Source organism: Microtus oregoni, unplaced genomic scaffold, assembly GCF_018167655.1.
Source record: "Microtus oregoni isolate MIOR12 unplaced genomic scaffold, Mior012 000045F_ref0000178, whole genome shotgun sequence".
Lineage (NCBI taxonomy): Eukaryota > Metazoa > Chordata > Mammalia > Rodentia > Cricetidae > Microtus > Microtus oregoni.
The window spans coordinates 12,661,500-12,733,097 of NW_024543219.1; the positions used below are offsets into that span (position 1 = coordinate 12,661,500).

Genomic DNA, 71,598 nt, shown 5'->3' on the forward strand with positions numbered 1-71,598 from the left:
CCATCGTCACGTGTTCCAAGGCATGGAGGAGCACGTGCTCCAGCCATCGTCCTGTGTTCCAAGGCATGGAGGAGCACGTGCTCCAGCCATCGTCCTGTGTTCCAAGGCATGGAGGAGCACACGTTCCAGCCATGGTCACATATTCCATGCAGTTACTTTTTTTAGCCAGCACCCTCATGCTAAGTGACAGACTGTCCCCTTAAGTAAATACAGTGGTGACAAAAAAGCGTGAATCAGGGACCATTGGGACAGGGTCATTCGCACAAACCTTTCAGTCAAATAATATCATCATTCAGTTTAAGATTTGAACAGTGATGTAGACTCTATGGTCTCTAAAGTATTAATATATTCTAATAATTCAAACAGGTTATGTTTGAATGTGATTTTCTGATTAAGGCACTATGTATTAAATGACTTCTTTTAAAAAAAGAAGGAGGGGAGGAGGAGGAAGAGAAAGAGGGAGAAGAAGAGGAGGAGGAGGGGAAGGAGAAGGAGAAGGAGAAGGAGGAGAAGGAGAAGGAGAAGAAGAAGAAGAAGAAGAAGAAGAAGAAGAAGAAGAAGAAGAAGAAGAAGAAGACAGGGATGTGGTTGCATCCCTTCTAGTCCAGTTTCAGAACAAACAGATGTAAATACACCATAGGCAGGATTTGGCCACCTTGAGAAGGGGCCTGGTGGGGGACAGCACCCTCCCCTGATTGAAAGCCACAGGCATGGAGCATCCTTCCAGCATTTGGCAGCCTCGATTACAACAAGCTGCCAAGTACATGGCTGCCAGGAACCGACCAGATCCACAGAGACACCAGTCACTTTTGAACGCTGAAAAATGTTAGCAATATACCATAATAAATGTAGACCTGACTCACTTAATCAGATCTGAGTCCCAGGCTGGGGATTTCTATACGGAAGGGAGATGTTTATTGAAATCTTAAATTTCTGCACCGTCTCCTGCCCAAGGAATAACAGAACTGTTGTCTATGTGGCCTTGCCAGTTTGCTTTATGTTTCAGGTCATTAATATGGATGCTTGTAACACACATGGTCCCAATTCCTTCTGAATTCACTTCCGTATGAAGTGCTGACATCATGCTCTTCCCGTTGTCTGGAATCTAAGTGGGGAAAGGACTACCGAGAGAAAGGTTCTTTTTCTGCCCCTGGCACACGTCCCTGAGTCTTGTTGACAAGCTGATGAGACTGAGAAAGGTGTCAGTTGCTCCTCTGTGAGAACAGTCTAGGCTTGGAGCACTGGAAAGGGTGGACAGAGAAACTAGCTGGTCTTCCCCTTCAAATGAAGGTGTGTAAGGTGTGTAATCAACTCTGTTGGCCCTGGCTAAATCTCCCAGCTTTTTTTATATATAACTATTACATGTTCTAGTTCATGTCTGATGATGTGATAAAATATACTGACCTAAATAAATAAATAAATAATATTTTTTAAAAAAAAACAAGTTTAGAAGAAAGGGTTTATTTGGCTTAGAACTCCAGGTCACAGTCTATGCTCCAGAACTCAGGATCATGTCACATCCACAGTCAAGAGCAGAAAAAGAATAAACATATCCTGGTTTGTTTGGTTTCAGCTAGCTTTCTCCTCCTTTATTCTGTCCAGGAACCCATGCCTAGGAAATAGATGTGGGAGGGGAAGCATGCTGTGAATATGTTTTATTGCCATTGGTTAATAAAGAAGCCACTCATGGTCAGAAAATAATTACAGATACACATGCAATAAAGACAAATCCAGATGGAAGAGATCTCTAGATGGGTCACAGTGTTGGATAAATGTACATAGGCTTAGGAGAGAGAAGGAAAAAAGTATAGCAAGTGCTCGCTTCGGCAGCACATATACTAAAATTGGAACGATACAGAGTAGATTAGCATGGCCCCTGCGCAAAGATGACATGCAAATTCATGAAGCGTTCCATATTTTTTCAGAAATCTTTAATAAATAAATTAATTAATTAAAAAAAGAAAAGAGTATAGCAAGCTATAAATAGAAGTAAATCATTTAAAAAATAAGATCTTTGAGGGGACAGAGTACAGACTGTCATAGATTAAAAGGAGTAAAGAAAAATAAGCCACATATAGATGAAAAATACACAGAGATTCTGGATTATGTATATTATTGTGCTTTCTTTGAATTTTTTGACTGTAAAGAAGCTAAGACAGAGAGACATTTCATTGTATCAACTACTAAGCTAAACCAACATATATCTTTTAGAGGTATCATGACTTCAGAATTTGGGTCTAAGGATTTGTTGCTTTGGAAAAGAGGTTCTTCTTTTGTTTCCACAAAGGGTGAGAACCTGTGAAATCCTTCCAGACTAATGTGGTTTGATGGACCAAGACCCCCACAAAAGGTTGCCATGAACACTCCCAAAAAAAATTACTTTACCCAACAAAAAGCAAGAAGCAGTTTGGAGAGAACTATGCCCAAATTCCCTAAATAATTTTTTTTTATAAATGTTTCTTTACATTTAAAGGGGGACATGATATAGATATGAATAATTTGCATTGGTATGGATCTTGGTCTATTGAAACAAGTTTTAGGTCAATCTTGTTATATGTATTTTTCTGCTCTTGATTAAGGTATTGTGATTGTGCAGTTCACTTAAAATGTAATGGATAATTAAGAAATACAAGTTAATAATAGATAGTCATCTACAACAGTCAAGTTTATAGACATGTTAGGTTTTCTATATATATAGAAATATATTTCAGATGGATAGTTATTCTTCAGACCTTTTAGAGACCTTCAGAATATGGCAAAATGTTTTAAGAAGTTAGGACTTTCAGCTGGGCAGTGGTGGCACAAACCTTTAATCCCAGCACTCGGGAGGCAGGGGTAGGTGAATCTCTGTGAGTTCAAGGCCAACATGGTCTATAAGAGCTAGTTCCAGGATAGGACCCAAAGCTACAGAGAAACCTTGTCTCAAAAAAACAAAAAAAAAAAAAAAGTTAGGACTTTCGATGACAATGAGACACATCTGCTCCTGGCAGCACCAATCTACTTCAAGAGGAAGATGGGCATTGAAGAGGCTCCTTATGGAGTTGGCTAGCCATTTGGGCAAGAAACTGCTTTTGTCTGGACTGCTTGATGTTATGCTGTATGAACTAGACTTGCAGGATGGTGTAGGAGGCCCTTCTCTATTTGTGTTGCTTTCGTTGGTTATTAAAGAAACTGCCTTGGTTTAGTTGATAGGGCAAAACTCAGGTAGGCAGGGAAGACAGAACAGAATTCTGAGAGGAAGTAGGCAGTGAGGCAGACGCCATGGCTCTCCTGCCTGAGAGGATGCTGGTTAGACTCATGCCGGTAAGCCACAGTCAAGTGGCAATACACATTAAAGGGAATAGGTTAGATCAGGATGTGAGAGATGGCCAAGAAGAGGCTAGATATAATGGGCCAGGCAGTAATTTAATTAATACAATTTCCGTGTGGTTATTTTGGCTAGCCAGGCAGTGGGATGCAGCCCGCCACTCCTACTACTACAGCAGGACCCACAGAAAAATGACTTCTGAAGCTGCTTAAAAAAGGTGAGATGGTCCTTTGGGATTCCTGCTTCATGAAGGAATTTGCCAGACATTCTGCATGACACAGAAGAAAGTTACTGACAAACTGCCAATATAGGTGGAACTGTCTTTGAAATTTCCTGCTTCATGGAAAAGTCTGCCAGATACTATGGGCCTGTAGACTGAAGATGGATGCCACCATGTTGTAGAAAAACTTCAGGTGACTGTCCAGGTAGTAAGATATCTCTGTCAATTCTAGAGTTTTGGAAGTTGTTTATAATGCACTTCCTGTTTACTTAGGTAATATTATATCCTTTTGGAGTCTTTGATGGAGTTAAAGTATAGATAGTTATAGTTTTTCTTAGTTATGATAAAAGATAAGTAGATATAAATGTTGTAACTGTAATTCTTGTTTAATACCTGCTTAATACACTGTTCCGGCCAGTGGCTTAGCAGAATAGAGCTAGGTAGGAAAACTAAACTGAATGCTGGGAGAAAGAAGGTGGAGTCAAGTGAGAAGCCATGTTGCCTCTGCCAGAGACAGACTCATCAAAACTTTACCTGGTAAGCCACAGCCATGGGGCAATAGACATATTAATAGAAATGGGTTAATTTAAGATATAAGAGTAAGCTAGAAATATGCTTAAGCTATTGGCCAAACAGTATTGTAAATAATATAGTTTCTGTGTGATTATTTTGGGTCTGAGCAGCTAGGAAAGAACAAGCAGCCTCCCACAAGAGGGAATGGTGCTTCCCACAGTTGTCTGGCTTTTCTGATCAATTAAATTTAAGAAATCCCCCCAGACATGCCTACAGGCCCAACTGATCTAGATTATTGCTCATTCAGACTCCCTTTGCAGGTGATTCTAGGCCATGGCAAGTTGACAGGTAGTGCTAACTAGTTTGGAAGTCTGAGTTTCCAAAGACTGACCTGGCCTCAGGTAACTGACTCCATCTGAGCAGATGAGGAATTCCTCTAGTGAACAAGGCCATCCCTTCATTCCAAGTAATAATTCCATTCCATTTTGGGTATTGAGGGGACATATTCAATGTCACACAGCTAACTTCCAAGGTAGAATTTGAATTTGGGGCTTCTGACTTCAAAGCCTTTGACCTTTCTGGTAGAGTACCCTCATTCCTGGTGGGACCCTGACATAGAAGCACAGCATGCCTCCCAAAGCACAAAGCAAGCACACTGAAGAGACTGAGCTGAGCAGGCCTTGAGGGGGAGGGGGCTGGTGACTGAGGCTCCAGGAACAGAGGAGGCCAGATTTTGGAGACTTTGGAGACAAGGTTAGAAACCATCAGGGCTTCAGGCAGGGTCAGAATTGTTCCCGTATCACAGCAGAGGCCAGACTAGGAAAACTAAGCAGAGTGCATAGTGGGTAATCCCCCAGTTACTACCGACCGGGTTTCAGAGCATCCCCTCCCAGGTCTTTCCAGATAGGCTATGGAAAAGATGACTAGAGAGAGAGCAGCATCCACATCACACTGTCCTAATAAGGGTTCTTCCGAGTGACCAGAAACATTAATGATTACTACGGCACATCTATGTAAACCAGGGCTAGCCTGGGCCAGCACAGATGTGCTGAACGTCTGTACTTGAGAGCAAACCTGAGAATTCCATCACAGCTGGGGTGTGATCTTTCAGACTGTTAACAGGGTAGGACAGTGACTCCTGAGAGCACCTCACCCTGAGGGAAAGCAAAACCTAAGCATGTAAACTGAGTTCAGCATCAGCAAGATGTGCAATAGGGAAGGGATCGGTACCATTCAGGGTTGGCCACGCCCAACATCCTCTATCCCATGAGTTCAGCATCAGTGAGACGTGCAATAGGGAAGGGATGGGTACCATTCAGGGTTGGTCATGCCCAATATCCTCTGTCCCATGCTCTACAGATTCTACAAGTCAGTGAAACTTAGAAGAGCTGTCATAGTTTTCAAAGATCTTGAAGAGGTTGGGTAAATAGTGTGTGTGGCAGTTTCCCCAGAAACAGAATAGAATGGTTGGCACTGTATTGCAAGTAGGCTATGAAAGGGTCATGGTCTGGAATTCATGCATCAGTTGACATGTAAAAAATGAGGTAACAAGAACCCACAAATTTAAATGTAAATAATAAGTCTGAGTCATACAGCAAGCATTTATAATATTTAGCCTCTGAATGGTTATTTGGGAACTGGTGGGTGGGAGAGAAACTCTGATCCAGAACACCTCTGAAATAGAGGACAGAAAGAGAGAGAGAAAAAAATAATTCACCAAAGATGATTATTCTGCTCAATTTCAGTTCAAGCTAGTGATAACCAGAAACTCAAGTCATTTTTGTCCAGTTGCAGGGGGAGGTCATCACTGTTGCTGAGTCTAAACAAGAACCTTCTTGAGAAGAAGGTGCTTCCTGGGCCATTCACTTCATATCAGTAGTTTTATGGTTATATAGTAGGCAGGGATATACATTGCAATGATATTTGCATTTATAAGATAATACAAGAAAATATCTATATGTTATCCTAGTAAGGGTTTCTATTGCCATAAAGATACCCCATGACTATGACAACTCTTATAAAGGAACACATTTAATTGGGGTGACAACTCTTATAAAGAAAAACATTTAATTTGGAGTCTTCAATCTCTTGGGGTCTCCAAAATAGTTCAGGCTTCAACTTCACAGCTTCATGAAATGGCCTCTATAGGCTTCCATTCAGGGAGACGCCTGACACATGCCTGACCTCAGCAGCTTTCCATAATCCATTTCTTTTATCCTTATCTCCAGAACCGTGCAGCTGAAATTGCCAAGTTCTGCTGCTTGTTGGGCTTGGAACATGGCCCCCTCATTCAATTACATCTTCAACAAGTTTCTATTCTGCATTGCCTACAGTTGACTGTCCTGAAACTGGATCTCTAACCAGGTTGGCCTCAAACTCAAAGCTCCACCAGCCTCTGCCTTTCCCAGTGCAGGAATTAAAGGTGTGCCCCACCACATCCAGCTCTAAGCCTTTTCTTCAATTCCTTTTCACAAGGTGTAAACTTAGTGGGTAGGATCTTGCCCTGAGGTCACCACTCCCTTTATTCTACTTCAACTACTTCAACCCTCATAAAGGAAAACGTTTAATTGGGGTGGCTCCCTTATAGTTCAGAGGTTCAGTCCATTATCATCATGGTGAGATATGGTGGCGTGCAGGCAGACACGGTGCTGGAGCTGTATATAAGAGTCCCACATCTTGCAGGCAACAGGAAATAGTCTGTGTCACTGAGCAAAGCTTAAGCAAAAAAGACCTCATAGCCCACCCCCACAGTGACACACTTCCTTCAATAAGCCATAACCTCAACAAGGCTACACCTCCCAACAGTGCCACTCCCTATGAGCTTATGGGGGCCAATCACAGTCAAATTGTCACAATGGTATCTCTGGTAGTTCTTAGCATATAGAGATAATTTCTTTTGAGTATTTATTTATTTGTATTTATGTGTATATGTGTGTGCTTACATAAGTGTATCTGCATCATGAACACACAAAGGCCAGAAAAGGATGTCATTAGATCCCCTGGAATGAAAATTACAAACAGTTGTGACATTATGAGTGTTAGTATCAAACTAGGTCATTCTTCAAGAACAGCAAACACTCAATACTTCTGTTATCTTTCTAGCCCCTTGAAACAATTCTAAGAGTTGGGATGATGGTTCTGTCAACGAAGACCAAGTTCAGGTCTTCACGCACAACCCAAGGCAGTAGTGTATACCGTAATCCCAGAGCTCGCGAAGCAGAGGACTGCTGGCCAACCAGCAGCAAGTTCCAGGCTCATTACAGACCCTGGCTCAAACACTACGGTGGAAAAGCGATCAAAGAGGACAGCTAACATCAACCTCTGGCTTCCATACACACATGTGCCTGCGCGCACACACACACACACACACACACACACACACACACACAGGAAAAGAGAGAGGGGGACAGGGGAAGACAGAGACAGAGAAAGAGAGATAATTTTTAAAGACATCCTAAAAACTATCAAAGCTCAGTACCTTTGATAGAATGACATCTTTCATTCTCTCTAATACTTGGCTCATGAATGTTAATCTTTCAATAATTTAAACTAATGTTTTGTAATAAGATGACTCACTTCCCATGGTTACCATAAAAACACAAGCATTATTAAGAAAACCCATAATGTGGAGTGAGAGGCATCTTCTCTATTGTCTCAGTACAGAGTTCCTGGAGTCTCTCTCGTGGTACTAATCCCTTCAACACTCACAGATGCTTTGCAAAACCCACCCTATCTGCATCTGAACAATCACACTCCTTTTACTCATTGTTGATCTTAGCACCATCAGTGTTCCGTTCAGAAAGTGGTCTCCTGTGCTAACGCATTCAAGGCTGTTACCCACTTTCTCTTCAATCAGGTTCAGTGTGTCGTCTGATTTTATATCAAGGTAATTGATCCACTTGGACTTGAGTTTTGCGCAGGGTGATAAATATGGATCTATTTGCATTCTTCTACATGCAGATACCCAGTTAGATAGACCAGCATCATTTGTTGAAGATGCTGTCTTTTTTTTCCAGTATATATTCCTAGCTTTTTTTTAATAAAAAATAAAAAATCAGGTCCATAGGTAAGTTAATTTATGTCTGAGTCTTCAATTTGATTCCATTTGATCACCGTGTCAGTTTTTATGCCAATACCATGTGGTTTTTATTACTATAGCTCTGAAATTGACCTTTTTTTTTTGTAGCCAGGTAAGTCTTCCAGTGGTGGAATTGGGTTACATTCAGTTAAGTTGTTGGCCAATTGAGATCCCTAAACAACCCAGGCTAATACTAGGACAGGAGGTCAATCCAAGGACAACATCCACACAGCTCATGGAATGTAGAGAAATCTACCTGGTATGAGCTTGGAGCCTTCACTCCTATACTCAACAAGCTATGGGAAAAGAAGCCACTAGTCCAGCCAAAAGCTCTCCACCTACAATCTGTCCTGCCTGCAAGATATGCAGGGCAATGAATGGTGCTAGAGACCCTGTGTGAGTAGCCAACCAATGCTGGGTTCCAAAGCACGGTTTAACTTGAGGCCCACACCACAAGGGGGAGCCCATGCCCTATACTGCCTGGATGGCCAGGAACCTAGGGTAGAACCAAACACAACTGGCAAAAAGAGAGGGAAGGAGGGAGGGGGAGAGAGATATTAGAGAGAGAGGGGGGGGGAGGGAGAGAGAGAGAGAGAATTCAAGAATTCCTAATAATATTCTGCTATACTCACAGATTGGTGCCTTGTCCAGTGTTATCAGAGAGGCCTTCTGCAGCAGATGGGAACAGGTGCAGAGACCCACAGACAGACAATATGAAGAGGGTCTAAATTGGAGGTCTCGTCTCCATGAGGTCCCTCCCCTCCCAAGTGAAAGAGGGGAGGACAGACTACAGGAGTTAGAGGCGATGGAGGACACCAGGACACATGGCCCACAGAATCAACTAAGCGGGATTCGCACAGGTGCACAGGGACTACACGGGTCTGCACCAGGTCCTCTGTATATGTGTGATGGCTGTTAGCTTGGAGTTCTTGTAGGACTCCTAACAGTGGGAGTGGCTGAGTCTCTGACTCTCCTGCCTGCTCGAGACATTTTGCCTCCTATTGGGTTGCCTTGTCCAGCCTCCATATGAGGGCTTTTGCCTTATCTTATTATACCTTATTTTGTCCTGTTTGCCCATCATCTCTTGGAGTCCTACTTTTTTTCTGAAGAAGAAATAGAGAAGGAGTGGATCTGGAAGAGAGGGGAGATGTGGGGAGAGCTAGGAGGAGTATGGGGAAGGGAAACTGTGGTTGAGATGTATTGTATGAGAAGAATCCATTTTCAAAAAAGAAAACCACACTCCTTTCCTTGCTAAAGCATGTGTTGGTTATAAGGTTGGTGATGGCTTACATGTGAAATGTCCCCCTCACAGACACGTATACGAACACTTGGTCCCCAACCAGTGGTACCTTATTGGAGCATTGTAAAAATCTTCCAAACCATCGTAGGAAATCAGGGATACCTTACTTTCAGACTCCACCTCTTAATGGACAATATCACAATCACATTTCACAAAAGCACATAGGGTCAGCAATATTAGAATAGCAAATGCAACCTATTACAATTACGAAAAACAATACCATTTAAATTGTTAAGTAGTTTGGAAAATAAATTTTACAATCTACTGCAACCATCAACACAAATTAGAAGTAGGCATCATTCTGTAGTAAATCCAAACCTTTAGGATGCCAAGGGGAAAATGAGAGCACTGGCAAACAAAAGCACAAAAAAGAAGCACAGTCCTATTCGAGCACAAGTCTCTCCTGGATCCAAGACTGAGGCAAGAGGAATAAGGTGCATTTATAGGTTGAGCTACATCTGTGGTCCTCAACCTGTGGGTCACGATCCCTTTGGGGTTTGCATATCAGATATTTACATTATGAACCATAACAATGCAAAATTACAGAGTAAAAAACCCAGCTACACTAAGTCAGATTGGAACTGTCTTCACACTCAGCACGCCTGCTGAGGATGGATGAAGAACTTGCACATCATTCAAAGCGACTCCCTGGGCAGGAGAAATGGGCAGGTATGCTCGTAGAAGATGGGTAAGATGCTCAATGATAAAAATTAAGAAAAAAATCTGAGACAACATTGAGAGAAATAGAGAGGTGAATGTGCTAGAGCAGTGGTTCTCAACCTGTGGGTCGCAACCCCTTTGGGAGGTCAAATGACCCTTTCACAGGGGTTACATATCAGATATCCTGCACCTCAGACATTTACAATATAATTCATTACAGTAGCAAAATTATACTTATGAAGTAGCAACAAAATAATGTTATGGTTGGGGGTTACCACAACAAGAGGAACTGTATTCAAGGGTCACAGTGTTATAAAGGTTGAGAACCAGTGCTCTAGAGAGTACTAGATACCCCGAAAAAGCCCTGGGAGAAATTGTTCCCCATAGCCATACAGAGATAAGAATTAGCTGACCGGAACCTTCCCTTGAACTTTTCAGCAGAAGGAGACTAGGTGGTTATGTTGTTTTGGTGGGTTTTTTGGTTTTTTTTGTTGTGGTGGTGGGTTTTTGCTTTTGTTTGGTTGGTTGGTTTTGTTTTTTTGCTTTGTTTGTGTGTTTTGTGGGTTTTTTATTTTTTTTATTTTTTTTGGTCTAGGAGTTGGCGCTCTATAGCTCTGAAGCTTCCCACCAAGATCAGCTTTATCACCTACCCTCTTGGCCTGTGTGCACAGCACCCGATAAAAACCCTGGTCACTGAGTAATGAGTTGTTTTAGTTAACAACTTTCACATTAGTGTCAAACCTATCCCTGAGGAAATTAAATATATCCTGTGTCAGAGCTGGAGAGATAGCTCAGAGGTTGAGAGCACTGGCTGAGATTCCAGAAGTCCTGAGTTCAATTCCCAGCAACCACATGGTGGCTCACAACCACCTATCATGGAATTTGATGCCCTCTTCTGGCCTGCAGGTACACATGCAGGCAGAACACTGAACATATAAAAAGTAAATAAATCTATGAATAAATAAACAAACAAACAAACAAATCCTGTGTACCATCCCTGGGAGAACTTTCTTGAAAGCTTAGACCTAGTTTCCCCCCAGAGTTTGCCGCATGCACTTTTCTCTAAGTTCTCTGCTTTTGCTTGTGGTCCTTTGCTCTAGTAGGCCACAGCTATGAGGTCATCTCTGCTGCTGAACCCTGATGATCCCAGCAAATCAGCAAACCTAGAGGTGAGCATGTGGAATCTTCCTGACCAGTTGGCATCAGAACCGGGATGTGCTAGGACAGTCCTGACGCACTGAACTATGACAAAAAGCATTGGAAGGAAAAGGAAGTCTGGAGAGGCAGGAGGTGACATATGTCTACTGTCCCGATGGCGAGGCATCCGCAGCACACGGAATGGCAGCTGCTCTGTGTGTGTTGTGAATTGTGTATTCTCTGTAGAATTCTGAGATGACCTATCATCTCAAAACCCGGGAAGCAAGGCTCATCTGGCTGCCTTGGGCCCTTTCAGTTAACAGTGACGGGATGAGGTCTCCAACTTGGATGACGTCTTTCAGTTTTATTCTCTTCTTCAATTAAGAAAACAAAGAGTCCTCAAATATCCAAAAATGGATTTCAAAATTAATTGAAAATGTGAAAACTTTGCATATTGGTTTTGCCTCCTGATGTGGGATGTCTTTCTGTGTATGTGTTGCTTTATTAGTTGATAAATAAAACTTTTTTAGCCAGTGGCTTATTGCTGGGAGGTCCTTCTGTCTATGTGTTGCTTTTATTGGTTAATGAATAAAGAACTGGCTTGGCCTATAGCATGGGAGGAGGAAGGCAGAGTTAGAGAGAGACGCCATGGAGCCTTCAGAGACAAATGCTGGGAATTTTACCCAGTAAGCCACAGCTACATGGCGATATATAGATTAATAAAAATGGGTTAAATTAGTATAATAGTTAGCCAATAAGAAGCTAAAGCTAATGGGCTAAGCAGTGATTTAATTGATACAGTTTCTGTGTGATTATTTTCTGTCTAAGCTAACTGGGTGGCCAGGAACCAGCAAGCCACCTTTCTCCTACAGGCTTAGCAGAGTGAGGCCAGGTGGGAAATCCAAACAGAGATAAAGAGAGAAAGTAGGCAGAGTCAGGGAGATGCCATGTAGCTGCTGAAGGAGAAGGACATGCTGGAACCTTAGGAGCCTTGCCCAGTAAGCCACAGCCTTGTGGCTTAATTACACAGATTAATAGAAATGGGTTAATTCAAGATGTAAGAGCTAGCTAGAAATATACCTAAGTCATTGGCCAAGCAGTGTTGTAATTAATATAGTTTCTGTGTGGTTATTCAGGTCTGGGAAGCTGGGGAATGAACGAGCAGTCTCTGCCTACAGCCCCCAATCTTTTGGCAGTGTAACACCAAAGCTGTAGAGAAACTTTTGCCATTGTTTTCTTCAAACCAACTGTGCCCTGCCACAGTAACTGTCAGGTCACCCCTCACACTCCGGACTGAATCTGGCTTGGACATGGTAGTGTTCTCAATTAGAGGCTGAATTCATGGCTAAACATGGCAAACCGTTTTCTTTTTTTTTTTTTTTTTTTTTTTTTTTTTTTTTTAATATTTATTTATTTATTATGTATACAATATTCTTTCTGTGTGTATGCCTGAAGGCCAGAAGAGGGCAGGAGACCTCATTACAGATGGTTGTGAGCCACCATGTGGTTGCTGGGAATTGAACTCAGAACATTTGGGAGAGCAGGCAATGCCCTTAACCACTGAGCCATCTCTCCAGCCCGCAAACCGTTTTCTTAAAAGATAAAGAATAGCTTTGTGTTATCTAGGTCTATGGTAACAACGGATGCAAACGATTGTATGTCTGTAACTTCACCTGAATCAGAGCAAGCTGCAAAGGAGGAAGTGCCTTTGCACCAATTGGTGAACTGAGATGTAAACTCTTGAGTGTGGAAAACAAAACCAGCCTCCAGAGCAGATGAGGTTTACTGTGATTCTTACTCACGGGAGCTTCAGGGGAAAGGAGAGAACATGGAAAGATGAACAGTTGCCAGAGACACACTTAGAATTTTAAAACCTTTTTTAAAAAAAGAGTTTTATGTATATGTGTCTGTATGAGTGTATGCCATAGTCATATGAGGGTGCCCCCAAGAAACCAAATAGAGGGTGCTCGACTCCCTAGAACTGGAGTGTTAAGCTGTTGTTAACTGCCTTGGTGTGGGTACTGGGAACTGAACTCAGGTCCTCTACAAGAGCAGCCAGTGCTCTTAACTACTCACCATCTCTCTAGCCCTACTTTTAGAATGAATGAATGAATGAATGAATGAATCAGTTTTCTTTGCTAATAAACTATCCCAAAATCAGACATCTAACCCTCAGAGAGACCCATGACTTCCTAACTGGTGAGCACACTTTTAAGAGGGTCACTCTGGACCAACTTTTTAATCAAGAGATCTTAGAAAAGCCATGTTTGTCTCTTGGGGTCGGAACATGTTGCTTGGTTCTCTGGAACTGCCTTAGAAAAGCCTTTGGGTTGTAACTGCTTAATCTTGAATCCACAGATTTTAATTCTTTGGACTTTAAGTTAAAATCTGACAGCGGCTCTGCTGGTGAGTTTGGACTCCAGCAATAATGATATCTCTGGAGTAAGCAGGCTGAGGGTCAGTGAATAAGACTTTAACTTGGGAAAGCCAGTTCAGACGGGGACAGCCCTCCAGGGAGACATAAACCATGAAATAACTGTAGATATGGGCTGGCCTATATGTTGATGACCATGAAAGAGGCTTTACTTGCAGATGGGACAACCTGAAATTGAGTCGCTGCCTGCCTCCACACTTCTGAGGTAAAGGCCTGTTGTTTCCTAGCAAGTGACATCTACCAGGGGCTCCATCTCCCAGTGACTGCACCCTCCCCACCACTCCCAGTAGACTGGAATCAAACTGACTCCGGAAATGTGTGACTTCTATAGCTTATGTGAATATCTGATGCAGCTCGCTGCACAGTCCGATGGCCTCCCTCTAGTACCCTTTCCTTCAGTACACATAGCTTGATGGCAGTTTGATAATCAAATGCAGAAGTTACTGGAACAAAAGAACTGATCTTGTCTGGACTGCTCACTAGATACATGGTCAGTACAAAGCGGTGGGAAATTATACCAACTCAGTTTCAGACTTTCTGGATTCCGTCCTGGCTGATGGTTGAACACGACATGCCTTTCAGTTGAAGTGGTACGCTATGGTTGAAGGAGAAATGCCAGTCCCCACCCCCCCACACACACACCCTTTATGCACATGTATCAGAACACTTGGCCCTAAACAGGTTGCTCTGTTGTGGAAGGTTATGGAACAGTTAGGAGGTGGAGCCTCTCCAGAGGAAATGGCTCACTGGCAGCAGATCTCGAGGCTTTATTGCCCAGCCCTGTGGTCCTGGCTGCCGATGAAATGTCATTGGCTGGACTCCTGCTCTTGCGTCCATGTCCCCCTTCCCTGCTTCATTTCTTCCCCACCATGGTGGGATGAGTCCCAGGAAACATAACCTAGGATAAACCTTCATCACATCTTGTCAGGAATTTGACCCTAACAATGAGAAAAGTTACCAAGCAGAAAACTGAAACCAAGATGTGGGGCCGTTGCTATCATAAACCTGACCAGGTGGCTCTTTGGTGTTCAGAGTTGATTTGTGGGAAGAATGTGGACGAGTTTGCAGTTGTGGGCTAGAAAATCCCTAGGATGATGTAACTAGAACTTAAAGAGTCGTTCTGGTAGAAGTGCAGAAGGTTAAATGCCAAGACAAATGCAGACAGCGGACCCCTGGCTTAGGAAGTTTCAGGGAACAAGAACGTCATCAGAAACTGAGCTAAAGACCATTTTTACTACTTTCCTATTGCTGGAGTAAAACAACTTAAAGGACAAAGAGTTTGTTTCGGTTCACAACAGAGGATGATGGCGAGAGTTTAAGGCAGCTGGACTGTGACCTGCCACAGGGAAACAGTGAACTAACTGCTTCTACTCACTTGGGCCATGTAACAGATGACTAAAGTAACACCTAGTGTCTTACCTATGCTGAAGGATTATAAGGCTTCTGCTCAGGAAGAGACTGGCATAAAAACAAGCTGATAGCACTGGATAGATGCTCAGAGGTTAGGAGCACTTGCTGCTCTTACAGACTTGTGTTCCGTTTCCAGCACCCATTGGGGACAACTCACAGTTGCCTGTAACTCTAGCTCCAGAGGATCCAAAGCACACTTCTGGCCTTCATGGACACAAGGCAAGTACATGGTACACACACACACACACACACACACACACACACACATTAAAAATAAATATTTAGCCAGGCAGTGGTAGCACACACCTTTAATCCCAGCACTCGGGAGGCAGAGGCAGGTGGATCTCTGTGAGTTCGAGGCCAGCCTGGTCTATAAGAGCTAGTTCCAGGACAGGCTCCAAAGCTACAGAGAAACCCTGTCTCAAAAAACAAAAACAAAGCAAAAACAAACAAACAAAAATCTTTAAAGGAAAGAAGCTCATGATGACTCCTGCCTTAAAACCTATCCAGACATGCTGTATTAGTTACTTATCTTCACACTGAACAAATGCATGGCCTAGGCAACTTTAGGGAGGCCTTCTTCTGGCTCACTGTTTCAGACGCTTCATTGTATCACACGAGTGGGCATAGAGGAGCAGAACAACTCACATCATGGTGAAGAGGATGCAGGGGGTCACTAGAAGTAGATAGGACAATAAATATGCTCACAGTGCCCACCCCTAGGGACCTACTCTCTCAAATGAGGCCTTTGACTCACCACATTCCATAGTGAACACGGACAATTCTATATACAACATCTACCTCCAAGTTTCTAGAACTTCCCCAAATAGTGCCCCCAGCTAAGACGAAGCATCCAAGACATGACCCTGTGAGGAATATTTAAGACTCAAACCATAACCCATGTTTATGGTAAGCAAGTGAGGCTGGATGTGGGATGTGGTTTTGTGGGGTTTTGTTGCTTTAGCAACATCCCTAGGTCAGCACCTCACCCCCCCTTTCCAGTGTTTCCATGTCTGGGCTCCTCACGCCTTGCTCCACACACACCCGTGTGTACCTTACTATCCTGTAAGCCCCGCATCCCACCCATTGCCTGGTCCTGCTCACCTCTCAGTGTCCTGGAAGCTCAGAATGAGGCAGATGTTGTCACCCGACTGACCTCTGAGAGAATGGGATATCAGGGAGTGAGCCCTAATAGCCAAACGCTATCTATTTCCAGTTCCACACAAGCTGTTCTGGCACACTGGGAAATGTTTGAAAATTTATTTAAAGTTTTGTAAAGCCACTATACTTAAAGAGCCCAGTATCCTAGGCACTTATCAGAAGGTAAATCCTGGATGGTTCTTTGAACCATACACACTCATGGAGGTTCTTCTACATTGTATCATGACCAATAGTAAATTTGTGGTTAGGGATAACTAGTTTGCTATGTCTACTGCAACATCGTCTAAGGAAGCAGACTTACATTAAGAGAGAATAGCTGTAAAGTAGCATTTATTGCTTTGTTGTTCTAACTTAACCTTTGATTTTGGAGATAAGCAATCAATATAGAAAATCATAGAGGGCCACTATGTTGATTAATGCTGTACACCAACCTAGCTGAGCCAGGGGCTCAGATATTTGGATAAATACTATTACGGACGTTTGGGGATACATTTAAGTAGACTTAGGGCAAAGCTGATTGTCTTCCCTAGTACTCAATTGAAAACCTGACTACTCTGAAAGATAGCCTCCCGCACAAGGAGGATTCTTTGGCTTCTGGTTTTCACAATTCATTTACAACACAGGCTCTTTCTGGTCCCACAAGAGTTGGCCTTTGCGATGAAAGGAGACAGAGACAGAGACCCACACGGGAGCACCGGACAGAAATCTCAAGGTCCAAATCAGGAGCAGAAGGAGACGGAGCACGAGCAAGGAACTCAGGACCACGAGGGGTGCACCCACACACTAAGACAATGGGGATGTTCTATTGGGATCTCACCAAGGCCAGCTGGCCTAGGTCTGAAAAAGCATGGGATAAATCCGGACTAGCTGAACATAGCAGACAATGAGGAATACTGAGAATTCAAGAACAATTGCAGTGGGTTTTTGACCCTACTGCACGTACTGGCTTTGTGGGAGCCTAGGCAGTTTGAATGCACACCTTACGAGACCTGGACAGAGGTGGGCAGTCCTTGGGCTTCCCACAGGTCAGGGAACCCTGATTGCTCTTCGAGCAGATGAGGGAGGGGGACTTGATCGGGGGAGGGGGAGGGAAATGGGAAGCGGTTGTGGGGACGAGGCAGAAATCCTTAATAAATAAATAAATTTAAAAAAAAAGAGTTGGCCTTTGAACTTGAACTATAATCTTTTGAGTCTGCAGCCACCAGCCTCTACAGAACCACGCCCCGCCCCTTGCTACGTCCACGCCCCCAACTGGCTGAGGGGGCGGAGCCCTCCAGCCAATCAACTTCCTCCCGGGCCCGCCTCCCGCGCGTCTTTCAAAGACTTCCTTCGAACCAATGAGCAGTTAAAGGTTAAGCCAGGGCTCGGAGGAAGAAACAGAGAGAGGATATAATTGGTTGTTAGACGGCGCCGCGCCGCCTCCCACGCGGATGGACCAATGGGCTGACGGGGGACTGACTCGGCGCGGGCTGCGACGCGGATTCTGCGAGAGCGGCTGCACTGGTTACGGCGAGCCGCGGCCAGCTATGAAGCCGGTGAGTGGGGCTAGCGGGACCCGAAGGAACCGCGCCGGGGGGACAGGTGCTGGCCGGCCTCGGCTGCCTGGCTGGGCGGGCAGCGGTGCGACTCGCACAGTAACCGTTCTGCGCGTCGGGGAGGTGGAGAGTGGCGGAACTGACCGCCTGAGGGGGCTCACGACATCCCTGTCAGAGAAGGCTAAGCCAGTAGGCTTGAAACCTCAGATGCAAAGTCCGTCACAACCCGGTTTGTGGGTGACTTGATGCCTCTGATGCAAAGGCAGTCACGACCCCGTTTGTGGGTGACATCACGACCGCCACCCTCCCTCGGGGTCCTCTTGGGACTGCATCCTGTTCCCTGAAGGTCAGAATAGCTGGGCACGGGAAAGCAGAGACGTTTAGCATGTTAGGATTTATCCACACCTGGCTGGGAGGGGTGGAGTGAATGGGCCCTACAAGCTTAAAATCTTGGGGTCTTGGGGGGGGAGGGCTGGGAGCTAGTCAGGATTTGACACCTGACTACCTCACAGCTGACACCTTACTTAAAGGGTTCATTTGGGTTCTGTTTATTTTTAAACCAAAGAGCAGTCCTAAGAAACCCCAGTCCATAGCCAAAGTCAGTTGTCGTGAGCTCCTTTGGCAAGACCTTCCTACAAGGGCTTGAAAGCCAAGCAGCCCGTTATTTGGTTACTCTTGTGAGTCCTGTGTCCACGAGATGTCAGCTGTCCTTCACTCCTGCCTTCTGGCTCCAGAGAAGAGGAATAAGCTATCTGATCTCTGAGTAGAGGGGAACTGAATACAAGTAATGAAGCCTCTCTTCCCTCCTCTCTTGAGGTCTGCCTGCTTTCTGTCCGCTATCTGGCACACGGGAATTCTGGGCTGTCCAGCACTGCCTGGGAAGTGTTGGATCAGTCACATTCCGGAATGATGTGGGAATCACTCAGACACACATTCTCTTTTTGCCACTCAATAACACGGAAGATGGCTACAACTAGGGAGTGGGAAAGGATATGTTTTTCTTCCGTGTGGAAGTTCTGCATCCAGAATTGAGCCCCACCTGCTTAGATCAGCATGTAAGGTCGGTCTGGGTTCTTCTAATCCAGTGACTCATAAAGATGAGGGGGAGCTGGTTCGCGTGTGTTCACCCATTTGCTAGGCTGTATGGGATTTTTTGTAGAAAGAGGCTGAGTTCCCACTGGCCTTGTCTCTTCTGAGTCATCCCTACTGAATGCACAAGCCTCCACCCAAATTCTCTCTCGGGCTTTCTTTTGAGCCAGCCTGGCCATGTATTCCACTGCTCTATAGAACTTGTGCCTCAATTTCCCCAGTGCCGACATCATAACTGGCTCAGCTCTTGAATTTTCACACTGCTTCAACTTCCCTGTCTACCTAGAAACCTGCAGTTTCTTCAAAGCTTAGCCGGATGGTCTCTGTGAAACCCTTTGCTGCTCCCTCAATGGCGAGCCGTTCCCTCGGCTCCACTGCGCAGTTTCTGCGATTTTAGCACTTCCGCCATTCTGTAATCCTGCAGACTGCTGTCTCTTAGCTATGTTAGAGGTGGACAGTGTATCACAGGGTCTCCAGAGCATGCCAGCACAAGGTCCAAGAGATGCTTGAAAAGGGATGGGCAGATTGCACTTGAGAGCTGCACCCGGTGCCTTGCCTGAGATGATCCAAGGACCAAATCCAGGAGTCAGATATCCTTTTGGTCTAATTCTGCCCACCGTACAGTGCCGTGATTAATCAAATGGTCAGCACTAATCATTTATTGATATTGCTGACAGTTCAGGTTAATGACCAAAAAAACACAAGTATTAATTCAGTGGGTGTTTAATCTAGGATTGGCTATGTAAAAAATCACATGCAAATATTCCTTGCAATAATTTAATATAACATTTCTTTTGAAGCCCATTTCAATACAGGCAAGTGAGTTTGATTCTTCAGACGAAGAGCCTATTGAAGATGAACAGACTCCAATTCAAATCTCATGGTACGTTAGCATTTCAGTGGTAAGCTACAGTGTTTGATGGTACAGCAGTTCCGGGCAAGATAATGCATGTAATTGTGTAATTCTCTTCTGCCAACCTAGAATTTTCATATTTAAGAGATTTCCTTATTCCATGATTTATTTACTTTCTGATATGAAATAAAACCACATATCTCTATACATTGAAGAAAAAAATCTTTGTAGAAGCCAATAAGAAGTGGAATATTTTGAAATGATCTCCTACTAAAATTTATGTATTCTTTTAGAATTAGAGAAACCATTGGAATACCAAAAATAGGGTATTTAATAATTTATCATTAAGTCAAATCCCATTTAGTACACAGAACTATTTGTGGTGTGATGTATCTATCAGTGGACCATTTAATATGAAAGCCATATCAATATATCTGCATCTCTTGCTGTGACAGACTACAACATACACAACTGAAGGGAGAAAAGGGTGGTTTTAGCCATCAGTTCAGAGGTTTTCATCCATTATGTCGGGGAAGGGTGTATGGCAGAGCAGAGGAGTTCAGACCACGGCTGCCCGGAAGCAGAGTGGACAGTGACACAAGGGGTCAGGGAGGGGCATGTCCCCAAGGACATGCTTCCCAGCCAGCCGAGCCCCTCCTCCATTCCTCTTCCAGCTGTACATTTAGATTTTGAATCCAGGAAGAGATTGAGCCCTTCTTAGGACCTCCTGGCCTCACTGTCTCTGGAAATGTCCTACAGAAACACGCAGAGGTGTGTCTTCCCAATCGGTTAGGTGCTCCTTAATCCAGCCAAGCAGGTCAACATCAACCATCACAATCAAAAAGAGTTTCTCTGTCAATCAACTTCCAAGTCTGTACTTCCAGCAACCAAATGGTTTCTCTTGTCCCCATAAGGCCAGCGTCTCACTGGGACGTGGCTTAGCGATAGAGCACACGGCTGTCAACCCCTGCGTTCAAGGCCCAGCACTGGAAATAGAAGTTCTGATCTCTCAAGAAAACGCTGAGCACTAAGAATTGTCGCGAAAGGTCCTTTATTCTGTCATCAAATAAACGTTACCTACCAGGCTCCTTTTTAAACTCAAAACCACACCTAATTTTCTGTCCCAGCTGTTACCTCTGTGGTGCCTCTGGCTTTTCTCCAAACGTCTCCTGACTTACAGACAGGGCCTCTGTCCCTGGGTATACAATTAATTATATCTGTATGACAATTTAACCAAAAGAGCTTAACATTGCAAAATTAGTATTAAAATGGAATTTTCCAGTTCATTCAACTAAGGTTCCTACTGACTGGGCATCTCTGTCTGAAATCTTAAATAGCCCAAACCTACAACTTTTTGAGACTCACACTGGCACTTGAAAAGATTTTTTATTCTGAGCATTTTGAATTTTTAGATATTCGGATTGGGATGCTCAGTTGGTCAAGCCTTTGCAATCATTCTAGAATCACTAAACTCCGAGTTCTGAAAAACATGTGTTCCCAAGCATTTGGGATGCACACCACAGGTTACTGGTTCTATCTATAGGGGATCTTTATGGTAAACTTAAATTAGCTTTTTTCTGAAGATATAAATGGTATGAAAGCCCCCCTTTCCAAACTTCCAGTCATTCTAGGCCTTTGTTGTTCCCCCATCTGATTAACTGGTATTTTGCAACCTCTGAAAAATGCTAAAACACCCTCACTCTGTGGCAGATGCTTCTGTTGACTAGGCTAAATTTCCATTTCTAGCCTTTTTTTGGTTTTGGTTTTCAAGACAGAGTTTCTCTGCGTAGCTTTGGAACCTGTCCTGGAATTCACTCTATAGACCAGGCTGACCTCGAACTCACAGAGATCCTCTGGCCTCTGCACCCTGAGCTGGGATTAAAGGCCTGCGCCACCACTGTCCAGCTCCATTTCTAGCTTTTAAACACTAAGCTTGGTAATTTTTTCTTCACAGGCTACCTCTGTCACGAGTGAACTGCTCACAGTTTCTCGGTCTGTGTGCTCTTCCAGGTAGGTAAAAGCATGCGGTTGGCTTCCTAGTAATATTAAGGCAGACTTTTGTGAGCTGACAGGTTGATGTCAGAGAGGCGCTGGGCAGCTTGTCTTCTGGAAGCCTTCAGGAACACCCTCCATGCCCAGGGCTACATTTCTGACTGACCTAGTTCAGTGAGACTTAAAGCCCACAGCCAGGAGCTCCAGCACTGCGGCTTCTGTCAGTAGATTTTACCAATTTCTGCAGCTGTGTCTAAGACTCTAAGAAATTAATATGTACATTTAGAATGGAATTGAAACATGAATAGCCATGTAAAATGATTGTCTACACTAGCTTGTATGTGTTCAAATATGCCATATTATACAACCCTAAAATAATTTTTTTCCTTGCCTTATCTATAGGTTGTAAATTTAAAGATGTTAGAAGAAACATTCACAAAGATACAGGTAGGGTCACTATGAGAAAAGCCTACTACTAGCTTGTGTGTTTGTTTTAAGCATGAAAATCTGTCAAGCTATTCTCTTCTCAATATATAAAATCGGTTTTTATGACATTTCTGTTTTTTTTTTTTTTTTTGGTTTTTCGAGACAGGGTTTCTCTGTGGCTTTGGAGCCTGTCCTGGAACTAGCTCTGTAGACCAGGCTGGTCTCGAACTCACAGAGATCCGCCTGCCTCTGCCTCCCGAGTGCTGGGATTAAAGGCGTGCGCCACCACCGTGAAGCGGTATCTGATGGGCCCCGGGGTTCATCATTTACCTGGGCATAACTTTGCTTGTCACAGTTTTGCTCACACATAGAAACTGTGTCCGTTCAAGGGAGAAAAGTTTGTAAATAGAAAACTGGCATACTGCGGTGCCCATGTCTTTGAACACACTGTTCCTTGCAGACTTGACTGTGGTAGCACAAATTTAGCCTGAGCTGGGAGCCCCCGGGTAGCAGGAAAGTTGTCCACCCTTGGTCAGAATAAAGCCAACATGCAGGTGGGCCCGGCAGCGTGAGCTATTTTCTTTGCTCAAGGATGCTCATGCCGTTGCCGTCTCCACTCTAATGATAACCCCAGCAGTCTTCTTGCATATTATATGATAGTGACAAATGGGAAATTCATATTTCATTCTGATTGGGCCGGAATATTGTAACCTACTTAAACACTAAGAGCCTAATCACACAGAAAATAAGTATCTACGCTTGGTTTGAGTCTGACTGGTACAGAATTTTTAAACTCATCATACTTTGTCCTACTTGTTCTGGTAGTTGGTTAATGTACTTTATTTCTTACCTATCAAAAAGATGAGAAGAAAGGCATGGTGGTGCAATCCTTTAATCCCAGGGCAGAGGCAGGCAGATCTCTGGGTGTTCAAGGCCATCCTGGTCTACGCGGCAAGCTCCATGCCAGCCAGAGTGACACAGTGAGACCCTGTCTCAAAATCAAAAGGGATGAAGAGTCTAATGCTTGGATTGCTCTTTGTGGTGTTTATAAACATATTCTGCTTTAGGTATACATGTTCCATTTGGAGGACATAGCAAATACTATTTAAATTGCTGGTTCAAAAACTAACCTTACACATTTTGGAGTTTCCTATTTATTTAGTGGCTTTTATAATAGGAAGATTCTAGTTTTTTCATTAACTTTATTTTTTTAACAATGAAATCATTCATAGGATTTATTGTATAGAACAGATCAAAACACTTGGTGAGAGACCCTAGAACTTCCTGTGGTGTATCCTTGGGAAAATCTGAAAACCACCATATTTTGTCAAGTGTGTATGGAAGACAAATAGATTATCCCCTCTTCTGAAAGTTTTATTAAATATGTTAAAATTATTTTACAATTGTAACACTATGATAGCTTTATCAAGATGAGACTATCTAAGCGGGGCATAATGGTACATGTCTGTAGTCTCAGCACTGAGGAAGTGGGCTGGAGGACATCATGCTTCAGGCCCCCTTAGATCATACCAAAAGTCCTGACTGAGAGAACAAACACGACGAAATGCAGTCACAGCCACAAATGGAAGCTGTGTACAGAATGACACTTTCTAGTTGCCACATTCAAAAAGCTAAGACATAACTACCAGGCATGGTGGTGCACACCTTTAACCCCGGCACTCAGGAGGCAGAGGCAGGTGGATCTCTGAGTTCGAGGCCAGCCTGGTCTATAGAGTGAGTTCCAGGATAGCTGGAGCTGTTATAGAGAAACCCTGTCTCTAAAAACAAAAACAAGACAAAGAAGTTAAAATTTTAATAATTTATTATATTCTAAGTATCATCATTTAACCCAGCCTTTAAGTAGAAAGCAAATTATCCTTTTTATATTATTTTTTGTGAACAAAATAATGGGATTTATTACAACATTATTATATTTGTTCATGTTCACCTCAACATCTTTCCTTCCTCCCCCCAGGTTAGTCCCTCTGATTTCACATCTCATTAAATATATGTATTTTTAAAATATAAGTTGCACGTATGAGACAAACAAAATGAGAAAGTAATCTTTTTCTTCCCTCCACATTCCCCTCTTTCCTCCTTCTCCCTTTAGATCCTTTCCTTCTCCGTATAATCTGTTCTACTTTCATATGTGTGCATGTTTATGTATGTGTATATATACATACATACTAGGAATGTCATATATAGTATTTCCACACAAGAGGAAATATGCAATCAAGCAAAATATTAAGATCATTTCTATCTTTATTCTCTTTGTCTTTAAAGTAAGATATATGTTTTACACTTCAACTGCAAAGACTTTGTGCTTAGATAAATGTCCACAGGTTGGGCTCAGGATTACTTGTTTTTAACTAAATAATCCAGAATGAATATTGCCATAAAGAAGGTCCAGAAGCTGGGGAACGGCCCGGTGGTTAAGAGTGGGTGCTGCTCTTGCAGAGGACCAGAGTTCAGTTCCCAGAACCCACATAGGGTGGTTTTTAACACCTGTAACTCCAGCTCCTGGAGATCTATCACCCTCTTGTGGCCTCCACAAGCACCTGCACTCATGTGCACATACCCTGACACAGACATACATATATGCACATAGTTTAAAAAGAAAATCTTTTTTTTTAAGTTCCAGTATAAAATCCTAGAGAAATAGTTCTTGGTTCACAGTATTAAAATGAAAAGCTCTAAATCATTAAGGTTAGTGCATTAATGCCTTATTTTCTCAAGACCAAGTTTATAAAAGTAAATTCATGTTGGTATGGTTCAGTGCAGAACAGTGGAAGAACACAGGGCTTCAGCTGGAGATGATTTATAACACCTGCCCGAGAAAGGCAGGGTTAGAGTGCACATGGCTAATTCTTGGACAAAAGGACAACTTAAAATAGTGCTATCGTTCCTTCTCAAGAGTTTAAATATTAACTATTAAAGGCAGGATTTATTGCAAGAGAAACCCATCAGCCTATCTTGAAATTCATTCAAAAGCATTTTACTTATAAATCAACCTGGTTTAATTCTCATCAGCTTTTGGTTTAGGTATTTTCATCAGATATATCAGATTTACAAATTCTCAGCTGTTACTATTTTGGTTGAAGAATGTAACTCTATATATACTCTCTTGACTATTTAAACATGTCTGTTTTATGTGTGCATCTGTGTGTCTTGGTCTTGGCAGAGGAACTAAAGAGCTACGGAATCCAAGACGTATTTGTTTTCTGCACCAGAGGGGAGCTGTCAAAATATAGAGTCCCAAACCTTCTGGACCTCTACCAACAGTCTGGAATTGTCACCCATCACCACCCAATTCCAGATGGAGGGACTCCTGACATAGGCAGCTGCTGGGGAATCATGGAGGAGCTGGCCACCTGCCTTAAAAACCACCGGAAAACCCTGATACAGTGCGTTCTTCTTCCCTGGACAGCCCACGAGCAATATGCCAGTCACAACGCTTCCTCACTGGCCATGATCTCCCTCTTCTTGTCAGGACTAGAAAGCTGATGCATGGAAAGTGCTAGCTCAGAGCCTGTTGCAGAGGATGCATCAGACACTTCCTGTTACTGCCCTTCAGGAGGAACGGCAGGGAGTGCATCTGAGCGCTAGAGAGGAACGGCAGGGAGTGCATCTGAGCGCCTATAGAGGAACGGCAGGGAGTGCATCTGAGCGCCTATAGAGGAACAGCAGGGAGTGCATCTGAGCATCTATAGAGGAACGGCAGGGAGTGCATCTGAGCGCTAGAGAGGAACGGCAGGGAGTGCATCTGAGCGCCTATAGAGGAACAGCAGGGAGTGCATCTGAGCACCTATAGAGGAACGGCAGGGAGTGCATCTGAGCGCTAGAGAGGAACGGCAGGGAGTGCATCTGAGCGCCTATAGAGGAACGGCAGGGAGGGCATCTGAGCGCCTATAGAGGAACGGCAGGGAGTGCATCTGAGCGCCTATAGAGGAACGGCAGGGAGTGCATCTGAGCACCTATAGAGGAACGGCAGGGAGTGCATCTGAGCGCTAGAGAGGAACGGCAGGGAGTGCATCTGAGCGCCTATAGAGGAACGGCAGGGAGGGCATCTGAGCGCCTATAGAGGAACGGCAGGGAGTGCATCTGAGCGCCTATAGAGGAACGGCAGGGAGTGCATCTGAGCACCTATAGAGGAACGGCAGGGAGTGCATCTGAGCGCTAGAGAGGAACGGCAGGGAGTGCATCTGAGCGCCTATAGAGGAACACCAGGGAGGGCATCTGAGCGCCTATAGAGGAACAGCAGGGAGTGCATCTGAGCGCCTATAGAGGAACGGCAGGGAGTGCATCTGAGCACTACAGAAAGCAGTCTTTTAAAATATGACTTCCGAGGGCTGAGGAGGCGGCCCAGTGGCTAATATACTTGCCACAAGTGTGAGGGCCTGAGTTTGACCCCCAGCACCTGAGGCAAAAGCTTGGCATGGTGGAATCTCCCATAAAACAGCAGGCCCATCTCGAAGTAATGCAAAGGCAGAATTTCAGAATACACAAGTGTGTATAATTTCTTTGTAGGCATATGCAAATTAGCATCAGATGCAGCAAGGAAAAAAATACAACTTTTAGGCCCATTTTCCAAATAGTTTCGAAATTTCTTTTTCAAAAATTTCACAGCAACTTCTGTTTTGTGGAGATGGATGTAGATAGGTGGATGGGTGTCCCTGTACTGGGAGAATGCTTCAGGCTCGTAAGATAAAAGCATCCAATGGCTGGGCTTTTGCTTATTTTCCTACAATGTACTTTTTTAGAGTCTTTAAAATGATTGTCCAGCTTTGATGGTTGCTTTGCAGAACTGTTGACATCTTCACAGTGCTAGGTCATTTCCACTAGTGTTCACTCGTCTCTTCCTCAGCCAGCCTGTGTTCTAAGCCCGGGATAAACACTGCTTCAGGCAGCCCTCTATTATTAACACAGGTAATGGTAAAAAAGCAAGGATTCCAGCCCCTCCCTAACACTGATCTGTCACCTCTGTGCTTGACAGATGACGGATCATTCATTGTGTGGTTGGCACTTGGTCCAAAACCACTCAAATTTTACCTAAAAGACAGATAGCCTTGATTCCTAGTTCTTTAGTGCTCCATTTCTCAGCCATAGGTCTTGGGGTTCAGCGTCACTAAGGCGGCCTTCTTTGGTCCTTCCAGGTATTCAGAATCCCTCCCCATATGAATGAGCGCACACGGCTCTGGGGTGGTTTAACTGCGCATGCTACTCTGTGCAGTGCTGTGCCGGGTGCTGGAGAGGTAACCGTGGGCAGAGGAGAAGTCTTGAGCTGTATTGGGATAGAATGAAAATGGACGCACCTCAAAACTCTCTTTCCCTTTCAGCTGCTATGGAGGACTTGGAAGATCCTGTCTTGGTAAGAAATAGATTTTCACTAACTCTTTAACTTCAAAAAAAGGCAAACTCCTTCAGAGACCTTGTCTCACTTTATAGTTAAGGAAAGAAAGCACAATGTAAGTTTACCAAGACTCAGGGATTGAGTAAAGCCTTGAACTTGGTTTTTCCTGGAAAGCCTAGGTGGGTGTGCCAGCTGTTCTCAGCCTGGCCTAGGAGGATCACTTGCAAGTCTTAGCATTGTGTCTGGGTTTTCCTAAAGTTCTTCCCATGAAGTGTTATGACACTGACAGAAAATGCTAAAGAATACCTGGTGCCTCAGTATAAAACTCACAGCATAGCAGGAGTTCAAGGTCAAGCAGGTCTACAGGGAGACCCTGACTCAAAAACCCCCAACATATAGGAAACAACAACAAAGTATAGTTACTTACTGTCTATTATTTTTTTAATTGATTGATTTTTTTTAATGTATATGAGTGCTCTCTCTGCATGTCTGCCTTTATCCAGAAAAGGGCATCAGATCCCACCAGATGGTTGTGAGCCACCATGTGGTTCCTGGGAATTGAACTCAGGATCTCTAGAAGAGCATTCAGTGCCCTTTAACTCTGAGCCATCTCTCCAGCCTCTGTGTATTAATTTTAAAGTGTGCTACCAAAAAAAAATTTTATTATAAAACAGGATAAACAAGATCCAAGTGAAAACATGAAAGGATACTGCCAAAATGGAAAGACTGTACATAGAATTGGGGGGGGGGGGGGCGCACAGCATGTACGTGGTAAGGGAATACATCTAGAGTATGTAGCATACCCATACAGATAGACCAACATGGTAACTAAACAGTGAGCAAAGGACATGAGTAAACATTTCCCCAAAAAGCACATGAGAACGCATGTAATGTCAGCTAGCTATGGCTGCGATGTTAAAATGGAAAGAATCGGCACGCACTCCAAGAAACAGGAGCTCAGCACTACTGTTGGGGATGTAAAACAGCACAACTGCTCTTTAAAATTAGTCTGTTTCTCAGTCACCGTGACTCAAAAGTCTACTCCTAGCTCTGTACACAGAGAAATGTGTGTAGCAACAAAGCCGTTAGTATGAATCACAGAAGTCTCAAGAGTGCAGACTATAGTGTCTGTCTTTTAGCAATCACACTGAACAGAGTTTGCTGTGGCCACGAAGTCTAATTGACTATCTAGCCTCTTTACAACAAAAGCAAACCAGTTTTTAATAACCCATTATTCTTCTGTCATGTTCTCAGTAGCTGCTTGTCTCCTCCTATACTTGTCTGACTCAGTATCACCACAGCAAGCCATAGACAGCCTTCGAGATGTCAGGGGATCTGGGGCCATACAGACCATCAAGGTAAGAGGGCCTTGAGCTGACATTCCAAATCCTGATGCACATATATGGGTTTACCTTTTGCATTTACATGTAAATACAACCAAGCTATCTGCACAAGCCACTGAATTTTAAACAAAATAATGACGATGTTAAACTCTGCGTTTTGCTCTCTGAGAGATGTGACTGTTCAGCTCTGCCCCAGTCAGTTCTGGGGCTGATGCTCACACTCGATCAGGAAATGGCTACTGTAACCTTCATTTTCTTGGGGAGATTTGCAGCCCAAGCACTCTAAAGATCCTGCCGTGCCCCGACACGTTGATGAGTGGTATCAGAACTACGCAGTGCTTAGTTTATTGTCTGTTGCCATGGATACCAGATGCCTTCCATTCTCCTGAACATGTAGAGACAAGTAGGAAGAAGGCAGCAGCACCGCACCAGATGTGGCAATCATCTGCCCCCCACCCCCACTCCATGGAACCAGCTTAGCCTGTCATCAGCCTGGTGCTCACGAATCCTCACCCACAGGCTGCCTGTGGTCCAGTCTCCCTTCCCTGGGTTAGCGGACTACACCAGCATCAAGTACTGGGACTTACTGTACTAACTCATTCAGGTCAAGCAAACTGCTTCTCAAGGTTTAAACATGGCCATTCATAAAATACACCTTACTGCATCTACTTCTCTACAGAAGTTCTGAAAATAGAACTCCCTTTATTCTGTTAACATCAAATACTTCAAATTTAGGAAGTTCAGTCTCCTTTTTCTAACAAGAGCCATGGTCCAATATGTACGCACTATACATGTGTCACCGAGAATGAGGCCCACACTCGTGGGCGTCAGCTCATCCCCTGGACATCCCCACCTCTCCCAGGAAAGCCAGCACGGCAGAGTTTCACTATCAGGGATGGTGGGCTATCAGAGCTCTCTTTTGGAAAGAGATTTCAACTTCAATAAATTGTCAAAAAGCACTTACTTAGCTTATCTGTATAATGTTTGGTTTTTAAATTTTTTATTTATGAAAATTATTCCAAATGGATTGTCATCAAAAGTACCAGTAGCAGCCGTGTGGTGGTGGCGCACACCTTTAATCCCAGCACTCAGGAGGTAGAAGCAGGCGGATCTCTGTGAGTTTGAGGCCAGCCTGGTCTACAAAGCCAGTTCCAGGACAGGCTTCAAGCTACAGAAAAACCCATCTCGAAAAACCAAAAAAATGGGGGACGGGAAGCACGAGTAGCTTGGGCTTCTACAAACACCTGTTAGACTGTGTCACTGTTGTTAGAGAGAATGCCCTCCTCCATATTCAGTAGTGAAAAAAACACAAGCCAAAAGTAGGCCCTTCCACATTGGACAGAAGATGCCCTTTGACTATTAGTCTCAGCAATAAAGGAAGCATTGTATAGACTTAGAAAACCCTCCTGTGAATTCCATCCTGCCTTCCGGTAAGGGTAGCTTCCTTACCCAACCTCACCTCCGACCCTGCCTCTCCCACCTCCTGGCTTGGCCAGCACCTTCTCCTGTTCTTAGCAAGTATGGGGGTCTATCTACTCTGGTCCTATTTTCTGGACTTCAACATATCTTTACTTTTTTTTTCCAGCAATATAATTATCTTCATGAGTTCCGGGATAAATTAGCTACATATCTATCATCAAGAGATTCACTATCAAGATCTGTGTCCAGATAATGAAGATTTCAAATACATGCCTACGCGTGAAGTTCCCAAGTTCTCTAGCATACTTTGTATTGAAGCAAAAGTACTAGTGCTACCATCCTGAATATAAATGTTATGTGTGGTTCCTCCAAAAGCTTCGGGTCATGAATTTGCACAGTTGATACAGCTGTCTTTCTAGAAGTGCACTGACTTTCTTGCTTACCTAGAGGACGCCAGGGAAAGAAAGGAAAAACACTGGGCTTTCTTGTTTACCCCGCTTTGGCCTCCTCCGACAGTCACTGGTAGGCATGTGACACAGTAAAAATGAAGTTTTTGTATGCAGACCCACAGTTAACCAGTACAGGCGGAGGTCAGAGGTCAAGGGGCAGAAGTCAGTTCTCCTCTTCCTTCACGTGGGTTCCAGGATCAAACTCAGACCATCAGGATTGGTGGCAAGTGCTTCTGTCCGCTGAACCATCTCTCACACACCTTACTCACTACTTGTAAAAAACTTTTACCCTCCCACCTCCTGTAATTCTCTTTTCCTACTTCACTACTTACAGAATTACAAGGGACTCTGAGCTTAGAGCCGGCTCCCTCCCAGCGCACCTTACCACGGTGGGGACCCTAGTGCTTCCATGCACACTTGGGGTGTTTCTTCTTTTCATTTTTGAGACAGGCTCTTACTCTGTAAACCAGGCTGGCCTTGAACTCAGAGATCTCCTGCATCTGCCTCCCTCAAGTGCTGGGATTAAAGGTGTACGCCACCACAACCAACTAACTAGCTTATAGAATTTATGATTCCTTTAAAAAATACTGAGAAAGATGGGAGAATCATACAGCACTAGTACCAAATTTTAATCAAGGGACATTTTAAAAAAAAATGTCCCAAAAGTTTTGTGTGTGTGTGTGTTTCTTAATTTGGTTTTTTAGGGCTTTTTTTGTTTTTTTGTTTTTTGTTTTTGTACATACTGCAATTTCAACCAATTTTAAAGTCACAGTATCTGGAATCTTTAGACAGCGACTGAGACCAACACCAGCAAATCTCCGTGTGTGGAGAATGAGTTCCTCAGGATCTGTCCACCCAGATTTTTGAGATAGGGTCTCATTTTCTAGACCTTGCCAAGTAGGCTAGACTGTCAGTGAGCCCCAGACTCTTTCTGTCTTCATCTTCCCAGCACTGGGATTACAAGTACACATCAGATTCTTCCCTCAGTATCGAGACTAGCAAACGCATGTTCTCAGCTCCCAGGGCAAACACTCCATCAACAGGACACCTCCCTAGCCCCAGACTCCAGCAACGTCTGCAGTCACTCCTCCCAAGACAAAGCTCATTCCTGAGTAATCTAACAACTGGATTTTCAAAGTACCTCTCAGTTCCCACTGCAAGTGTCTGTCAAACTTCTACATTCAGATGTCTGACTAAACTATTCTAATTCCACGCACATGGGAAGATTTTTAATTACACACAGCAGGGAAACATTAGTCATGGAATATACTTGTGTGGTGAGGTTTAGAAACATGCAATGCCCGGCTGGGCAGTGGTGTGCACATCTTTCAGTCCCAACAAAGGCAGGCAGATCTCTGTGAGTTTGAGGCCAGTGTGGTCTACAAAGTGAGTTCCAGGGCAGTTAAGGCTCTTAGACAGAGAAACCCTGCACTGCAGAGCACACAAAAATGAAGTACAATGCCAATATTCCAGGGAAAGTATTTTTCCTGCCCAAAGTATATGATCTATCTAAAAGCAATGGGGACACAATCTAGGGTCCTGGTCTGTGCACGTACACTTGAAATCAGCACAAAGATTACATGGACTCAAGCACTACCCATCAACGACACAAGGAGTAGTTGAGACAGTTTTTATTAAATATGCAAAAGTGGAACGAGCACGCTCTAAGGCCTAAGAGAGGGCTGCACCACCACCTCCACGCTTAGGCTTTAAGAAACCATGACTACACTTTGTGATTTCGTGTTTTCTTTAGTTTTAGGATCTATTGTCATCAACTCATTTAAGAAACTCATTCTCCAAAATACATAAGCATTACCAATCAAATATAAGTAATAAATAAAATAAAAATAATAATAAAATAATATAATAATAAATTAGAAAAGGCACTGTATAACACTGCCATCTGGGAGACACGGGTCTTCTGCATGTCAAGACGCTCATGTCTTCCACAATGTTATCAAGAAATGGATGCAGAGCAAATCCCTCGCTCTACCTCAGACTCACACTTTCCGAAGTAAACAGAACAGGCAGCTGTTACACACTCTTTCAGACACTGGAAATTTCTGAATTGTAGTCACAGTAAATGGCTCTGAGAAACAAGTCAAGAAATCCAGGAACAGAACATCTTCTTTGGGCATCACTTTGGAAGATTCACTCAGAACCATCTCCTAGGTTATACTGCTAAATATCAGACACTTTCTAACTACTCATCTGGCCACAAATCAATCGGTCTGAATAAAACACCTCAAAGTCACTTGAAACCAATATTATTACAGCTTCCAGCGGAGATTAGCATTTATGAACAAGGCTAGGCAATGGAGCAATAGTTTTCTTTCCCCTCTAAAATACTTTTGTTATGCAAATTTCTGACTTGCATCTGATTATTGAGCTGTACATCTGTGGATATTAAGTGACAAACAGCTGGATATAAATGCTTTTTAATACAGACCATTTGAATGGGCTGGATAAAGTTCTACAGTCACACCTACAGTAAGAGCTTACTTACCCTGCAAGGAGAAAGATACACAGAAATCACTAGTTATGCTCCACTAATTATATCTAGGAACACTATAAAAAAAAAGCATACACAACTTTAAGTCCTTTCTATACATTAGATAGGCCCTCATAGCATATGGAGTTGGGAGGTATAAGAGCTCCATGTTAGCTCCTACGTGACAGGAGACACATCTTGCCAATGACCTGTTCTTGGTTTCCAAGTCACACTGTTACTCAACATACAAACCTAAATGAAAAGTCAGACAGGTCATTGTGTAAGTGAAACTTCAGTTACTAATGCTCAAATACATGTTAAAAGTGGCTTAGCACGTCATTTCCCATCACTTTCCCTTTAACTCAAGCCTCAAAGAGCCTGCTGGCATGATACAGCACTATTCAACAGCCAGCTCAGCAGGCATTTGCTGCGGAAGGCCTAACGCAGAAGAATCTACAAGGAACAGTTGCTGCTCCAGATGTGACACAAGAAGACAGGCACAACGGGGAGACTTCTGGGAGCTAGAGAACTGGCTAAGGTGAAGGGCATTACAGGAAAGCACAACACGAGCATCTGACGTCAACTGCCTGGACTCCCCCCAATGACAGTGATGGGCCTGTCTGAACCGGAGATCAGTGAGAGAACGATGGTCCTGTGTCTGCAGAGGGAGGACTCCCTCAGATGGAACAGTGATGGGCCTGTCCAAAACTCTTCAGACTTTGGATTCAGAAGTATTGTTTTAAGAAAACACACAATATGGTGATTAAATTTTAAAATGACATTATGTCTTTTATTATGATGGACTGACTGAGCATGAGGAACAGCCGCTGGTGATCTCAAAAACAACGCACCGGAAAGCATCTTCATCTCAGAGTTTATTGGGTTGCACCGAAGGAACAGCAGGTGGTTACACAGTTCTCTCATTTACTTTGGAAATCTAAAGTACTTGCAAATTCTTAAGAATACCTTGACCACTGGATTAGAAGAGTAAGCATAGTATAACCAATTTCTTAGTAAATAATGTCTTACAAATAAAAATACATTTAAAATTGCTTTAAATGCATTCTTTACAGGTAATTCAGCATATGTTTGTATCACTTATGTTTAAGAATTAAAGCAAGTGTATTACTCTGATGGAAAGGAGGGAGACCCCTCTCTCATGCAATATACAGGGATACTATTCAAGTCAACAGGGAAAGAAATCCCACTCTTCCTACTGTCATGCCCGTACATAATCATCTACAGCGATCAGTGCGGAAGCCCACGGCCTTCCCCACAAGTCGGACGTACATTTTCAGTTCACCAGAAGCACCTCATATCTACACTAATTTATCTTGAAGCCCAACGAGCCCTCTAAACCAAGCTCCCAAAGGACTCAGGGCAGTCAATAATTAATGAAATCACTCGGAGGGTTATGGCTGTTCCTTAAGAGTGCAAGTTCAACCTGTCAACACCAGAGGTGATCATTTTATATTAATTTATACGTAATTCCATTTAAAGTCTTTATCCAAGTATAACATATGAAAACAGTCTTTCCACAAGCAAAAAATGTGGAAACATTTAAAAAATAAGGAGTCATTTTTTAAAGTAACTGATCAGATTCCATAGGCTACTCTTGGGAACAGGACCTTGCTGGATAGAATCCCTTCATCAGCGGCGTTTTGCATGCACTTAACTGGACCATTCTTCTGTGTTGTTCTATGAGCTCACCAAAACATAGATCATACTGAAACGAAGAAAGAAGCTGTTAGTTCAAACACTCCTGATCACAAAAACTAAGAGCACAAAAGAGCTGAGCCCGCTTTATATATCCTGCCCATACACAGTATCACAGCATCATAGAAAAGACATTGCCAAGTTCAGTGTGTGGTTTTAAGTTACATTTATGGACTTTTGCCTACTGCCCCGAATCTTTTCAAAGTTTAGAAAGCAGAACAGTGTGACCGAGCACTCAATGAGGACCAGTACTTAGAGAAGCCATCCAAACAGCGCTCTCTCTGGACCAGCATCACAGGAAGAGCCTCTCTGGAGAGCCGGCTTGGTGCTGCAGCTGCTCGTCCTCCCCAGGCATGACCTCACTCAGCCTCCAAGCACTCAGGGGGCTGTGCTTGTTACTGGTCCCATTCTATGCAAGGGAACGAACGGTCAAGAAAGGAACATTGCAATTACAGCCTAGAACAACTCTAAGCAACAGAAATGGGGACAAGAAGGTATACAACGGGGGGCGGGGGGGGCGTGAAAGGGGCAGTAAATACAGATTTAGGCTCACAAAGTAACAAGGGCAATTCTGTATCAACAGTGACTTTAGAAAGGAACTGAGAAAAGGCAGAGGAGGGGGAAATATAATCAAAACATAGTGTATGAAAGTCTAGAAAATAATAAAAACCATTTTTAAAACATGGGTGGGGCACTGGGGATGGTACACATTGTTATCCCCAAAGAAAACTAGGAGGTGAGCAGACATGGACAGTTCTAAAACAAACACGTCCTGGGGAACACTGTCTACTGCGTGCATCTCCAATCCAAGTACTCATGCGTTTTCTTTCCGCAATACACTGTAAATGCCTAGTACAGTCCAGTAACCCAAGAGTTAGCGAAAACACTTAAGACCACTGGGGCCATGGTGGTGCACACCTTTTAAATCCCAGTATTTGGGAAGCAGAGGTAGGTGGATCTCTGAGTTTGAAGCTAGTCTGGTCTACAGAGCAAATTCCAGGACTACCAGGGCTACACAGAGAAACCCTGTCTTTAAAAAAAAAAAAAATTAAGAGCTTGAAAATTAGCAAGAAAAAGAGATGGAATTTCACCATTCAGGACCTAGTCATAGCTAGAGATGGCACAGCAGTAAAGGTAAGGGTCACAACCAAAAAGACTGAACCTATCATTATAGTTCACATATGGGCAAAGACTTCAGGTGCACAGACAACAGCCTCTCAACAACCTAACACTTTGTTTGCTCTTTTCTGTAACAGAAACTTATATGATTTAGAAACAAATGTGAATAGAAAATTAACAGGCAATAAATATAAATTAACAGAACTTAGTCATTCCAACTTACAATAGCCAATTTTTAATACTTTTAGTATTTTATGTATTTGGGTGTTTTGCTTGCATGTCTGCCTGTGTGCCACATGTGTACAGTACCCCCCGAGGCCAGTAGAGGGCATTGAACCCCCTAGAACTGGGTTATGGTTATGAACGCCATGTGGTTTCAAACTTACCCGTATAGGTAGTAAAAAAAGGCTAGAAGGTAAAAAGCTAGTTTGCACCATCCTTCCTTCTGACAGTAGGCTAGAATGTCTGCATTCATGATGGTCGTCGGGTCATAAAGTCCAGGGCCGCTCATCACCGGTCTACTCATGTACCTGAAGGAAACACAGTCGTTACAGAAGAGGAAGGTTTCTTCTCCGGCACTTACTACGGGAGCAGCGCTCCAGACACATGGCACACCTTTGCTTGCAGGTCCAAATCCTTACTTTTACATCTAAATCTTAAAACTACAGACACTAAATAACAAGAAAGGAACAGCTACATCTGGTCTCTTGGAGCTCAGAGATGCAGAAAGAACAGGAGTAACTATAGAAGGGAAAGTTAGGTGTCTGCTTTCTTCTTTTTAAGATTGGTATCTATATTATGTGTATGAGTGTTTGCCTGCATCATGTGCACATGTTCGCAGTGCCACAGAGGCCAGAAAAGGGTGTCCAACAGTTAGAAGCTGGGAACCAAACCCAGGTCTTCTGGAAGAACAGCTGGTGTTCTTATTGCTGAACCATCTCTTGAGCCCCAAAGTGTTTCTTTTCACTTTTTATCTCAACCTAACTTTACACTCCAAGAAGGAGCAGGGCCCTCCCCTAGAGTCTCCCCGTGTTACATCAGCCACACTGGCTTTGCAGCCCTGCTCCTTCCACCTCTAGCCACGAGTACAGTTTCTCTGAAAACTCCACTCGGTTATAGACATAACAGCACTGTACACCGGAACAGTCTTAAACACGGCTCCTAAAGTGAGAGATAGGAGATTCTGATGTGCCCATTCAAACAAAGCTTTCAACTTATGGGCAATGGGGGAAAACTCTATTCAGGTCAGGCATTACTTGTGTAAGCTTATATAATCTGATTTCATCTATAAAATACTAAATGTTTTAAAAGTTATAAAATAAGGAATGAAAATTATAGTATAAAAAAGACAAGTATTGCACATTCGGGCTTCCATGACATTTAAAATGGCAGAACTAGGCTGAGCCACTAAAGGTTGTTGGTTGAGGGAGACAGCTTGACATTTGGCTCAGAAAATCTTCTGAGGCCAGAAGTGTTGGATCTTCATCTCTGAGTTCACACGTGCACATGTGCATGACAGACAATTCACTTATACACGTCAGACTTGTATATGCTATGTCAAAGCTCCTTTAAAAACTATGGAAGGAAGCCCAGCAAGGGCACAGCGACCTGAGCTGAGTCAGTGCTAACTAACTCCATCTGTGTAGACATAGAGTAGTAAAGATGACCGGAGCAACCACAGCCAAAGTCAAAGTTAAGAAAACATTCAAGCGTATTTAAGTATTACCTCCAAATATGATATGCCAAAAGGGGCATATTGAGACCCAGTGTGAGCCACTCTGCTGCACAGAGAAACATGACACAGAAGAAAGCATGGATGAGGTACTCTGGAAGGACAAGCTGAAAGGAAAACAAAGCAATTATCACACTGCCTGGCTCGCAGCTGCTTATCTGGAAAGCAAGTGGCAACCAAGCTTCCATTTTAAAACATCACTGTTTCCTAGAACTGGAAATCAACGATGCTACTGAGTCCTACCTCCGTATTTGACTTTTTACTGAAAGTGATTATAGCAAACTGGCCAAGGGATATGAAGCTTTTACTACAACAATAAGATGAGATATTTAAAACTCAGGTTCTTAGAGAAGCAAGTTAAACTGCAATTACCACCCAGATTGTTTGATTGTGAATCAAGTAGAATGCTTTTATTTCCATCATTCAGCAATAAGAATACAAAAATGAAATAATAACCAGAGCACATGCAACATGATAAAAATCCATAAAACAAATTCCCATTTATAAGTTTACATTAGTTTTTAAGCCTTAGACGAAACCAAGACTGCTGCATGTACAATATTTAGCAGGTCACATCACTTTCCCACAGGCTGTGCAATGGAAAGCCAGCCAACATCTCAGCACAGCTGGGGAGAACACCGAGGCACACAATGCAAGGGACACATTTTCTGCAATGTAGGAGGGAAAAGACGTGATTCTTAACCATGAAGAAATTCCCAGGTCCCAGAGTTCCCATTAGCCTTTGTGTTCTCTTATGCCTACCTATCAACAAAATGCTACACGGCCGAAAACCAGTAGAATCTCAGACCTCAAAAAGAAAATAAGCCTTTTGGTAAGTAGTAACAAGGAAAAATTAATTCAAACGACATGCATTTATAAAATGACCAAGAGTTAATGATTTGTTTTAAATCACTCTTTATCCTAAAAGATTCAATCTAATCCAATGAGTTATTAAATAAAATATCAAAACTATCTGAAGCTACTTCTGGCTCAAACCCCTAAGTCACAGCTGCAAAGTCCAAGTTATCAACTAACTAGCTTTGCACCAAGTTAAAACAGTGAGTCAGGTCCTTCCTGTGTAAGCCCTGCTGTAAAAATAAAATCATCCTGCATATTCAAGCCCATCTTCTAATATTACTTCTTCCAGCTGAAAGCCATACATGGTGAATTAACTTTACCCAGAGTTAGAAATCAAGCCCAGGGCGTGGCACATGTTCTGAGCGACAGTCAGAACTGAGTTATATCCCCAGTCCCACCATCAGGTTTTAATCAACATTATTTTAAATAAAATCCTAGTAGAGTCAACTAACCTAAGTCACTAACCAGATGTTTTCTACAAATTTAGGCAACAATAAGTAACTAATATAAGCTCCACATATGCATGCATGCATATTCACATATGTATGTATCGATTTCAGGCTAAATTTCTATAGACAAGAAACTGTCAAAGGACATCTTTGAAACTCAGTAACCAGAACCAGAATGGACCAAGAAAAGCATGCATACAAGCTCCACTGGAGCTGCTCTTGTGACCAAAGTTTAATTAAAGGACAGGATGCTGCTCTAAACCCTGTCCAGCCTACTGCAGCCCTGAAGCCACTGAGGCCTAACAAAATGAATGACTTGGCAACTACATAGACTGAGGGGAGGAGAGCGGGCCTCACACGCCACCCCCCCAACTCACCCTTAGAGAGCGCTACTCCTGCATTCTCCTGCAGCTTGACCATTCCAGCAAGAACCAGACCCCACTGTTGCTCCTCAAAAACGTCCAGAAACATCTATCACGTACTTCTCACAAAAACCTGAGCTCTCCAATCATTCAATTACCACAGAACTTATTCTATTAATGACCCACAGCTCATACTAAGACTAGTATCCAGAAAAAAGTACTTCTTGCAAACATGGCTGAAATGATTCGGACTGAAACATGTACAACTGTATTCTCGTGTAAGTTAATATTTTTAAAAATAATACTTGTCTTCCCCCATACTTTGGCAGAACTGTCAAAACAAACTTAAATAGGGAAAACTGTCAGATGCACTGCTGTTCAGCCATTTATCGGCACCCTCTCCAAAACACAGCTCTTGGGGCTACAAAGACGGCCTTTCCCCTCTGGGAGCTGCAGGCGTCCAAACACGTCTTCTCTCAGTATGAATTCCTTCCCATTGAGAGAAGTCAGAAATCACACACTATATTCAATGATGAAATCTGTCCCTCTTAAAGTTACAATAAATTAAGAAAACACAGTTTGAGCTTCAAAAATTAGGATGTCTAGCTTGTAACTGTGGTCTCTGCCTTAACCTCTGACCTAGCATTGGTCAGAGCACCTGGACCTCATAAAGCAACTCAATCAACTGTCCTACTCTTGAGAGTAACTACTCGCCTGTGAATGAAAAACTCCAGGGAAATGCTTCTGGGCGGCCCTGACACCCAGGGAAGTGTTCATTTGATTCTAGCTAGCAGCCTCACCATCTGAATATCGGAATTAACAAACTGCCGAAGAACATGAAATACTATTAACAGACCAAGAGATCCCAGCTGCCTGACTGCCTGACAACCGCTTTTAAGGACTGAGGCAAAGCGCTCTACAATGCACACCAGTTACATTCCTACAGAAAACAGCTCTGGCGTCTTTCTTCTTTCGAGCAAGGAGCCAGAAAATTAAAACTTGGGATTGTACCTACATGGAGCCTGACTGTAAACGGTCTCTGCAGAAACACTGGAGGCCTACACGGAGCCTGCCTGTACATGTTCTCCACAGACACACTGGAGGCTACATGGAGCCTGACTGTAAATGTTCTCCACAGACACACTGGAGAGCTACATGGAGCCTGACTGTAAATGTTCTCCACAGACACACTGGAGAGCTACATGGGGCCTGACTGTAAATGTTCTCCACAGACACACTGGAGGCCACATGGAGCCTGACTGTAAATGTTCTCCACAGACACACTGGAAAGCTACATGGAGCCTGACTGTAAATGTTCTCCACAGACACACTGGAGAGCTACATGGGGCCTGACTGTAAATGTTCTCCACAGACACACTGGAGAGCTGCTGCACCGCTCACATTTACAAGGGTCAAGAGGCACACTGGCTTCTCCAAGTAAGAGCCTGATAAAGCACCTGTGCTGGTCTCCTCCAGTCCTGAACCAGCACTGAAGGGTAACCCTGTTTCTACTATTTGCTGCCATATCACAAGCAGCTCTTCAGTTTCTGACCAATTAGGCCAAATCAAACCCACAGGCTAGAGAATTTTCCTCAGATGCTAAAATGTATCTAGACTCAACCCAAAACACCACAGAGACACATTACCAATAAATCCATCACAGGAGATTGTTTCAGAACTCTGAGGCAGATACAATAGACTGGGGCATTTATATACAAACTGCTGGCTACAAAATTCTGGCATCTTGAGGCATCACCACAAACAAGACTGTGCTCCAAGCCCAGAGCTGCAACAAAGGTTGAGACAGCAAATGCATGAACCCATTTATTCCACCAGCCACATAAGCAGAGATGAAAGCAGACATGGCAGCTAAGTCCACACTAGAGTCCATGTGTCCAAGTCACAGCCTGAGAAGAACTCCCCAGGACTAATGTTAAATCTGACATTGGCCGCCTTTCAAATACTGCACTACATAATTTAATATAGATGTGCCTATGGCCATAACATAAAAGAAGCATACGCATTTAACAGCTTTCCCTACTTGACTGGGCCAGCAAGCAAACATTTGCATAAAATATGAAGTTTCATGAAATCATAACCCTCAACAGGCACATGAACAAGCACACTGAGCAGAACAATACAGATACAAATGCCCTAGCCCACCCGCGAGATGATGCGGCATTAAAACACTCAACTTGTAAAAAAGCAGTACACACCTTTAGTGCAATTTTGACTCTTTTAATCTTTTTGACCTTTTCAACTGTCTTTGGCAGACAATGTAAAAAGCAGATTGAAAGAATGTTAGTACGGCAGCTGACATCACCAGATTAATAACACAACAGTCGAGTCTGACAGCAAAGGGGACTTTTTATTGTGCCTACTTCAAGAACATTCGAGACAGCATGCTACTGAGAAGATTGGCCATCTTCAGGTTACATCAAGTTAAAAGCAAGTAAGTTTTTAAAATCTAAAGATAAACGTGATGTCATAACTTACAGGATTCAGGGTATTACACTGGTCTATAGGGTTCTTGTAATCAGTCTTCAGCTCATCAAATGCTATGATCTAAAATGAAATTACAACAGTTAGAACCACTCATTTTAACATACAGCGACAACAAGCCTGCCCCAACCATCAGAACATTGCAGAATAAAACAAAGTGAAACATTTTGGTTACCAATTTACACAAAAACTCCAATGTGCCAAAAAGAACAAGAATTAAAGTCCTGACAACATGCCATTGTGACTACAACGATCTGAGCCCACCATGACCTCAAATTTCATTTTACCCAGTGCTTCCAGTCCTGTTGTTTCCTCTATGTGCAAGAGCTCTTCCTACCTATACAGCTACTGGTGCGAAGTGTCCCTCATCCCGAAAACCCCTTTTCTGGTCCCACTCCCTCTGTAGTTGTTCCCTGACTCAAACTGTATCCTTGTGAGCATCTCTTCTCTGGCATCTCTAGCTCTGGAACACTGCATTTGCATGCAGATGTGCCTGCCCCCGGGGACTGCGTGGGCCTTGGGGAGAAAGACCATTTTTAATTATCTGTGCAAATCTCTCCCTCTGCACGGTGCTCTGAGACTCTAAAACGGACTCCAACAATTCAATTTATTCCCAATCACATACACTGCTAAGGCTCATGCTTCTAAGTGAACACAGCATTGCACCTAAGTGTCTTAACACCCTTACACAGAACTGCAAAGTTAAAAATGTACAAAGAATCAAAGCTGAAGATACCCGCCACTTTGTGGCATTAACTTAGGTGTCAGAGGTCAAAGCAGAAGGCTTGTGAGGCCCTATTGCCTCTCTTGCCTTCAGATGTGTATGGGACTGCTTGCAGTCATCAGCGATCAATAGTTACATATTTCTAGCTTTCACTGTCATCACTTTTCAGTTAAAATTCCTTGTTTCAAAAGAGTACAAGTTTTCTTAATCTCTAGACATATATAAAATTCCCTAGCCTTCTGTAATAAAAACTCTAAACAGCAATAGAAGGAAAAGTAACTGAAATATTAAAATGTAACATCCAAGGAAACCTGAAGATGAGAGGAGGAGGGGCAAGGAAGGAACTGGAGGAGAGAAAAGAAATGGAGGGAAATGATATAATTACATTTTAATTTTAAAAATAAAAAAAAATAATTACTTAAAAAGATGGACGACCATTGGGCAGAGGCCCCTGCTCAGCCAGAGGCGACACCAGCCTGCGGAGCACCAGTGTCTGCTGCCAGCAGGAGAGCTGAAGCTGGGGAAAGACCAGAAATGGGGCCTCAAACCAGGTGTGGAGGCAACAAGAGAATTCACATGTGACCTTTCCACCAACCTGGAAACGAACTTTACAGAAGCCACCTAAAACTCACACGTGGTGGAGGAAGAACAGAAGCAGCGAACTATGCTAAGCCACAATAAACACCCCGGTTTCCATGGAACTTTTAAGCACACCCTTCTACAGTCTTAGGATTACAAAAATAAAATCATCTCAAATTTAAAAAAAAAATTTAAAAATGTAATTTTCAGGGCAGCAAAGTTCTCACTGTGGACATCACTATGGCCCAGGGTATGAAGTATTAATTAATGCGCAGCACATTACTGAATGGATGGGAGCTTTAAAAGGAGGGAAAAAAAACACTAGGCTAAAAATTTTAAATGTAAAGAACTCAACAAAAGGGATTTCCTTTGTCAATAATTTCTAGCAAAATAAATGTTGAAAGTACAAATGTATAGTTTGGCAGAAAGAAGTTTTGATTAGCTATAAATATTAATAGTCAGCTACATCAAATTATCCACGGATAATCCCCAGTCTACTCTAGTACAATAATATGATTATTGCATTTAGCAAGACTCAAATTAACACAAAACCATTTTTGGAAACAGGGCTTCATGTAACTCAGAATCCAAAGTAGCCAAGAAAGAGTTGGGGGACTTCTGGTCATCCTGTTACTACCTCCTCAGTGCTGGGATCACAGGTGTACACCCCTCTGCTGGTTTGTGTGGTGGGATGGATGCTGTACAGCCCTCTGCTGGTTTGTGTGGTGGGATGGATGCTGTACAGCCCTCTGCTGGTTTGTGTGGTGGGATGGATGCTGTACAGCCCTCTGCTGGTTTGTGTGGTGGGATGGATGCTGTACACCCCTCTGCTGGTTTGTGTGGTGGGAAGGATGCAGTCTGAGATGTAGAGGGTTCACCAACCAAGTCGCATCCCTGTCAAAACTTTTTTTGATTGAACAGTTTCTTTCAAGTAAACTGTTGAATGGGTCTCTGTAGAGCAATGGACACTAGACATATACTTGAAATTATTCCCCAAAGAGTACAGTAATTATCTGAACTAAGGAATTCCTGGGTCTAAAAGCTCTCAGTCTGTAACAGTACTTAAAAGCATCTTCTACCTTACCTAGACAACTTCCTTTCTAATGAAATTACCCATTTTTTTAAAAGTGCAGTTTGGGGGTTTCTTAAACATAGAATGTGGAAAATGAGGGGAACGCGCCCAGAACAACTCTCTTCTATTAATCTCCACCATCCCAAAGGGCATTTGTAAAGTCACATCTACAGAGGGGAAGGAGCCATGGTGGAGCCAGCTCGCATTCCTAAATGATCTCAGTGTTCTTCCACCAAAGGGCAGAAGATGCCATTCCAGTTTTTGGTTCCTACTAACGAGCGTTTGGAAGTAGCAGTCACTTCTGACCCAGTGACCAGCTTACACCAGGACTCCCCGCTCCACAAGGCTCTAAAATAGGTACAAGCGCACTGTTTAGCAAAAGCAACGGGGCCTGTGGGATTGCTCGACTTCTGAGACTTCTGCTACATCTTACTGTTGCATTTGGCCAGGCACACGATGGTGATGGAACCCGCTCCTTCATTCAAATTATACTATTGTTCCAGAAGGTATTGGAAGGGTAGGAACAAACGAGATCAACTTTTAAAGATTGGTGATCTCCAGGGAGCTCTCAGTGCTAAGGCGGTAGAGAAACTATCTCAAATAGAACTGTCAACGGGGCCTGGCACAGTTAAGACGCGCGTCCACCCTACAACGGTATGAGGAGCTGAAGGTTTCTGAAATTTTCAAAATCAAATTAAAACTCCCTCAAGCAGCCCTGGCCACAGTGGTGGGTTAGAAGGTTGACTCCAGAAAAGCTCCCGCGATTCAAGTATGACTTAAGGGGAAAACTCGGAAATGTGGCCAACTTAGTAATCAATCCAAGCTGCTTCAAAGTCCACCAGGAGCCAGCATCCGTGCCAGTGTCCTACTAGAAAAGCGCCCATCGGGTAGTGCTGCAAAGCAGAGTTGGAAATGCGGCTAAAGTAGCTTCTAACTCTCTGATTTTGGCCGTGCTCCAAGAAAGCCTTAAAAGGCAAGCTGTTTTTCAAGGATAAAAATTCGGAAAACTTCACACCATGAGTCGCCGCTCGGAGCGCACTGGGCATCCTCCCGGATGGAGGACGCGGGCAGCCCGGGCGCAGCCACGGCGCCGCCCGGCCGCCCCGCCCAGCCCCGCTCGCGAATAGCGGAGCGCGGCCTGGGCCCGCAGCGGCGGCGCGGACACTGGGCTCCCGCACACCGGGCACTCCGGACCCCTCGGCCGGGAGCGCGCAGCCCCGCGTTCGCCGCCCCTGCGACCGGGCCACGTCCTGGAGCGCGCCGGCCGCCGGGGCCCCCGCTCAGCCGCGGGCCCGGAGCCGCGAGAGGCTGCGCCGTCGCTCGCCCTCCTTCCCCTGCCCCGGCTACTCACGTGCCAGATGGCGAAGAAGATGAGCGCGGCGGTGAGCAGCAGTGCCAGCATATAGCAGAAGGCCGCGAAAGTGAACGCCATGGCCGGGGAGGAGCTGCCGGGCGCGCCGGGGCCAGCGGAGAAAGGCGGCGCACGGCCCTCTGGGTAAAACCATTCACTTCCCCCGGCCTCAGCCGCAGCCGCCGCGGCCTCCGCCCGGCGCGCCTGCGCACAGGGTCGCCTGCGTGCGCGCCCCCTGATGGCCGGCGTCTGCCTAACAGTTCTGTTGTCAACAGTTGATCTAGTTTATTTGAACTGTCGTTAAATGAATGCCTAGTTTGTTCCAGAGACTGTTCTCCTGCTTGAGATGCAAAAATAAATTTAAAAGTGCCTGTATTGAAAGGATTTAATCTACTACCAGAAAGGAGAGACTAAATAACAATGTTATAACCTGTAAGCAGGTAACCATGCGTGCTATGAAAGGTCATAGAAGGGCACCCAAACCTCCTCCGAGCGCCTATCCCTCCTTGAAGCTAATCTGAGGTTTATGTGACGATAAGTCCAGGCAAAGAGAAGGGAGCGCTAGTAATACGGGGAAATGGTTCGAATGAGCAAAGGTAGAGATGGAAAAAAGGAAAGGAAAACTTGTGTGCAAATAGCATTGGGTCTGTTAGTGGAACTTGCGTGAAAGAGCAGAGAGAGGTCAATTCATAGACATCAAAATATGTTCAGTGCAGGAGCTCAGGTTATAACCAGACCCCCAAGGTTTTCAAACATGTTTGCTTATCACAGGATTTCAAAGATTTTGTTTTTCTCATTGCAAACCTGTAACATCATAAAGACTACAAATTAGAAAGTCAGAGGTGGAGAAAAACAAAAACAAAATAAAATTTCTTCAGAACAGAAGTTGTTTCACTTTTAATGGGGGCTGCAACCCACAGAAGCAATTCACCCACCACTCCCTGCTGCTGGTGGAAGTAAAAACTACTCAAAACTTCTTAAGCAAGAAAGACTTGCCAAATCTGCACTGGAATTTGCTCACACTAGCAAATCGTATAGAATGGTTTAGAAGGTATATCCAGTCTGTCTGAGAGACTCTCTGCAGTAGTAGACACTTGCCCTACTGGAATCCATCCGATACAACAGCCACTGGCTACTTGTAGATGCAGAGTGGCTAACGTGGGTAAGGAATTGAATTGTAAATTTTGCCTCATTTCAATCAATTAAAATTAATTTTAGCACTACATTCATTTCTGTATTGTGTGAGCACACACCCATTGGTCTGTGGTGAGAGGAGGAAGCCCTGAGTGATTGTGTGCTATTATTGACATGGGCATGGCCATATCAAGTATTCTAACGCCTCAGATCCACAGGAAAATGGCAAATCCAACCACACCCCCAGGCTCAGGGAAATGACAAAGCCTTTCTCTGATCTGTGTGTGGATGCTCCTACCGAGGCTTACTAAGCCAGCCTCCTTCAGCTGTATGCAATAGCTTCTTCTCCCTGTTCACTGTACAAAATAAACACACAGAGGATGTTGTGCTTTCTCCACCCAAGAACCCAGTTCACCTGATCCCAGCTGTTCTGTTCTTTTATTCATTTACTTGACACCCCAGTCAGGTCCATTCCTGGAGACCATGGAACGATTATTTATTGGTCAGTGAACAAATTAGAGGAATCAGTTCTACCATGTGGATCCCAGGGACGGAACTCGAGGTTTAGCCAAATGCCTTTACCCACGGAGCCAACTCTCCAGCCCTCAGCTGAACTTCAAATACTGCACACAGCTAAAGTAGTGAACAGTAAAAATCTGTATCACCAGGATATTATGGCATGTGAAAACTGTACGTTTCAGATGGGCTCTCTCCAGTCCTGGAGGATCTGATGCCCTCTTCTGGCCTCCATGGCACTGCACACACAAAGGACGTGGAGGCAAAAGACCCATACACATAAACCGAAACCAAACCTTTAAAAGTAGTTACTGGGCCACACTGGTCATATTGTTAGCATTCAGTGTCCTCATGTGACTGAGTCACTATGCGTACAGGATATGTCTGCCATCACAAAAATAAAATCTGCCGAATGAACTGTATAGAGTATCTTGCAGCTGTAAACTGCTGGCGAACACATTCTCTTTAATGAGGGCAAAGAGCCAGTTGAATCAATCAACCATGCAAGGCAATAGACAAGGGAACTAATAAGTCTACCTGACGTTTTGGAGGGCCATTACCAACAGTGAACAATCTATGCCCTGGGTCCAAACAGCTACCAGGATTCACATTAACTCTCAAAACACAGGAGTATTTGTAGTACACATGAAGTTCCTGGTTCTACCATGGAGATGGAGATGGATGCTGACTGGCCTAGGCACTCTCTTTCCTTCTGTCTCTCGGGGCTCCTTTCCTCCTTGGCTCAAGCTGTCTTTCCATGAGTTTGCCTCCACACCCCTTATTGATCAGGCCCTCCAACTCATATAACTAGACACTGCCAGTCAGACATTGGTGATCTAAAGGATAAATCCTACAAAGCATCTAGAGTTATCATTTATAAAGACATATGAGTCACCCGAGGCCTTGATGGGTCCCCTAGTGGGTGGCCTGAGGCCTCCATGGGAGACAGACAGATATGCCAGGCAGACAGAGTTTGGGTATAGAGTTTATTTAGTGGGTTATGGAGGGGGGAGAAAGGGGAGAGAAGAGAGGCAGAAGCTGCCTCTCCAGAAGATAGGGGAGTGAGGGGGAAGGGAGGAAAAGGAGGCAGTAGTTACTCTTCAGAAGCAGGGAGGGGGAAGCAGGCTGGGGAGGAGGTTGGGAGTGGGCAGGGCTTGTCTCTTAAAGGGACAGGGTACTCAGGTGACAGACCAGTCAGCAGATTGTAACATCTAGAGTCTGCCCCAGACTAGGTAATGCTAGTGTTACATGATAAAGGGGAGTTACTAAGCCGTTTTAAAGGGATGTGCAGGACCTCAGGAACCAGCACCATCTTGCCAAAATCTAGGGAGTTTCTTAGCAACCAAATTTGGCTTTTCATTCCTTTATTTTTTCCTTATCACCTACCTGTCCGCGGGTGCTGGCAACCGACAACAGAATACACTTCGCCCGTTGTTCTTCCAGGTGGAAGACCAGAGCATTGTAGTCAGTACCAATCCAGTTCACACCAAGGAATCAATCCTTCTTTGGTTCAGAAGGCTCTGGAGTCCTGCAGCCACTGCCAGGAGAGGCCTGAGTAGGATATTTAAAGATAGGGTGTAACAGAAAAGGGCAAGTCTTGGCCAGATCTCAATCTACCTTCATTCATCTAGGGACTCCCATAGAGGTGGAACAATGGGGGGCGTGTCATCTCAAGTTACACAATGCTTTAGGAGGTGTCTTAGTTAGGGTTTCCATTGCTGTGAAGAGGCGCCAAGACCACAGCAACTCTTAGAAAGGAAAACATTTCATAGTTTCAGAGGTTTAGTCCATCATCGTCATGGTAGAAAGCATGGTGGCATTCAGGCAGACATGGTGCTGGAGACAGCTGAGAGCCCCACATCTGGATCATCAGGCAGCAGGAAGTGAACTGGTTTGAGTTTCTGAGACCTCAAAGCCCAGCCCCCAGTCATGTGCCTCCTCCAACAAAGCCACGCCTACTCCAAGGCTACACCTCCTAGTAGTACCACTCCCAATGGGCTTATGGGGGCCATTTTTTTTTTCAAACCACTACAGGAGGATAGAGAATGGCTCCTTGGCTAAAGATCCTCCATGCACAAAGAATATTGTAGGACAACAGTTCTCAATCTGCCATAAGAGGTTTGTGTTTTTGGAGAAATAGTAATCTTACCTGGAAATCACAAGTGACTGTGAGTGACACAGGAATCTACATGTGTGCCCAAGACATAAACCTTGGAGGGAATAGCTATGAAATTGGGAAAACCAAGAAAGGAAACAGGAATTATGGGTTGCCCCTAATCTACTGTTATGGTTTGGACATTAAGTGTCCCTTAAAAAGATTTCTGTGTTAAAGGTTTGATTCCTGATCTAGCAGTGTTCAGAGGTAGGGCTTTGGGGAAATGAAGCATCAATGGAGTCCTTGATGGAGTCATAGTGAGATGGCATTATTTGGAGGTAGCAGAAAGCAGGAAGTGGGGCTTAATTAGACGAAGTAGGTCACAAGTGGGATGTAGTGGTTTGAATGAGAATGACCACCTTAGGCTCATATATTTGAATGTTTGGTCCCTAGAATGGAACCGTTTGGGAAGGATTAGGAGGTGTGGCCTTGGTGAAGGAGCTGTGTCACCAAGGATGGATGGGTTTTGAAGTTTCAAAAGCCCATGCCAAATCTAGTCTCTCGCTTTGTTTACCTGCAATTTGCAGATCAGATGTGATCTCCCAGCTACACTCCAGTACCATGCCTGCCTGCTGTCACACTCCACTCCAAGCCATGATGACAAGAGACTAACCTCTGAAGCTGTAAGGAAGCCCCCAACTAATGCTTTCTTCTACCTTGTTCATGATGTCCTCTTAGAGCAAGAGAACAGTGACAAGACAGAATGTGTCCTGAAAGACAAACCATGCCCCTAGCCTAGTCCCCTCTCTGCTTCCTGGCTGCCAGAGGTGGACAACTCTGTACCACCTCCCTGCCCTGCCCTGATGTTCTTCCATAACATAACAGAACATAGACTATAACTTCTGAAGTCAGGAACCCAGATAAGTCTTCGTCCTCAAATCCGCCAAACTCAGGTGGTTATCACAGTTTCTCACAGCTTTATAAGTGTGACAGTTACACCCACTTCTTTCTCACTGGCAGACCCCAGAGTTTGCTCAAGGATTTATGGTCCTTTTGCTATTGTTCAGAGGAGGATCCTTTCCCAGCCCAAGGTCTTGGGAAAAGGTAACTTTCATTCCTTGAGAGTGATGAATGACTTTCCTTTGCACTCTGAGATGGCTTGAATGAGGATGTTAAAGATTTGGAATGCTTGGTCTTCCATTGGTAGAACTGTTTGGAACAGATTAGGAGGTGTGACCTTCTTGGAGGAGGTGTGTCACTTGGGATGGGCTTTGAGGTTTCAAAAGTCAAGCCATTCTCAGGTAGCTCTCTCTGCCTCCTGCTTGCTGACAAGGACATAGCTTTCTGCTCCTGCTCTAGTGCCATGCTGCCTACCTGCCTGCTGCTAATGCTGCTGCTGCTGCTGCTGCTGCTGTGCTGCCCACCATGATGGCCATGGACTCACCCACCAGCTGCTCAAACTTTCAATTTACTCTTCTGAACATTGCCTTGGTCATGGTGTGATGTGGGATTCCCCTCTGTATGCTGCAAATACTATTGGTTAATAAAGAAAATGTCTTAGGCCTGCACAGGGCAGAATAGAGGTAGGGAGGAAAACTAAGCTGAATGCTGGGAGAAAGAAGGTGAAGTCAGGAGAAGCCATGTAGCCGCCAAGAACAGACATGACTGAACCATGCCGGTATATCACAGCCATGTGGCAATATACAGATTAATAGAAATGAGTTAAATTAAAATATAAGAGTTAGCCAATAAGAAGCTAGAGATAATAAGCCAAGAAGTGGTTTAATTAATACAGTTTCTGTGTGATTATTTTGGGGCTGAGCAGCCAGGAACAAGAAAGTGGCCTCCTATAACAATGGTGTCTCGTTAGAGCCGTTTAAAAAAAAAGAGCTGACAACTGGTTGTCCATGCTAATTTTTATTTTATTTTATTTACTGTCAATTTGACACAAGTTAGAGTTACTTGGGAAGAGGACCCTCAATTGAGAATATATAGAATATATCCACAGCAGATTGGGCTGCAGGCCAGCCTGTGGGGCACTGTCTTAATTGATGATTGCACACATGATTAGTCCCAGGGCATATTAATAAAGAAGTCAACAGTAAATAGTGTTCCTCCATGTTCTCTACTTCAGCTCCTGCCTCCAGGTTCCTGCCTTGCTTGAGTTCCTGTCCTGCCCTGCCTCAATGATGCACTGTGATCAGACCATGTAAACCAAATAAATCCTTTTCTCCCAGATTGCTTTTGGTTTCATCACAACAATAGAAACCTAATACATTTCTGTTCACTATATATGTCTTAGTTAGGGTTTCTATCACTGTGTTGAAAAACTATGGCCCAAAAGCAAGTTAGGGAAGAAAGGGTTTATTTGGCTGACACTGCCATTTCATTGTTCATCCTTGAAGGAAGTCAAGGACAGAAACTCAAACAGGTCAGGATCCTCGAGGCAGGAACTGATGCAGAAGCCATGGAGGGGTGCTGCTTACTGGCTTGCTTCACATGACTTGCTCAACCTTCTTTCTTATAGAACCCAGGACCAGCAGCCCAGAGATGGCCACCCACAGTGGGCTGGGCCCTCCCGCTTTGATCACTAATTGAGAAAATGTCCTACAGCTGGATCTCATAGCAGCATTTCCTCAACAGAGGCTCCTTCCTCTCTGACGACCCTAACTTTTGTATGTGTGTCAAGTTGACACACAAAAGCAGCCAGTACAATATACCTCCCTAAAACATAAGGCCAAGGCTATGTTCAAAGAGAAAGCATTGAACCCAGCAGAATGGGATTTCTCAATATCAGATAGCTGTGTCATCCACCGTGGCCTTTGCTCGAGGAGTGCCTATTACACAACCATTAGGAAAGCAGTTAGTGTATGAGCTTACAGACATGACTCAGTCAACAATCTCATATGTGCAAAACTGTGTCTATTTGTTCCTTGTCTTAGTTAGGGTTTCTCTTGCTGCAATGAAACACCATTGATGGAGGAAGGTCATTGGCTAATAAAGGCACTGCCCTGGCCCATTTTATTGGTTAGAGGATAGGTGGGAGGAGTAAACAGAACAAAATGCTGGGAGGAAGAGGAAGTGAGCTCAGAGACTCGACCGCTTTCCTCTCGGGAGCAGATGCCTGAGAGAGACGCCATGTTCCTGGCTCCTGGGCAGACGCACGCTAAGAAGCTCCGACCCAGGATGGACATAGGCTAGAATCTTCCCGGTAAGCGCACCTAGGGGCGCAACACAGATGATTAGAAATGGGCTAAATTAATATGTGAGAATTAGCCTAGAAGAGGTTAGATAGAAATGGGCCAAGCGGTGTTTAAAAGAATACAGTGTCCGTGTAATTATTTCGGGGCATAAGCTAGCCAGGGTGGGGGCTGAGGGTGCAACAGGGAAGGGAATAGCAAGGTCGGAGTGATCTGATGGGGACGGGAGGGGGCTCACTGGAGGAAGGAGATGTGCAGGAGAAGAGAGAAGGGCCAAATAATGGTAACAGTGTCTGAGAAAGTCACAAGGAATCTACTTTGAACTATATCTTTTAAAAAAAATCCCAGTAGCACATGTGTGTTTGTGTACAAAGATGCACATAGAGTTTAATGAGACTTTCTCATCTGAGGGGACGATTCCTCCAAGAGTCAAAGATCACCCAAAAAACCCAACACCAGGCATGAGAAGCATTTTTTGAGTTGTAGGCTAGGGTTGTCCCAGAGACTCCTGAAACATTACAGGCTCTTGTTCTTGCTCCGAGTTACTCCCTAAGGGCTAGTTTTCACTGTACCAGAAGGTACCATGCAAGTTTCCAAAGTAGGAAAGTGTTTTGGGATATTTGATCACACTGTGGACCCCCGAGACTGTGTTAATAAAATCAACCTTGAATAGGGGCAGAGCCAGCAACTAGTTGACAAGAATTAGCCATAGAGAGTATATAGAAATACAGATAGAAAGTCGCACAAGGAGTAGGAAGGGACTTAGAGATTTGTGGTCCTTTTGCTTTGGAACGAATGGAGAAATGTTCTCTTGATGGGGCTGCAGCCAAAAGGAAGGTCAGCTGGTTGTTTCTCAGCCCCTCTGACCTATCAGGTTTTCATCCCAACATCTTACTCCCAAGTCTTTATTAATAGATAGAACAATAGAGACTCAGGTAAAAACTTCATTTGGCGGCAGCGACCGAGCTAATGCCGGCAGGACTAGAACTCCCGCCAGGAGCACTGGCTGCAGGGCAGCAGGACAGCAGGGCTGCAGATGGCAGTAAAGTATCAGTAGACGCAGGTGCAGCCACTAAGCCAATGGAAAACCAACAGGGAAGTAACCAATAGTCCTACCCAGCTAGGATACATACGAACCACAAGGACCAGTATGGCAAATAACCTTAAGGGTGCAGTATAGTGCCACATATACCTTGGTAGTGACCAATAGCTCTGAAACTGGACTTAAGACCTGCTGAAGAAGACAGAAATTATGCCTGGTACTGGAACCTAGCCAACCACCTAGGGCTAGTGAAGGCATGGATCCTGGAGAACCTATAACTACCACTTTACTAAACTAGTATAATTCCTAGCTATTTGCTAAATATCTGTCCTTATACCCATAGATAAGTGTAATTCTCACCCCTCATCAAGGAAACTTCTCTTTGGAATAGACAGGGGCCATTACAGAATAGTGGATGCATCTCTGATACAGCTCCCACACCTGAGGCTCGGAGGTCACTGAAGAGGGGGTGGAAAGACTGTAGGAGCCAGAGGGTCGGGAAAGGGGCTGTGAAATTGTGTTTCTTACGAATGTGAGAAGCTATACCCTTAAAGTCTCACGGACATGACTTCCTAACCATGAGCTGAACAACATTGTGCCAGCATAGTCTCAGTCCCTCCAGACCAGTGCACATCTGGAAAACCCGTGGGTCTTTCTGAGCATGGCAGATGGAGGGAGAGGCAGGCTGACCTCTGGGAGTTTGATGCAGGCTAACCATAGCTACATAGTGAGACCCTTTCTCAATAAAACAAAAGCTTGGCTGTAGGCAAGCCTGTAAGGCATTTTCTTAGTGATTGTTAGAGGGCCCCGCCCATTGTGGGGGATGCAACTCTGGGGCAAGTTCCTGAATTCTAAAAGAAAGCAGGCTGAGAAATCCATAGGGGACAAGTCAGTAAGCAGCACCCATCCATGGCCTCTGAATCACCCCCTGCCTCCAGGTTCCTGTCTTGACTTCTTCAATGATGAACAGTGATGTGGAAGTAAAAGTCAAATAAACCCTTTCCTCCCCAACTTGCTTTTTGGTCATGATGTTTCATTGCAGCAATAGAAACCTTAAGACACGGGGCCTTGAAGGAGTGAAGGTTTCAGTTCCTAGGATCCTGCTTTCCCTCTGAAGGGCTGTGGTTACCAGTCCTAAGGCAGCTCTAATCGGAGGTATCCTGTGTTCTCTTTGCCAACACTGTCTGAGTTAGCTCTCTGCTGATAATGGCCCATTTTCCCAATACAAATAGTATACAGCGGTTCTCAACCTGTAGATCACCACCCCTCTGGCAAATCTCTATCTCCAAAAATATTTACATTACAATTCATAACAGTAGCAAAATTACGGTTATGAAGTAGCAACAAAAATAATCTTATGGTTGTGAGTCACCACAACATGAAGAACTATATTAAACAGTTATAGCATTAGGAAGGTTGAGAACCATGGGAAGATGCTATATTTCGTTTGTTTGGTGGTTGGTTTTCAAGACAGGATTTCCCTGTGCAGCTTTGGAACCTCTCCTGGAACTCACTCTGTAGACCAGGCTAGCATCAAACTCACAGAGATCCACATGCCTCTTCCTCCCGAGTGCTGGGATTAAAGGAGTGTGCCACCACTGCCCAGTGACGTTATGTTTCTTAACGAACTTGCTTGGCATAAGTCATCAGCTTATACAAGACCTCCTGGTCCCAACTATTGCTTTTTGTCTTTTTTATTTCGCATCCTCGGTCCTTCCACTCACCATTCAGAACCCTTATTCTTGTAAGTTTGGTCGGGAAGAAAGGGCTTATTCAGCTTTTATTTCTCAGGTTGCACTCGAATATGTCACTAAGGGAAGTTAAGGGGCAGGAACCTAGAGACCAGAAGTAGAAACCATAAAAGAGTGGTCTTGCTCACCTGCTTTCTTACATAATTCAGGGCCACCTACCAGGGGTGGCACCACCCACTGTGGGCTGATGAAAAATCTGGGTCCATCCTTTTCTTCTTACCCTTCCTCCTTTCTTCTGGCTGTTCATTTTGGATCATGTGATTCAACCGATCAAGCGGAAAATTCTGATGTGAGTTTACCCCTAAATAAATAACTATCTATTTTTCAAGTCTGAGCTAGTGTGGAATTTCTTTTAAGCGTCTGGTCACACAGGATTTTTTTGTGTAACTCTGGCTGTCCTTGAACTCACTCTGTAAACCAGGCTCACCTGGAACTCACAGAGATCCACCTGTGAGCTAGGCTTGTTGGAGTTTCCATCCTGCACAGTTCCCACAGCTGGTAAGTCCCAAAGAAATTACACAGTCTATATTAATCATAAACTGATTGGCCCATTGGCTCAGGCTTCTTATTAGCTCTTGTAGCTTATATTAACCCATTATTCTTGTCTATGTTAGCCACATGGCTCACTACCTTTTTCGGCAGGGCAGATCACATCCTGCTTCTTCGGTGATCTGGGCAGGACTGCCAAAAGAGCTTCCTTCTTCCCAGAATCCTCCTGTTCTCACTGCCCCACCTCTACTTCCTGTCTGGTTTTCCTGCCTATATTTTCTGCCTGGCTACCAGCCAGTCAGCATTTATTTAAAACATGATTGACAGAATATAGACAATTGTCTCACACTACACCTGTGTCTGTGTCCCAAGTGCTATAATAAAGGATTGAGCCCCACTACAAAGCTACAAACCAAACGCTCTTAACTGTTGTGCCATCTTTCTAGCCCATGTGAATTATATTTTAATAAAGTTATTATTACAATCTGATCATTGAGCATGGCAATGCCATTTCAACAGGGCAACAAAATCTGTTTGCAAAAACCTCACTAAATTTAGTACAAGAAATCTACTTCATCCCTCTCATTGGGAACTGGTCTGGAAGCCATTACAGACTTACATACAGGGTTTACAAGTAAGCAAGAATGTTCCTTCTGGCCAGACCACACTGGCAACCTCTGGGGATTTCAGATAGAAGTCTGCTTCTGTCAAGAGACTGGATGATGAAGTGGGGATGCAGCTCGGTGGGAAAACACAGACAGATGTGTGAGATCCAATTCCCAGGTCTAGGGGTACAAGAAGACTCTTCTCTCTCTCTCTCTTTTTTATCTCCCTCTCTCTGTCTGTCTGCCTCTCTCTCTCTCTCTCTCTCTCTCTCTCTCTCTCTCTCTCTCACACACACACACACACACACACACACACACAAGCACCAGAGAAGAGTGGAGGTGGAATATGAACAAAAAAAGTCACCAATTCTAATTCCATATATTAAATGAGATGATAAAGGCAGGGTGAAGTGTTGTGTGATGTTTTACTCTTTTGGCTTTTTGAGGGGCCCACCACCCAGTTCTCAGATAAATCACACATGGAGGTTTATTCTTAGTTGTGAATACCCGACCTTAGATTGGCTTGTTTCTTATCAGTTTTTCTTAAATTATCCTGACTATCTTTTGCCTCTGGGCTTTTATCTTTTCTTATTTCTGTATATCTTACTTTCAATCTTACTCCATGGCTGGCTGGGTAACTGGACCAGCATCCCCCCCCTCTTTGTTCTTTCTTTGCTTGCTCAGTCTTTGTAGAAGGATTGGTGGGCTGCGTTCCCACCCAGCTCATGCACGGCTAGCTTTATACCCAAAATAATAACACACAAATTGTATTCTTTTAAACACTGCCTGGCCCATTAGTTCTATCCTCTTATTGGCTAACTCTCACATCTTGATTAACCCACTTCTAATAATCTGTGTAACACCATGAGGTGGTGGCTTACCGGGAAAGATTCTAGCCTACATCCATCTTGGGTCAAAGAATCATGGCGTCTAACTCACTTCCCTTCTTCCCAGCGTTCTGTTCTGTCTACTTCACCCACCTATGTTCTGACCTATCAGGCCAAGCAGTTTATTTATTAATGAACCAATAAAAGCAACACGTAGAAAGAAGACCCACTTACATCAAGTCTTCCTAGATTTCTCCTCCTACTTACCCTCTCTGCCTCCCAGCCCCGCCTATCCTTGCTCCTGCCTCACTATGGACCATCCAGTGCTTTACTAAACCATTGGGAATTTTAGACAGGCAAAGAATCACAGCTTCACAGAGTTAAACAAATGCAGCATCAACAAAGGCAACACACCTTAAAATAATATAATCCACAGCCTCAGCAGTTTTTAGGAAATCTCTAAAACTTTAACCTTGATAATCTTTTTTCTTTCTTTTCTTTTTTAAGATTTATTATTATTTTAGGAGGCAGAGACAGGTGGATCTCTGTGAGTTTGAGACTAGCCTGGTCTACAAGAGCTAGTTCCAGGACAAGCACCAAAACTACACAGAGAAACCTTATCTCGAAAAACCCCCCAAAAATTTACTATTTTTATTTTATATGTAGGCCTGAGGCCTCCACTTCCTGGAGTTAAAAGGTTGTAGGTCACCTGACATCAGCGTAGAAACTGAACCTGAGTTACCAAGGTTGTGGGCCACCCAATGTCAGGGCTGGAACTGAACCTGAATGAGTTACCAATGTTGTGAGGTGTGGGAGGTCCTTCTGTCTATGTGTTGCTTTTATTGGTTAATGAATAAAGAACTGCTTTGAGCCTACGGCAGGGAAGAACAGAACTAGGTGGGGAAAGCTAGAATATATGTTGGGAAAAAGAAGGGCAGAGTCAGAGAGAAGCCATGGAGCTACCACCAGAGTCAGACGTGCTTGAGCCAGTAAGCCACAGTCACATGACAATACACAGATTAATAGAAATGGGTTAAATTAAGATATAAGTGTTAGCCAATAAGAAGCTAAAGCTAATGGGCCAAGCAGTGATTTAAATAATACAGTTTCTGTGTCATTATTTCAGTACTAAACAGCCGGGAACTAACTAGCAGCCTCCTCCAACAGTTGTGGGCCACCCAACCGTCAGCGTTGGAACTGAACCTGAGTACTCAGGAAAGCAGCGCTCTCACCTGCCGAGCCATCCACTCGTCTCAGCCACAATAATCCAGCCTGGACTATAGCAATCTTAAGATTCAGAAACAGGTAATTCCATGTCAACTTGGCTAGCAGAAGTCATTTCCACATTAAACATTATGAGAGAGAGAGAGAGAGAGAGAGAGAGAGAGAGTCACAGCTGGAGCTGCTACACTTTCCATTGTGGAGAGGCAATGGATCAGGCAACAGGCTTGAACATAGCATAAAAGACAGAAATGGAAATTGTTTTGCTTCCTGTCTGCCTCTGGAATGGGAAAGCCATTTTCTGTGCTCTTGGACTGGTATTTGCACCAATGGCTGTCCTGTTCTTAGGCCATTGGACTGATACAAGAATTAATCCTCCAGCTTTCCTGAGTCTCCAGCATGCTATAGGAAGATCCCGTATCTTCTCGGATCTATACTCATTCAGTCCAATTCTTCCTAGTAAATAAAGCAGATTAGATACCTGGCTCTTTATGCATTTCATAGCTATGGATTCAAACAACTACAGATTCAAAAAATAAATATGTAGAAAAGGTCTCATTTATACTGAGCATTTATAGTTGTGGTAGTTTGAGTGTAATTGGCCCCCATAAACTCATAGGGAGTGGCAGTATTAGGTGTGGTTTTGGTGGAGTGGGTGTGGCCTTGTTGGAAGAAGTGTGTCGTTATGAGGATGGGCTCTGAGGTCTCATAAATGTTCAAGCCACACCCAGTGCCTCCGTTCACTTTCTGTTTCCCAAGCAAGATGTAGGACTCTCAGCTACCTCTCCAGCACCATGTCTGCCTGCATGCCACCATGTTGAACCAGGATGATAATGGACTGAACCTCTGAAATATAAGCCAGCCCAATTAAATGTTTTCCTTTATAAGAGTTGGCATGGGGTCTGGAGAGATGGCTCAGAGGTTAAGAGCATTGCCTGCTCTTCCGAAGGTCCTGAGTTCAATTCCCAGCAACCACATGGTGGCTCACAACCATCTGTAATGGGGTCTGGTGCCCTCTTCTGGCCTCCTGGCATATACACAAACAGAATATTGTATACATAATAAATAAATAAATATTTTTGAAAAAGAATTGGCATGGTCATGGTGTCTCTTCACAGCAATAGAAATCCTAACTAAGACAATAGAATAGTATTTTTGCTATTATTCCCTAAACAATGCAGTATAAAGTAGGGGCTGCAGACCCCTGGCCCCTTGACTTTCTTTGCCTGCCTCAGGCCCTTTGCCTGCTGGAGTGAATTGAGCAAAACACTTTGTTGTCCTGTGCCCTGCAGCTGCTCTGAGCACGAGACCCTCATGAGTTCCTGATGGCAGGGGAGTGAATTCTGGTGGGCTTTACAGCTGGAAATCCTAAGAGCTGGGGCATGGCTATCACTTAAGGATCCCTATATATAAGCTTCTCTGGAGCACAATCAAGTTGACATTCTTGTATCAAGGAAGACCCGTGTCCCCATGTCTCTGTGTGCATGTGTTAAGTCTCCAGCCTAGTTCCCGGCTCATGCACCATCCCGTAATGCAGGCGCTACAGCATAACAACTATTTACATAGGATTTACATCACATGAGGTATCAGGAGTAACCTACAGGTGTCTATATACAGAAGGATGTTCCTAGGTCATGTATAAATACTGTATCATCTTTCTTAGGGGAACCAAACAGCCACAGACTCTGGTACCCAAGGAGGGATACTAGCACAAAACCCCTGTGAATCCTAAGAGATGATACTGTGTGTATGTGCATGTGTGCTGAGAGTGTACATACACGCACATGTGTGTTTCTTGCTGAATCTGCTTCTCTGGAGAACCGATAGGTACAGCTCCTATTCAGCTTACCGTAGAGCAAGGATATCACTTCATGCTTATCAACACTTCCTGTTGTATCAATATAAATGAAATATCGCTACATAGGGAGGTGAAAAAGATAAGACCTCCTGAGTAAATTGGGAGAGTGGGGATCACGGAAGAGGGTGAAAGGGGAGAGAGAAGGAAGGTAGGAAAGTGGAAAAAAACGTATGGCTCAAAAAAAAAAAAGAGCTGTGCCATTTGGACGGGTGGTGGTGGTGCATGCCTTTAATCCTATCACTTTGGAAGCAAACCCTGTCTCAAAAAAAAAAAAACCCTAAAAATAAAAAATAAACTACCACAGACAGAACACACACTATTTAGAAGCTTCTCTCTAGAAATTGCATAAAGATCTACCATTAAGTCACCCAGATTTTGTCTGGAGATTTCTTCTCTAAAGAAGAAAAACAGGTTTAATGGGAAATATCTATAGATATATAAATATTCATAGTACTGTTAATCATTGTGCATGACAGTGAAAAATCAAGCCTGCATCTAGTTTATATCCAAAATGTAAAGAGAGATTTGGATAAGCATAAAACCTCAAGCAAGTAGACCTTTCAATGAATAAAATAAAACTTTAAAGAGTAAGCTGATGTGGCCCCTGCACCCAGGCACTTGTTAAGACATGTAAATTATCCAAGTTATCCTGCCTCCTTCTAGCGGTGATCCTCAACCCTTCGATCGAGTTCCTCAAGTTGTGCTGACCCCAACCATAAATTTATCTGTCTGTCTATCTATCTATCTGTCTGCCTGTCTAGGTTTTTCAAAACAGGGTTTCTCTGTGTAGCTCTGGCTGTCCCGAAACTACCTCTGTAGACGAGGTTGGTCTCGAACTCACAGAGAGCCACCTACCTCTGCCTCCTGAGTGCTGGGATTAAAGGTGTGCTCCATCACTGCCTGACCCATAAAAATGATTTTTATTGCTACTGCATAATTGCAATTTTGCTGCTGTTATGAATTGCAGTGTAAATATCTGATATGCAGGATATCTGAGAGGCAACCCCTGTGAACAGGTTGTTTGACCCCTTTCGAAAGGGGCCATGCCCCCTCATAGGTTGAGAACCATGTTCTGTACTATTCAACTCCAAATTGCAATAAGTGACTTGCTAAGTTCTCCAGGTGAGGGTTAAAATACACAGGAGTGTTAAATATATAATTTATTTCAAAAAATGTATCAAAGTGGGTCTGAATCAGTTATTTTGTTATTTTATAATAAAATAGCAACAAAAGTTCTCATACTATTCCTATTGAGAGACCTCAGTCTGCTAAGTTACAAAAATCAGAAAAAAATGTATCAGAGGGAAGGAAGCGGTGTGAGAATGACACACATGACAAGACATGATGACAATACATGGCTGCCTTGGGATGTGTGAGCAGGGAAAGGACCCATGAGGGACAGCTGTAGGTACTGCTGGGAACAGAAAAGCCAGCCGTATAGTGTCTGGCTGGGAAAGGATGGTGTGCAGATTAGAACAGGCAACATGAGATAAGAGACACACAGAGAGACCAGAGCTGAGAGGTGACCCATGCCAGAGGGAGTGAGCAGGACCAGACTAGACCTTAGGCTGTAAAAGCAAGGTGCCTAGCATCAAATGACTAATGGCACCAAAAGCCAGCAAAGGCAATAGCTGAAAACCACCAGCCCCAGAAACCATAACCAAACCACAAAACCTGAGGCCCCCAACTAGGGAAGGGTGATTGCTGCTTTGCAAGTTTTCTGGGTTTTTTTTTTTTTGCTTTGTTTTGTTTTGTTTGGGGGGTGGGTGGAGGGTTCAAGACAGGGTTTCTGTGTGTATCCCTGGCTGTCCTGGAACTCTGTAGACCAGGCTGGCCTCTGGGGGGGGGGTGCACATGCCATCTCCCTAAACAGCACCCTCACATTCAGCTTCCACAGTGGCTGTTTAAGAATGGTTGACCCAGACCGTTATTTGTTAACCGCCGGGCGATACCACAGAAGATGCCTTTGGGTTCAGACAGCTGGGGCTGAAAGCAGAGTGTGTACTAGGGGTAGAGGAGGGGTAAGAACACACAGGTGCAGAGGAAGAAGGAGTGCAGACCCTCTTAGAGCGAACGAATATCTGTACCTAGCTGCTGTTGTCATCTGACATGGTCCCTAAAATTCATGTAGTTGGGCATGCCTCTAATCCAAGCACTCAGGAGACAGAGGCCAGAGACCTCTGAGTTTGAGGCCAGCCTGGTCTACATAGAGTTTCAGGACAGCCAGGGCTACACAAAGAAACCCTGTCTGGAACCTTCCAAACGCCCCCAAAACCAAACCAAACCAAACCAAGCCCAGAAAACTTAGAGGCCAGAGCAGCAGGCTTATGATGCAGGGCCGTTAGGCCTCGTGAGTAAAGTAATGGTCAGTACAGATGGAACACAGGGAGCAGTGTTGACCCTTCCTACCTTCTGCATGTTAGCATGCAGCAAGGGGCCCTTTGGAGTCTGGGCCTTCATTTTGGACTTCACAGTCTCCAAAACAACTTGAGTACTTCATAAATGATACAGCCTGAGGGATTCTGACACACCACCACACAACAGACCGAGACAGATGTCTAGGTAAGAACAGACTCCACCGTGCTCGGCAATAGATCTTCCAATTAAGTGATCCTTGGTATAGCTAAAAATACACCGCAATGGGATGCACTGTCCAGTCAAGGAATGTCCACGTGAAAACCACTCTTGGCCAGTGTCGGAACCTGAGATACTTTTTGCTGCTGAAAACCAACAAGGATTTGGGGGGGGGGGGAGGGCAAATTTTTTAGTTAAATAATTTTTAGAAAATGGTTCTTTGAGTAGCTAAATGACCAGATTTGAGAAATAAGAAAAATGTTTCCCGGCTGTGGTCAAGTTTCCTTCCAAGATTCTTAAAGGAAAGCATTAATTACTCCTTTCATAACCCAAATGAACGGTGACTGTTAACAGATTTCATCCCAAACAGTACATGGTAAACTACAGAGCTATTAGGGATTTGCATGTGTTCGTTCTAATAGACACCCATGGCTACACCCTGCAGCACAGTCCCTTAGGCAGGATGAGTGTAAACAATAACAGGACTGCTAAGAGGCACACTGACCTCCTAACTCCTAATCTCCCTTTCAAGGCCAGGCTCAGCATCTGGAATTGCTCCTTCTGCCTCTACTGCTATTCACCATCATTTTCGCATCAGACCGAGTTTTAGAAAGTCACACATCATTATGTTCTCATTCCATCAAGTTGCCCAAGGATTCCTGGTTTTTGTTATTATTGTTATTTGGTTTTCCCCAACAAAGTAAACTGCTAAATGGGGACGTGACTCACAGAAACTCACAGGAGGGGTGGAAGGCAGGTGAAAAACGAAACACTAGGCATCCTTTCGTGTTAGCATTTTATTTAAACCAATACAAGCACCATGCTTACCAAAGACTCCAAAATAAACATGCGGTATGAACTAGCAGAGACTGAAACACAGCTTAAGGAGGAGTGCCAGTTGTTGGTTTTCTTAAACAGTGACAGAGAACTGTGAAAATCCACAAGACTAAACCACTAATGTTTCAAGCCTCCTGAATGAGATTATATTGGACCATCAAAATCAGTGGGACTTGCCCTGGCATGTTGGTGATCTCAAACAATATTCAAGTATTTATATTCTAAAAAGCAAGAAACTGTTTCTATCACAGGCTTAGTGTGACTGTTTTAAACATTGCAGGAATATGCTCACTGATCTGAAATGTCAATGGCCTAGCAAACATTTGCCTTGGAACCGTCAGCACGAAGAGGCCTAGGAGATTATGTACATTCTTCCAGAAATACAAAATAAGATTCATCTAGAAATGTTCGCAACATTTCTTCACATAAGTTGTAAAGGCTCAAACTTTATGGATTCCAGTATTATCAGTCTAGAGAACAGATAAGGAATACAACCATATTAACACTCAATAGAACTGATAGAATATACTCTTCTTTCTACTTCCCAAATACTGGCATTTCAACCCTTATGAAAATATCCATTCACTAGTCCATATACAGACTGAGGCCCTCACATGAGTTTTACAAGTGTCCAAACATTTCTTATGTGTACCTTCTTTAGTTTCTGTCTGGGTGGGATAAGAGCCAAGTTTAATTTGGCAAAAAACTCCTCTAACTGGAAACCATTAGTGAAAGTGTCAGACCAGGATACAGTTTATGGCTAAGTTTGGCTCCTGAAAATAGGAGACAAAAAGGGAGGGGAAATGCTCTCACACATTTGCTACAAATCATTTAGTAATGACAAACAATCTAGTAACAGCCCTCACGTTAGCACTAGGCTTCCAGTAAACTTTTCAGATAGACAATTCCAACAGAGTTCAGAAGTCAATTAAACAAAACAGTCAACCAGCTTTTCCCTAACATAATTGCTTCAATATCAGAACAAAGTGATTACTGTTCAAAACTCAGACATTTTGGAATTTCAGCACAGTAACCTGAGGATACCTTTCTTCATACATCACCCATGTTGTCACAAAAACTGTATTAAATACACTTTGTAATTCTTAGTTGGCTCTGACATTAGATGCTATGCACAATTTAGAGTAGATAAGGAATTTCTGAACCAATGCTGACTTAGAAAACAAAAGTTTCCTGGAAAGAGTGGCTTCCAAAAAGGAAAAATTAAGAGTTAAGGCTGAGTAGGAATGGTTGTTCCAGAAAGACATGGAGTGTAAAAGCTGGAATTATGGAATTGGGACATACTCTTTATGGAAAGGTAGAAAAGTAATAAAAATACTTTAAAAGAATGTAAATTTTAGCTAAATGGAAATGTACATAAATATTTGAGGAATACTTTGGAGCATAGGACTTACAAACCCGCGTTAAGGACAGGCAGAATAAAAATGTTCTATTGATGACCCAATCCAATGTGCTGCCTTCCAAAAGGCACACTTACTGGGAAGGGTTGGAAAAGCTCAAGAAGCAAGCTGCTGGCAGCCACGGTGCTGCTGCTGGAGGACTGGAGAGTCCTGTGTACGGCAGGCCAGTGCCCTCAACCTGATGGAAGACCTCAAGATTTCCAAAACTAAGTTAAATGTGCAAGCCAAAAGAAGGAACTGTATTAAAAATGTACACTCTTGTAGCACTACTTTCAACAGCATACTTATGCAACCAGCTGAAACAAAACCTTATTTGCTTCATTTAGAAACATTAAAGTCACTCTCCACTGGGATCTCATTCGCTTTCTATAGGATTATTAGCAAGCTATTCTCTAGCCCATAACAAAAAACCTGCATTGTACCTCAAACTTCTTGGGTGAACTTTTCTCATTCTCTGGAAACCAAAATAAAGGACTTTTCCATTTATGAGCCAACGCAAACACCTCCTTCAGCACTTGCGATTGCTTCCTGACATACAGGTTAACAAGCACACAACACATGCCACTCCACTGTCAAAGTCCAACTACCTTTCCTCCAGCAAAGCTGCCACAGAACCCTAAGCAAGTATGCAATGAACTGCACCAGCATAAAAATGCTTTTGCTAGGTTTTGTTTTTGTTGTTTTTGTTTTGAGATAGGGCTTCTCTGTGTACCCTGGTTGTTTTGGAACTAGTTCTGTGGACCAGGTTGGCCTCGAAGTCAGAGATCCGCCTGCCTCTGCCTCCCAAGTGTTAGAATTAAAGGCATATGCATTACCACTGCCCAGCTCAAAATGATTACCTTCTTAATATAAGAATTTGATCAGCCTCTATAGTCTCTCTACTTTTCTCTTTAAGTCAAATTACCATTCATCAGTTTCTTACATGTTTTCTTAAGTGTAACGTAATAACTGCAAGTAGGTTAGAAGTCTTGCTTCCTAACAATGGTGCTACCATCTAACATGACTGGCTTTGTCCATAATAGAATTTCTTCTGACATTTAGGATAAATTGATATGTTGCTATTAACTATGACCAACATTTTAAGTAATGCTTACATATGGCACAAAACTAATAGTAATTATACCCCAAATCATAATTCTCACCTACCACATATTCACAACTTTGGGCAGATAGTTGGAATTTTAAAAATAACAAGTTGGTTTTATTACAAACTTCAGTTATACATATTAGAAAATTGTTTTACTTGAACCTTTAAAAAAAGTATTAATTTTGCCAAATTTAGAATACTGGCAGTGTAGAAGTCTTAAACTAATGTTAATGCTGACAAATCAAAGGCACAGTATTAACATATTTAAAACGGTGCTCACAAGACATTAGGAGGTGCTTTATAGTGTTACCAAGCCACATTCCAAGTTCCCTATTAGTGACATAATCAGGAATGAAGCCCTTGATTATATAACTCACCAGCTTCTAAGACTAGGATTCTATTTCTCATAAGAAGAAAACCTAATAATCCTAACTCTACCATAAAATCCAACTCACAGACCTTAAGAATGAGTGATTGATATAGTTTCTACACTTGATTACAAAGCTACAGGAAACCAAGAGAGAAGGAAAACTTATGGAAAGTGCAACAGAGGTTCTACTAAATCACTGCTCTTGGCTCAAAATCGGCCAGGTTGAGACATTAGCCCGAAGGAACCTGGATGGCGTGACAAGTGATGGAACACTATTTGCACTTACAGACTGCCCAGGGGTGGTCAAAGGAGGACCTGCTGTCTACCATAGCCTAATACCCGCCTTCCTCTAGTGTCTGCAAACAGTACATCCTGAACCATAAATCACAGAAATTAGTCATGAGGGTGCATCACCCCTGGAGAAAAGTGTCCAGCTAACAATGACAAACACAAGGCCACACGTCACAAAGTTCCGTTACTATGAAGATGATTTCCCCTTTGTTCAGACTACACAAATGAAGACGTTTTCTTTACTGCAGGAAACAAACTGTAAGTAACAGTGCATTCTGAGGCATAAATTAACTATTTATGTCTGGTTCCAGTATGGTCAGGTTAATACATAAATACTTCAGAAACACAGAAGTTCACACTAGTGGAAAAATCCAAGTTTCTCACGTAGCCATTCTTCAGTTAGGTCTTCAGTGTTTCTTATTTCAAATACCTTAAGGAAGGAAAAAACAAACAAACTGAAGTCATAGTCCATCCCTCTAAAAACCAAACCCTACATTGCACTGAGTATTAAATACCACGTTCTGTTTCCTTCATATTGGTCATGACAATGACTTAATCTGAGTAAATCAGATGTACCTTCTCAGCAATATTTAACTCCTTTTAAGTGCTAAATACTTAAGTTACCAAAGTATAGCGATCAAGATGGCATAAAACCTGCACTCTTAGAACCACAAATTCTAAACCAGTACATACATGCTCAAAGAGTAATTCTGTAAACCTTGCCCATTAGAAAAGACAGCCAAGCATACATATCTAAAATCAACCCAGCGAGGAGCTGAAGAAACATAAGGCCTCGCTTTCACAGTCTGAGTATCAGATGCTAACACCAGCTGTTGACTAATTTGATGAGGCTACACTCAAAGTCCACAGCTACAGTTCTCCAGCAGGAATCTGATTCAGCCCAGGGAGCACAAGGCTAGAGGGAGATGAAGTTACAGCAAACAGATGGGATCTGGAACCAGATGTAAATCGGAATCTTAGCTCTAACTAACACACAACCCTGAACAAGTCATTCATCTTCTGATGCTGCTTTTCTTTCTACCTTTAATGGCACTTGTATCTGTGTGTGTGTGTGCACAAGCACATGTGTGCACATATGAGCCATAGTATGTGTCTGGAGGCCAGAGAACAACTGGCAGAAGTTGGTTCTCTATTTCTACCATGTATGTTCTAGGGATCAAACTCAAGATTATGAGGCTTGGTGCTAAGTCGCATTATCCAATGAGTCTGTTGATGACCGTCAAACCCAACACCTGTACAGAGCGAGATGCCAGCAGCTGTAAGAGTCATGTGCAGACTGCATGTCAGCTCTAGTACATTATATTATGGTGCAGACAGTAGCAAAGACCTAATAGCTTTGTGGTTACCATGACCTTTGCTTTTCTCCTTCTTCTTTTAGGATAATCTCATTATGTGGCCCAAAGTAGCCTTGAACCCCCGGTGCTGGGTTTACAGGCGTGTACCACTATGTGAAGCTACTCACATTTTGAAAGTTACTTTTTTAAAATCAAATTATTTTAAAAACACATTTTGGTTCAAAGATTACTATGGTTCTCCTCCTCTTACTACAAAGCTTTATTCTATGCAGCACATTAGCTACAGGGCTTCGGCTAGAGAGAACCCGTTTGCAGTTGCTGCCTAGTTGTCACGCTGTTCGCTACAGGAGACATGTCGGGCAGACACTACCTTGGTCAGCTCAGCGGTCTGGACCAGCTTGTTCTTACTCCCTGCATACATCATCTGCTGCTCAGGCTTGCACCCTGGAAGATACAGCACAGAAATAAAGGTCTTTCACAAAGATCTGGTTACTAAGTTTACAGAAGCTTTGATCTAAACGTATATGGCTACACTGTAATTCTTCCATGTATACTATCTACACAAAGACAGACAACTCAAAGTTAAAATGGGTCTAGGTCTCCTGTGGACCCTGACTTTTAGTCTTGACACTTAAAAACTTTATTCAGCACTATTTTAATTGTGATAGTACAAGGACCATCTTCAAGATTACAGGCAGATCCCTAGTACCTTTTACAAAGATAAACATACGCGTAGTACCACAGCCGCACAAAGATCACATACTTAACAAGACTAAAATATATATTTCTGAATCTAAAAGGTGCCATTATATTTCTGAATTATGAGAATTTATGATTGAACTCAGCAATTACACTTCTAGGAATTAACCGGCGGAGATAAGTGCGTCCTGAGAGAAAACACTTTATGATACTGGCTCTAGAGTGTATAAGGTGTGTACACAAACACACATCAACTGACCTCAGTTTAGGCTCCTCAACAACTTCATTTTTATACATAGCAAAAGGCGGTTCAATTGGATCAAAGCCAAGTAGACATTATTAGAGAAAGTGACTCACCAACAGGGCTGGAGAAAATGAAGCACAGAGGATAAGAGACTCTTCCATCATCATGCTGGTACTTATAACTATACACAATGAAGGTTTTTCTCAAGTTAAAGAAACTAAAGCCCCTGCTCTAGGACAGGCAATAATCAACACCCGGAGCTAGTGAATGGCCTTGTTCATTCAATCTAACAACACACTTTTGATACCAATCTACAAAACAGGCCCCAAGGACAAATTATAAAATCATGCAGCCTCTCAAAAAGAAACTTGTTAAAAGTACAGCTTTAATTTTTCTTTATCAGTTTTTACTATGTGCATATTAAAGAAAAAATTTTAAAACAAAATCTAAGTGCATCAACTTTCCTTGTTCTTGTCTACGACACACATAGGTATTTTAACTGGGCCGTGGCCATGGTGTTTTATTAGCGTCTCAGACAGCACAATACACCAACAGTTTCAATCTTTTATTTAGTCCTCTGCTCACAGCTGTCCTCCGTCTCCCCTCACTGTCCCCTTTCTCCCCCAACAGTCCTCCCATTCTCTTGGCAGGCCATATAAAATATATCTGTTGAAAGCTGAACAAATGGGTTCATAAATAAAATCCTGATGACTAACAAAAATTGTCCCAAACCACTCAGAAAAGGATATCGAGGTTGCCGCTCAGGCAGTTCATCTTTAAGTTCATCTGGGGAGACGCCCTGGCAGCACGGAGAAAAGAAACTTTGAAGCATGTTCTTAGCCGAAGATCCCCCGAGCACCCGATCAGCTAAGAGCTAGGAATTCGCTATCACATCACAAAAGCGCTATCACATCACAAAAGCGCTTCTATTAACAAAAGGTGGAGCTAAAGGACAGTGTTCCTACTGTGCTCAGGTTCCAGTGTGGGGAAACACCCGCAGAGGAAACAGCAACTCCACTAACCCCTCCAATGGCCGGCTTTAGTTTGACAGCACTCTGTGCACAGCTCGGTACAGGACTGCCAGCTCCTACTTACCACGCTGGATCTCATTGCTTTACAGAAGGCAGTTAAATCAGCAGACAACGTGGAAGCAACAGTTAGCCATGCTCTTCATGCATAATCAGCACGTATTTAAGGAGGTCCAGAACACGTAACAAACACGGCATTGTTTAGACAACAAACATGGCTTAACTATAAAAATTGTATTAGCACACTGAACTAACCTCAAGTTCTTCATCCAGAACCACCAGGCGTTTATCTTTGTCAATCTTCACTATAAGGAAAACAGTATAAGTAAAGCGTGACTCCAGGTGACCTAGACTACACAGCCCATGCAGCCCATGCAGCTCTAGTCTGTAAGGAGGGAGGGAGCACCTATAACTAAGACATCAAGAAACACAGCAAAAATACACCGAGGTATGAGCTTTTCCACTTCTGGGTACAATTCCCAACATGGAACTTGCCTATTTAGACTCTTATCAACTCCTCACATGGACTGCATGGATGGAGAGCTTCATGACTCCAGAGTATCTTTCAAAATAAAAAGAGGCTTGGAAGAGTAACTCTGACCAAGACTCTATGTGCAACATGATTAGAATTGCCAAAGAAGAGCTGGCCAGGGCTCAGAAGAGAGAAACCCCAAGACCCCCAGCGTCTCCAACATTCTAATTTCATGGCATATGGTCATTAGTCTAAGGAAGTAAATTACCAATTCCACCTCTGTTCAAATATATTCAAATATAAATGATATAATCCAAACCCAAATCAAAGGAAACTTAGGTCACCCATGCCTTTATTCTTTCTATCTGTGTAAAGAATAAACTACGCTGGAGTTTGTACTAAATTCACATTAAATCCCATGGACATACAATGTGACTTCAAACAGCCTCATCTGTTGGGGTAAACAGCACTATTACATCTTCCCTATTAAGAACCATATGGCCATTAAAAAAAAAAACATAAAAGGGACCGGAGAGATGATTCAGCGGTTAAGAGCACTGGCTGCTCTTCCAGAAGTCCTGAGTTCAATTCCCAGTCTCCCAGCAACCACATAGTGGCTCACAACCACCTATAATGGGGTCTGATGCCCTCTTCTGGCATGCAGACATACATGTATAACACTCATACAGCAAAAATAATAATAAACAAACAAAAGAACCATAGGACCACATGATAGTATTTGAAACAGAACCAAAATGCATAAGGTGTCACCAGTTGACGTAACACCCACCTGCCTGATGGATCTGTTAGGCCAGGTCTACATTTTCAGTCCCTCAACCTTCCTTTACCTAAATCATTGCCCACAAAGTATTAGCTACAAAAACAGGTAAAGC

The 71,598-nt window shown here is 43.5% G+C and overlaps 3 protein-coding genes and 1 non-coding gene across 6 annotated transcripts in view; 2 read left to right on the forward strand and 2 right to left on the reverse strand.

Annotated features, from left to right (window-relative positions):
* The first annotated feature begins 1,814 nt into the window (after positions 1-1,814).
* On the forward strand, positions 1,815-1,921 carry LOC121435162. The gene has a single exon (XR_005972550.1). It is a non-coding gene; the product is annotated as a U6 spliceosomal RNA (small nuclear RNA).
* A 15,753-nt stretch (positions 1,922-17,674) lies between these two features.
* On the forward strand, positions 17,675-31,156 carry Cdkn3 (cyclin dependent kinase inhibitor 3). Of its 2 annotated transcripts, none has more exons than XM_041634149.1 (8): positions 17,675-17,755; positions 19,645-19,727; positions 21,652-21,707; positions 22,092-22,136; positions 25,297-25,519; positions 27,452-27,483; positions 28,723-28,823; positions 30,394-31,156. In XM_041634149.1, exons 1-8 carry the CDS (start codon positions 17,747-17,749, stop codon positions 30,478-30,480), a joined length of 636 nt encoding a protein of 211 aa, XP_041490083.1. In that variant the 5' UTR covers positions 17,675-17,746; the 3' UTR covers positions 30,481-31,156. The 2 variants fall into 2 exon arrangements, with proteins under 2 accessions (XP_041490083.1, XP_041490082.1); XM_041634148.1 differs by having other exon boundaries at positions 28,720-28,823; positions 30,394-30,619.
* Positions 31,157-34,029: 2,873 nt separating this feature from the next.
* Positions 34,030-45,824, reverse strand: Cnih1 (cornichon family AMPA receptor auxiliary protein 1). 2 transcript variants are annotated; one of them, XM_041634254.1, is made up of 6 exons: positions 45,632-45,824; positions 41,900-41,968; positions 41,620-41,667; positions 37,729-37,841; positions 36,389-36,532; positions 34,030-34,893 (listed from the first exon to the last, which is right to left on the reverse strand). In XM_041634254.1, the coding sequence occupies exons 1-6, from the start codon at positions 45,710-45,712 to the stop codon at positions 34,866-34,868; spliced, it is 483 nt and encodes a 160-aa protein (XP_041490188.1). In that variant the 5' UTR covers positions 45,713-45,824; the 3' UTR covers positions 34,030-34,865. The 2 variants fall into 2 exon arrangements, with proteins under 2 accessions (XP_041490188.1, XP_041490190.1); XM_041634256.1 differs by lacking the exon at positions 41,620-41,667 and having other exon boundaries at positions 45,632-45,820.
* A 17,901-nt stretch (positions 45,825-63,725) lies between these two features.
* The window catches only part of Gmfb (glia maturation factor beta), a 13,937-nt gene continuing 6,064 nt past the window's right edge, over positions 63,726-71,598 (reverse strand). Inside the window, 6 exon segments of the mRNA XM_041633974.1 lie at positions 63,726-67,309; positions 67,311-67,376; positions 68,633-68,706; positions 69,319-69,401; positions 69,955-70,004; positions 70,489-70,538. Coding sequence (XP_041489908.1) covers positions 67,268-67,309; positions 67,311-67,376; positions 68,633-68,706; positions 69,319-69,401; positions 69,955-70,004; positions 70,489-70,538 — 365 coding nt within the window. The 3' untranslated portion in view covers positions 63,726-67,267.

Excerpts from the sequence above, each read along its gene's own strand:
- Cdkn3 (XM_041634148.1), top strand. Across the intron at positions 21,708-22,091 it reads CGGTCTGTGTGCTCTTCCAG|GTTGTAAATTTAAAGATGTT; the intron begins GTAGGTAAAAGC and ends CCTTATCTATAG. Across the intron at positions 27,484-28,719 it reads ACTTGGAAGATCCTGTCTTG|TAGCTGCTTGTCTCCTCCTA; the intron begins GTAAGAAATAGA and ends TCATGTTCTCAG.
- Cnih1 (XM_041634254.1), bottom strand. The coding sequence starts at position 45,712 with ATGGCGTTCACTTTCGCGGCCTTCTGCTATATGCTGGCACTGCTGCTC. Across the intron at positions 37,842-41,619 it reads GAGTCAAAATTGCACTAAAG|CTTGTCCTTCCAGAGTACCT; the intron begins GTGTGTACTGCT and ends TTTTCCTTTCAG. Across the intron at positions 34,894-36,388 it reads TTTTTTTACTACCTATACGG|TATGATCTATGTTTTGGTGA; the intron begins GTAAGTTTGAAA and ends TCTTCGTTTCAG.